The sequence below is a fragment of the Vicia villosa genome, linkage group LG3, assembly GCF_029867415.1.
Source record: "Vicia villosa cultivar HV-30 ecotype Madison, WI linkage group LG3, Vvil1.0, whole genome shotgun sequence".
Taxonomy (NCBI): domain Eukaryota; kingdom Viridiplantae; phylum Streptophyta; class Magnoliopsida; order Fabales; family Fabaceae; genus Vicia; species Vicia villosa.
Genome location: NC_081182.1, coordinates 69296504 through 69368592, shown reverse-complemented (window position 1 = coordinate 69368592; position 72089 = coordinate 69296504). Strand labels below are relative to the sequence as shown.

General features: G+C 34.8%; 7 protein-coding genes and 1 non-coding gene across 8 annotated transcripts; 5 read left to right on the top strand and 3 right to left on the bottom strand.

Annotated features, from left to right (window-relative positions):
* The first annotated feature begins 14422 nt into the window (after window positions 1-14422).
* LOC131661801 (uncharacterized) lies at window positions 14423-18146 on the top strand. The gene is made up of 5 exons (XM_058931436.1): window positions 14423-14944; window positions 16312-16348; window positions 16438-16674; window positions 16778-16825; window positions 17340-18146. The coding sequence occupies exons 1-5, from the start codon at window positions 14643-14645 to the stop codon at window positions 17895-17897; spliced, it is 1182 nt and encodes a 393-aa protein (XP_058787419.1). The 5' UTR covers window positions 14423-14642; the 3' UTR covers window positions 17898-18146.
* Window positions 18147-21987: 3841 nt separating this feature from the next.
* Window positions 21988-22810, bottom strand: LOC131658272 (uncharacterized). The gene is made up of 2 exons (XM_058927584.1): window positions 22176-22810; window positions 21988-22087 (listed from the first exon to the last, which is right to left on the bottom strand). The coding sequence occupies exons 1-2, from the start codon at window positions 22808-22810 to the stop codon at window positions 21988-21990; spliced, it is 735 nt and encodes a 244-aa protein (XP_058783567.1).
* A 15097-nt stretch (window positions 22811-37907) lies between these two features.
* Window positions 37908-37989, top strand: TRNAS-CGA (transfer RNA serine (anticodon CGA)). Its single transcript has one exon. It is a non-coding gene; the product is annotated as a tRNA-Ser (tRNA).
* Window positions 37990-41304: 3315 nt separating this feature from the next.
* LOC131661800 (autophagy-related protein 16-like) lies at window positions 41305-44261 on the top strand. Its single transcript, XM_058931435.1, has 5 exons — window positions 41305-41491; window positions 41577-41751; window positions 41930-42111; window positions 42226-42421; window positions 43073-44261. The coding sequence occupies exons 2-5, from the start codon at window positions 41617-41619 to the stop codon at window positions 44093-44095; spliced, it is 1536 nt and encodes a 511-aa protein (XP_058787418.1). The 5' UTR covers window positions 41305-41491; window positions 41577-41616; the 3' UTR covers window positions 44096-44261.
* Window positions 44262-45584: 1323 nt separating this feature from the next.
* LOC131661799 (vignain-like) lies at window positions 45585-47460 on the top strand. Its single transcript, XM_058931434.1, has 4 exons — window positions 45585-46094; window positions 46304-46539; window positions 46629-46769; window positions 47027-47460. Exons 1-4 carry the CDS (start codon window positions 45647-45649, stop codon window positions 47288-47290), a joined length of 1089 nt encoding a protein of 362 aa, XP_058787417.1. The 5' UTR covers window positions 45585-45646; the 3' UTR covers window positions 47291-47460.
* An 11769-nt stretch (window positions 47461-59229) lies between these two features.
* Window positions 59230-61156, top strand: LOC131661797 (vignain-like). Its single transcript, XM_058931432.1, has 4 exons — window positions 59230-60010; window positions 60191-60426; window positions 60512-60652; window positions 60772-61156. The coding sequence occupies exons 1-4, from the start codon at window positions 59563-59565 to the stop codon at window positions 61033-61035; spliced, it is 1089 nt and encodes a 362-aa protein (XP_058787415.1). The 5' UTR covers window positions 59230-59562; the 3' UTR covers window positions 61036-61156.
* A 66-nt stretch (window positions 61157-61222) lies between these two features.
* On the bottom strand, window positions 61223-61840 carry LOC131661798 (uncharacterized). Its single transcript, XM_058931433.1, has one exon. The coding sequence runs from the start codon at window positions 61788-61790 to the stop codon at window positions 61380-61382; it is 411 nt and encodes a 136-aa protein (XP_058787416.1). The 5' UTR covers window positions 61791-61840; the 3' UTR covers window positions 61223-61379.
* Window positions 61841-68974: 7134 nt separating this feature from the next.
* Window positions 68975-71240, bottom strand: LOC131656050 (leucine-rich repeat receptor-like serine/threonine/tyrosine-protein kinase SOBIR1). The gene has a single exon (XM_058925835.1). The coding sequence runs from the start codon at window positions 71099-71101 to the stop codon at window positions 69209-69211; it is 1893 nt and encodes a 630-aa protein (XP_058781818.1). The 5' UTR covers window positions 71102-71240; the 3' UTR covers window positions 68975-69208.
* Window positions 71241-72089: the final 849 nt, after the last annotated feature.

The window sequence follows — 72089 nt, the reverse complement described above, 5'->3', positions numbered from 1 at the left end:
TTCTCCGTATGTGGATAAAGTTTCGAGGGATGTCTTGCGAATTTAGAAAAAGTTCTAGAACGTTGCGTGAAAGTTAATTTAGTCCTAAATTGGGAAAAGTGTCACTTTATGGTACAAGAAGGGATTGTGCTAGGACATATAGTATCGAATAGAGGAATTGAAGTAGACAGAGCTAAAATAGAAGTTATTGAAAACCTTCAACCTCCAAAAACCGTTAGAGAGATACGAAGTTTCTTAGGACACGCTGGATTTTACCGACGCTTCATTAAAGACTTCTCGAAGATAACTAAACCATTAACCGAACTACTAATGAAAGACGCCGATTTCGTCTTTGATGACAAGTGTTTAGAATCCTTCAAAACCCTTAAGGAAGCATTAATCTCCGCACCCATCATGCAACCTCCTTATTGGACCGAACCATTCGAAATAATGTGTGATGCAAGCGATTATGCTGTAGGCACTGTCCTAGGTCAAAGAAAAGATAAGAAACTTCACGTTATCTACTATGCAAGTAGAACTATGGACGAAGCTCAAATGAATTACGCTACAACTGAGAAAGAGCTTTTAGCTGTAGTTTTTGCTTTGGATAAATTCCGCTTATACCTAGTAGGAGCCAAAATAATAATATACACTGACCACGCCGCTATTAGGTACCTATTAACCAAGAAGGATGCTAAACCGAGACTCTTAAGATGGATCTTGCTATTGCAAGAATTTGATTTAGAAATAAGAGATAAAAAAGGAACAGAAAATGTAGTAGCAAACCACCTTTCTCGTTTAGAAAACCTAGAACCTGAAATCGTACCTATCAACGATGATTTTCCTTACGATAAGCTTATAGTTCAACTAGAAAGAAATAATCTGACGAACCTGCCGCAACCACCTTTGCAATGACCATTACACCCTGGTATGCGGATTTCGTAAATTACTTAGCCGCTGGTATACTTCCCCCTGATCTAAGCTACCAACAGAAGAAGAAATTCTTCCATGACCTGAAACAATACTATTGGGACGACCCCCTTCTTTTAAAGAGAGGCCCCGATGGAATCTTTAGACGTTGTGTACCTGAGGAAGAAATAGGAAGTATAATAACGCATTGCCATTCAGCCCCTTATGGAGGACATGCTAGCACGTCTAAAACCTGTGCTAAAATCCTCCAATCTGGACCCTACTGGCCTAATCTATGGAAAGACGTTCACTTTGCCGTTATAAACTGTGATAGATGTCAACGAACTGGAAATATCTCGAGACGAGACGAAATGCCTCAAAAAGGCATTCTAGAAGTAGAAATATTTGACGTCTGGGGAATAGACTTTATGGGTCCCTTTCCATCATCATTCGGAAATAAATATATCCTCGTAGCTGTCAATTACGTTTTGAAATGGATAGAAGCTATCGCTTCTCCTACAAACAACACAGGAGTAGTAATCAAACTCTTTAAAAATGTTATCTTTCCTAGGTTTGGTGTACCAAGACTGGTAATTAGCAATGGTGGATCTCATTTCATTTCAAGAATCCTTGAAAAACTCCTTCGAAAATATGGAGTGAATCATCGAATAGCTACACCATACCATCCACAGACAAGCGGACAAGTAGAAGTCTCTAACCGAGAAATAAAGCAAATATTGGAAAATACTGTTGCTATATCTAGAAAGGATTGGTCATCCAAGTTAAATGAAGCTTTATGGGCTTATAGAACAACTTTCAAAACTCCAATAGGAACCACCCCATTCAAACTCGTTTATGGAAAATCATGTCACCTCCCGGTAGAATTGGAACATAAAGCCTATTGGGCCATTAAGAATTTAAACTTAAATTACACTACTGCTGGTGAAAAACGAATTCTAGACATAAACAAATTAGACGAGCTTAGACAAGACACTTACGAAAACGCTAAAATCTATAAAGAAAGAACGAAAAAATGGCACGACAAGCGTATATCTAGGAAAAAATTTAGCATAGGCGATAAAGTACTATTGTTTAATTCTAGACTAAAATTATTTCCTGGAAAGCTACGATCTAGATGGTCTGGTCCATTCGAAATTACTAACATATTTCCGGGCGGAGCGATAGAAATCAAAGAAAAACGGTCGAACCTTTTGTCGTAAATGGGAAACGTCTTAAACATTACCATCGTCTCGAGAACGATGAAAATATTCAAATTTTAAAACTTGACGAGCTGCCCGCTCATTCGAGAAAATGATTTTCATTTAAATCGTCGAGCTTACGACATAAAATAAAGCGCTTAGTGGGAGACAACCCACATTTTTATTTCATTTTTCTTATTCTTATTTTTATTTTATCTATTTATTTAAAATATTTTATTTTATTTTATTTTATCTTGTTATTATTTTAATTTTCTATTTTAATTTTTTATGCTTTTTACCACTTATAATAATTATTATAATTATAATCACTATTTTAAATCATTGTTATAAAAATCTCATCTTTATATAATTATAATTATTATTATAATTTTTTACATCTTTTAATTTTTATTTCTACCAACGCTAGCCTAATTCTAACTTAATTTTCATACTTTTCGACTTATAGGCTTATTTAGTTACTAACTCATCAAGATGCAAGAAGTCGACAATATGGAAGTTGTGTTCCGAGGAAGAGGACAACAAGCGAGATATGCTAAGCTAGCTCAGAGGCAAATGGGCTTGACTCGCTATCCTCATCCCCCGACTGTGGAGAAGTTAGGAATCGACGAAAGTGTCATGTACTTGCTGAACCAAATCGGTTGGACCGGTTCTCACCTGTTCCGCAAATTCTGTACCTTCCAAAAGCTCACTCTGGAGTTCTTGAGCTCATTGACTTATCTGCCTAACTGTGGACAAGGAGTGAGGAGAGCAATTATTCTTTTTCGACTCTTTGGATTGGAATATCAGTTTTGTGTCCGTGATTTTGCGGCTATGTTAGAAATCCCTAATGGATCGGATGCATACGCCACAGTTCCAGAGGAACATCTTGCTTACTGGGAGTTGGAAAATTTCTGGGGTAAGATTACTGGAAACGATAATCCTGAAGAGCATGAGTTTCAATCCGAGAGCATTCATAATCCTGCCTTCAGATACCTGCATAAGATTATCGCTCACTACATTTTCGGTAAACCTGAGAATGTCATTGAAGTTTCCAGAGAAGAGTTGTTCATCATGTTCTGCACCTCTCAGAATCGTCCGGTTAATGCTATTACATTTATGCTAGCAAACTTCGAGTGCATCATGCAAGATGAAGTTTCACCTATTCTGATCGGTTGTTTCATCACTATGATTGCAAATGCTATTGGTCTGAGAGTACCACTACTTAGATTGACACCTTTTGGTACCTATAACTCCATGGACATTCAGTTTTGCTTTAACAGAGGTATCATTGGAAACCTTGGTCCTGATCAGTTTGACCTCCTAATTGATAACAAAGTACTGGATCAGTTCACCTTACCGAATCCAAGGACGAGTGTGCACAACCCTGCTAACTGGCTTTATTATGGTCAGATTCCTGATAGAGAGTCATCTCCTGAAACTCCACAAGCCTATGAACATTTTGATGATGACATGCAAGTATCGGAATCTGAACCTGACACTCCTCCTGGATACTATGACATGAATCCTCCCGAAGGCAAGCCTGTGCTTGAGTATGAACCTATGCCCGAGGATAATCCTGTGCCTAAATATGAGCCTCTACCCGAAGATGAACTCGTTCCTGAGTATGAGCATGAGACTCCTACTGGTTCACAAGAAGATTAATCTGAAGATATGACTGATATCGAGCCTGAACAACAACATCCTGCTGCATCCGCTGAATCAGTGGCCCCGAGAAATGCTCCTCCGAGGATCGAGCATGCTTATCATCCGATCACACATGGCCAAGCCATCGATGCACTGCAACATGAAGTTCAGCATATGCGCGACGAGATACACACTCTACAAATGCACTTCTTCGATTTCATCGACACCGTTAATGCTCAATTCGACGAAGTCTTCAAGCACATTTATTCTAATGTGCAAAACAACAGACGTGGCTAGATGTTGACTTTTAGAATATTAGGTTTTTATTTCTAGCCTTAGAAATTTCTTATTCCTAGTTTAGAATTTAATTTTATCCGTTTTATATTCTGCTACTATTAACACTCAGTACCCATACTCTGTCCCCCAGCAGACTGCACACCTGAGACGCGCGTCTCCCAAGGGTGTGTAGCAGCTGCTTTGTTCGTTTGACCACGCAGAGAACATCAATACTCCCATTTTTGAATTTTGAATTTTGAATTTCAAAATTCATCATTAAATATTCTTTCTCTTCCCCATAATTTCTTCCATTTAAACACCATAAACCACATTCATCCCTCCATCACCACCTCCATAACTCTACATCATTTTCCATTCTTCCTTCCATTCAAAATTCAAACACCACCATAAATCCCTTTTAATTCTATCTTTACTCCACCACTTTCAAACCTCACTATAAAACCATACCACTACCATTCTTTATCTTCACAACCTCTAAACCATTTTCTACTCTTCTACTCTCCACACTTTTTCTCCCAAACACACTATGCCTCCGCGTTCAGTCATCCGACGTGTGCGCCCTGAGAGACCACCTCCCGACCTTTCATAAATTATCTTTCGAGAGGAAGACGACAATGCTCAACGAACCAAATATCTTGCTTTCTATGAACGTTCAGTTGTCCCCACGAAATTCGTGAACACTGAGTGTCTAGAAACTTTGGGTCTAATAGATGGTGTCACCCGTTTACTCACAAAATCTAGCCTACACCACCTCTGTACTGAACCCGTACCTACTTATGAGCCGCTCGTCTTAGAGTTCTTGAGCTCTTTCAACTACGACACTCCTTCTGATCAACCACTCTTAACAGGTAACATCCAATTTCGGATGTTTAACCGTGAATATCATTTAGATCAAGAAGAAGTTGTTGCATACTTGCATTTTTCTAATGCACCAAATGCTCATCGCACCATTTTCGAAGAACTCCATGGCCGACCTTGGGAACAACTTGCTTTTGAATTATGGTTTAATCTGACTGGCGAAAATGCTACCGGTTGGAGGAATCTTCACGCTTCTCACATTCAAAATCCCGCTATACGTTATTTTCAACGTGTCTTGGGTAACACTATTTTTGCAAGATCCAACAACCACAAGGTAAACCAAAATGAGTTATTTTTCTTATTTTGTGCGCTAAATAATATTCGCATCAATGCCGCACCATTTATGCTCCAACACATCCATGGCTGCATCAACGCTCCCGCTACAAACCCCTTCTGTTTTGGCGGCATTATTACCATATTGGCCTATGCCTTAGGCCTTGCTGACGACCTCATCTCCCTTTCCCATCACATGATGCCTGTTCAGTCCCTCGATCTCACTAACTGCCGTGACTCTCACTTGGTGTCACCCCGTCATGATGGCCGTTTCACTCTGGTCGTCAACAAAGTTCTAATTCCAAATGTCATCCTGCCATGCCCCGAGCAAATCAACATCCGTTATATTCAGCGTTGGAGGCTTATTAATGAAGTTCCTCAAGAAAACCAACCTGAACATCATAATGAGCCGGTGGATGAAATGGAACAAGAGTTCAACCAAGCAGATAATGATTTCGATGTTAACCAACCTCCTCAAAATAATCCTCCAACAATTACTCTCGATGCCATGTATGCTGCAATTCAACGTCAAGACCAACTTTTTCAAGCTATGCAGACAAATCAAGACGAAACATTAAGGCTAGTTCGAGAAATTCAACAAGAGCATCGTGACTACGCTATTAGGACCGAAGGCCACTACACTGAAATTGCTACACAATTAAATGATCTCAACCTTCGTGCAAATGGCTCTCCTACTAATATACGTCGACGTGTTCGTACAAGAGGCGCAAACAGTTCTCACAACCGCCATAACGAGGAGTAGTTCCTATGCATTGAGGACACTGCATTGATTGAGTCTGGGGGAGTCGTATTACTCGCTTTAGTATTATTTTTCCTTTATTTCCTTTCCTTGTAACGTTTCTTTTCAAATTCAATAAAGCATATTTATGAAATTTTAAGTCTTATATGCATATTCCCGTGTCTATTATAATTTTTCCATTTTCTTGAGCCATAACAAAAACTACTTCAAAGGATAAACGCATAACCCCGCACGTTTGAGAAGTACGAAGCTACTTACCTTATACATAGAAATCAGAGTAAAGATTCGAGACAATACCCTTATCGTCCCGACACTCTAAAACCCCCAAGTATACGTAACCGATTTGAATACCCTTTATACCGAAACCATTGACTTTAATTTTGAAGTAACCCTTATTAGTTTATTCTAGCAGTCGGCACCGTCTTAGATACCAACTACGCAGAGAGTCGATGAATATAAGTGTATGATCCATATAATTATTATATGCTTAACTGCCAACAGAAATATACCTACTAAGTAAGGTGATCCTCACACGATCATTTAACCTAATGGTTACAAATCTCAAATATTAAAAACTCATTGTTGATTGGTTCAGAAGTTACCTGGTACTGAACTTGGTAGGAAGGACTACAGTTCGATTCCCCACAATCCACGTATGAGCGCTAAGGAGTATACCACATAAATGTGCCAGAACTCCATAAAAGGATCATAGTCACTAATCGGCTACTCTGCTATGTACGTGTCAAGATAATGGGCTTAATGTGATTGCACGCGAATGAAACGGGTAAAACAAGGTGACAAGTCAAGGTCGAGCTATTATAGCATGATTCGGATTGGTATGCACGCTGGGAGTTGTCTAGTGTCGCTACTGTAAGTTTATTGCTAAGATTCATCTCATAAGTTTCTGACGAAAACACTCTGTGACTGAGTACGACCCGAACGACGTGGCGGATATGCATTTCATTTCACTGTCCTCCTGTCTTTATCTTATTATTTGCTTGAGGACAAGCAAAGGTTCAAGTCTGGGGGAGTTTGATAACACGATTTTATATCGTATATTTAGCTTAAAATCCATAATTATTATTAGCGTTTTCTTTTAATTATATTATTTTATTATGATATTATGCGGGTATTTGCGATGTTTCAGGTTTTACGTTCATATTGAGACTATTAGCGAAAAGAAGAAGAAATGGAGCAAAAATCATTATTATTTACTCTTAAAAGATGAAAGAGAGGTGTTGAAGTAAGAAAGAGGTGCAAAGAAGACCCAATTATGCAAAGATGCAAGTCCAGCCTACAAAGGAGCTAGACATGACCATTTGCGCGTGGCCCACATTTGAAGAAGACCAAGTAAAGAATGGAGACGTCCGTCTTCCACCCCACTTTCCACGTTCACGCCACGTCACGCAAAGGAGACGTCCGTCTCCAACTGTTCCTAAATTTCCTCCACTTGAGATGCGCGTCTCAAGTCCGTTGCCTTGGTCTCCTCAAAAAGTGGAGACGTGCGTCTCCGAGTCCCAAGTCAGAAGTCCCTATTTTCAAGCAACGTATCTGCAGATCCTCACCTATAAAAGGAGGCTGATACCTCAGTTCTCCGTGTCCGAAATTTTGCTAACGAAGTGTTGCCGAGTTCATTTCTCAAGTATTTTATTTTCCTCCGCATTTTATTCATTTGCTTTCTTTTTCTCATAACAATTTCTACACCGGAAATTGTTGTGAACCTTTTATAGATCCAACCTTACGTTAGATTTAGTTTTATTTTCCTTGCCTTTAAATTTTACGCCTAATAATTTCCGAAGAACGATCCAGCCAACCTGTGGCGGAAGTTCGAGTACTTCAAATCCAGATTTATTTCAGATTAATTTTATTCAGGTTATTTATTTATTGCCTTTATATTATTTAATTGCATGATATATTGTATGCCTTTTAATATGCCTTTCATTATAAACCGAACAAATTTATGCATGTTTAACCGTATCAATATGTCTGGCTAATAAATTAAGATATCGGTATGTAAAGTAAGTTAACTGTGGGATCCAAAATAAATTGGCTTAATCATGTTTTATTAAATATCACTTGTTTTTGGTTTTATGTCTAATTTAATTAATAAAGTCTTAAAATCAATAGAGCGAGAGTTTGAGGTTTTAAGGCCGACTAGGGTTAAAATCAATAGAGCGAGAGTTTGAGATTCTTAACTGGATAGTAGACATAGGACATTAGTTTTAAGGATGGCGAAAGCGTATTAAAACTAATTAGAAATTATTTACTTTCAAAAAGTGTTTTTAAACCCGACGCGGGATGGCGAAAGCGTACGTTAGGGAATACTAGCATGAACCGGGTCAACAGAGCGAGAGTTTGAGACTAGGGGATTTAAGTAGATAACGACTTCATAAAGCAAGCATTTTATTAACTAAGTTCTTTTCAAAAAGCTTTTCTAAATCTAATGGGATGGCGAGAGCGTACATTATGAGTTAGGATAGTGGTCTAAATCAACAGAGCGAGAGTTTGAGAGGAGGACTTTTAATCAACTAAATTAATAAAAATCTTTAATCGAATGAATACCATAGCCAATGGACCTTCGGATCACCTAAGTTAGACGAAATACATACTGATATATGTTATTATTATATTTCTTAGAATTCACGATTACCTTCCCTTTTAGAAACAATCAAAATATTAGTAGCCTTAGCTTTACATAGTAACCTTAGATAACGGTAGATCGATTCATAGTCCCTGTGGATTCGATATCTTTTAAAACTACACGACACGACTGTGCACTTGCAGTTATCAGATTTATAGACACATAAAGTCGCGATCAATATTAAAGAACTTCTGAAGAAATTTGACATGTCAGAAAGTAAGCCATCCAAAACTCCAATGCATCCTACATGTATTATGGAAATGGAAGAGGTAAGTAAAGAAGTAGAACAAAAGCTCTACGGAGGTATGATTGGTTCTCTCCTTTACTTAACCGCTTCAAGGCCTGACATTCTACACAACATATGTTTATGTGCTAGATTCCAATTAGATCCTAGATAATCTCACTTAACAGCATTTAAGCGAATTTTTAAGTATCTGAAAGGTACTACTAATTTTGGTCTATGTTATAGAAAATCCAAAGAATACAAATTAGTAGGGTACTGCGATGCTGATTTTGCTGGAGATAGAATAGAAAGAAAAAGTACTTCTGGAAGCTTCCAGTTTCTGGGAGATAACTTGATATCTTGGTCCACCAAAAGACAATCCACCATAACACTATCAACTGCTGAAGCTGAATATATAGATGTAGCTGAGTGTAGTACTCAGATGCTCTGGATGAAAAGTCAGCTTAAGACTATCATATATACGAGAGTGACATTCCTATCCTCTGTGATAATACTTTTACTATTTGTCTTTCTAAAAATCTTAGCTTACATTCTGGGGCTAAGCATATAGAAATCAAACATCATTTCATTAGGGACTATACTCAGAAGGGGATTCTTTTCTTAAAATTCATTGATACTGACCATCAATGGGCTGATATATTTACAAAACTCCTTGATGAAGATAGATTTAATTTCATTCTGAAACATCTTAATATGGAACAATGTCCAGAATGAAAATAAACTAAATTTCTAAATATTTATCCTTCAAGTGTCCTGATTTTTTTTTTGTGAACAATCTGAGCAATAGTTCTCCAAAAGTGAGAAGGAAGATTGACTCAGAAACTATCTAGAAGATCTGAACGTAAGGCAAAAACGTTTCATTTCAAGATAGTATCAGCAGTTCACCACATCAACATCTGTCAACCAAAGCAAAACATCAATATCTAAGCTTGGACGCGTGTTCAAACTCTGGTTGGTCAAAACGTTTGAGTTGATGCATTGAGGCGCGAGTCACATCGGTAACTATTTTTGATATCTTCACGCCACTCCCCTGTTAGAAATCATTAAATATTGTAATCATTGTGTTTAATATATTAATCATGATTAATTTTGATATTTTCCTCTTTGCCTATTTATACCTCTCTTCATTTCACACAACACACTTCACCCTCACTCACTCATTCTCTCTGCAATTTTTCTCTCTTCTCAAACCCTAAAACATTTGTGTGAACAATAGCTTCCTCCTCTCAACAACAAGCTTCACAATATCTCGTTCATACAAACTCCAACACTGTAACAAATTCCATCCCAAATGAAGATAACTACACTGAACCAAAAAGAACTCTCCTCACACCAGTCAAGAACCTTGAAGTTCTTTGTAAACTCATGATTGATTTCAAGACTATTCAAGAAAATGGGTGTGATCTTGTTCGTGATGTTGAAACTCAAGGCTGGACTAAGTTCTTCGACAAATTGGTTGGCCCAGTTTTCCCAACTTTGGTCAAGGAATTTCGGATTCATGCAAAGGTTTCAAAACTCCAAGTTACCTCTTTTATTATGGGGAAGAAGATTTTTATTACTGAGAAACTGATTGCAACTCTTCTTGGGCATGATGGAACTGGAGTCAAGTGTCGTGACATGGCTGGAAGAAATCAGATTTGAACAAAGTCTCTCAAGAGGTCTTTGTTTCTAGACTGCATTTAAACAAGATTAAAGATCTGAAAGACTACCTCAGAATCTGGGCAAGAATCATTCTGGGGCGCATCCATCAACATTGATCAACAATACCTTTTTTACTACATTGCTACTGAAGTCAGAGTTAACCTTCCGTATCTTCTGTTCAACTATTTGAAAACAATGGTAAAGGAAACAAGAGAAGAAGAAAAGACCAAGAGAGATTGGGCTCCTTTGGGAAGGCTAATCTCATATATTCTAACAGAAAACAAGCTGAGATAACATCTGAGTGAAGCCCAACAATTATGTGAGTTGGAGACTTGCGTTGGAAAAACCTTAAACGCCAAAAACCTTAAGAAGATGAAGATCATAGATCACATCAAGAAGGACCCAACTAAAATCGTCATGGAACAAGGACGGAACCACTCCAAAAATTGATATTCACAATCTTCCTCAATTACCATAATCACTCATCAGAAAGACAAAGAAAAGGAAAGTTGTTGGTGAATGAGCGTTTACCAAGACTTCTAAAGCTGCTAAGAAACAAGGTACCTCATATTTCATTAATGTTGTTGAATCCATTCTTTTATCAACATCTGTACCACCTTCTTCTCCAAAGCCTTCTGAACATCACTTTCCCCAACCCTTTGACAATTTTAACATGGAAACAGACACCACCACAACCACTAATCAAATTTTGATTAATCCCATATCTACCTCTACTGGTAGTTTATGGGTGAGATGGGTACAAACCTACTACATAAAAAAACGAGGAGCTAATGGAGTTGAGAACTAAAGTTAACCACTCATGGATCATGAAAATTATTCTTAATCAAAGAGAGAATCTGGATAACATTCTTTTTATTTGGAATCAAATGTTGCACATGAGGAGATTTAGCATGAGGGATGTTTATAATAAAATGCGCAACACTGATGGTGAACATGTACCTTGGATTTGTCTGTTCAAAGGTAATATGGCTCGGCCTCAATCCATGATGACTCTTTGGTTAGCATGTCATGAAAGACTTCCTACTAAAGACCGTTTGCGTAAATTTGTCCATGTGGACAACAACCTGTGCAGCCTCTGTGCCAAAGAGGAGAACATCAATCACTTGTGCTTTGAGTGTATGGAATTGAAGACCATATGGAGTAAAATTCTTGATTTGATTCAAGTGGTCCATAATCCCCAAATCTGGCGTGAAGAATTGAAGTGGCTCATTGATAAATGCTGAGGCAAAGGATGTAGAGCCTTTATCTTGAAGTTGGCTATCGCGGAAACCGTTTATGGAATATGGATGTATCGAAATGATATCTGTTTTGGAAACAAGGTAGACAAAACTAAAGTAGTTGAAAAAATTATTGATATGATTGTCCATAGAGGGTGGTATATACAGTAAGAAACTTAGAATACACTTAGCTAGATTGATGATGTAAATTGTCTTAAGGTCTTTTTTTTAGGGTTGGATCCTTGCGATTGCCTTGTTACAATTGACTTTTGAATTAATAAAAAGTTTTTTTATTAGAAAAAACATTTATGTAAAACATACAACGTCAGTGGTGAAAAACTGAGGAGAATCCACATAGGAACCATCAAAATTAAGATCGCACAATTGCAGCATACTAAACTACTGAATTTTTCGATCTATGCAAAATATCTAGTATATCAAACTTTTCTAAAAATGTGGTATACAAAGTTTTCCAAACTTTTCCAAATCTTCGGTAATAACGACGTTAAAAACTTTACAGATTTCAGACTTTTCTAAAAAATTCGACAAAACTTCAAAAGGTTCAGGATGTTTCACAAAAATCTGATAAAACTTCAAGAGATTTCCGAATTTTCCCTAAAAATCCAATGAACTACATAATATTTCCGAGTATTTGCCAAATATTCGGTAAAACTTCAAAAAATTTCCGAATATTTGGAAAAAAATCCGGTAATATCTCATATTGAATTGTTAATGCCTGATAAAAAAAAAAAAGCATAAAAAACCAACTTAGCAACATTTTTGTACCAAATTTTTTAAAATAACTATCCGATTTTTGTTTACTTTTGGTTTTTAGAGAGAAATAATTTTTTTTTTTACGTAAAGTGAAAATTTAGAAGCTAAATAATGTGAAGGATAAATTTATTATTATGATAAATTGTGGTGGTGTCAGGTTTTATTTAAGGAGTTTTTGGTGTTTGTGACTTTTTCCTGATATCAAAGACTAGAGGAAAGTTTATCAATATGTAATATGATTCAATTTTCTCTACGAGAAACTCCAATTTTTATTCTTCAAAATAAAAATAGCAATGGCTTGTCTTAATAGAACCAAAAGATAAAATAGTATTAACTTTCTGAAATCCCTGTCTAGGTACATCTCATTTGTAGAACCCCCAATTGACAGCATAGCACAATATAAAATATTGTCTCCAACCCAAATGGACCCCATCTCAATTCTGTGGCTCAAGAGAATTAAAGCCGTTGATGGGCCTTATAATTACCCTAAAACGATGTTCAATGTTGAAATATTCCCCTACAAGGACCCTTGTAAATTGAATTAAATAAAAATAGACAAGTTCTATGATGATGAATTAATGGTTAAGTAACATGACATTGGAAAGATATCTATGTACATAGGACATTCTCTACACCCAAGTCTGTGAATGTGAGGTCCCATTGTTTCTTGAGATTGGAAATCATGGTGATGGTCATGTTGAAGCAGGCCTCAACATGGGACAACCTGTTTTGCTCTTGCAAATCATTTAAGTAATTCATGCTCTTGTACTTTTGTGTGTTTTTTACTCCAACTTTGTTTCCTTTTACTCATTTTTCTTGCCTCTCTGCTATCCACTCAATTATTTTATTCAATATTACCCTGTTCATACTCAATTTTCAATTTTATTGTGGATAATTAATTAAACACAACAATGTTAACTAATAAAATAATACACACAAACAATTCAATTCAATTCAATTGATAGTTGTATACAAAACATTCTTGCCTTTCTTGCTTTCATACTTTCTTACTAATAAGCATTTTCCTATAATTATTGCTACACTAAAAAAATACCATTACATAGTTTTAAAAATACGGTTACACTGCTGTCAAAAAAAAAAAAAATACGGTTACACATTCGTGATGCTTTCGTAATGTCTATTTGTCGTGGCAAACAACATTTCTCTTAAATAAATATTTAATATCATAAGTTTAAATTTATTTTACCTAGTTTAAAAGACAAAAATTAGATATAAATAATTAAAAGGAAAATTTTTATATCATTATCAGTATTTTTTAACAAATCTATATCCACTTGTGTCATTTATATCTCATTAAGTTATTTCCTACCGTTTTACACAATCGGATGTATGAGTGTTGTAAGTTTTCAATACCGAATTTAACTTTTACATTGTTTTTTTAAAAAATATAACCGTTTTATTTAAAATACCCTTAATTAATAAGGTATTAAATTCTTATCAATGCATATTTAAATTACAAGAAATCAAATTTACGAGGTATAACACAAATCACATAAAAAAATGCATAATTAAAATAAAATATTTAATGTTACCATCTTTTCTCTCAGCTCAATTATCAGTAAAAAAAATTATTAATACTTTTAGTAATTTTAAATATAAGGAAAAATTAATTATCATTTGTCGTTATCATTTCAAAAAAAAGAAAACACTCTTACAATAATTATTAGTATTGTGAAAAATAATCACATAAAATAGAGGATGACCAGTAACTTTGTTTTTTTACCTAAAAAATAAAATAAAATATATTTTTTAATAAATATTAACTTAATTATTTTTTGTTGTAATTGAGTCAAAAAATAATATTTTAAAAGTTGAATATTTATCTATTTATTAATTGTTATTAATGACAAGAAAAATTTATAGGCAGCAAGTTGAAGAGAGAAAGAGACAAGTAATTAATAGGTGTGAAATATGAATCAATGAATACAGAACAAAAAACTTAAGGAGCGTGTAATAATAAAGAGAATGAAAAAACATTAATTTCCCCCCAAACAATTCCAAAACTAATAATTACAAAAAATAAAAAACAATATAAAATAAAAAAAATAAAACCCCAGAGAGAGGAAAGTTTCACTTTACAATCACTCTGCTAGAAGAACCGAAGAAGAAGAAGAAGGAATGTGAAGCGACACAGTGAACATAAAGAAGAACAAAACTGTGAAAAATGGGAGGAGTGACGTCATCAATGGCGGCGAAACTGGCGTTTTTTCCGCCGAATCCACCGTCGTACAAGCTAGTTAAAGAGGAAGTAACGGACTTGTTGCTGATGGAACCGTTCCCGCACCGCGAAAACGTTGAAGTTCTGCAGTTTCGGAACCGGCGTGGAACGGAGATCGTGGCTATGTATGTTCGTCATCCAATGGCGAAATCGACCGTGCTTTATTCTCATGGAAATGCTGCTGATATTGGTCAGATGTATGAGCTTTTCGTGGAGCTTAGTATTCACTTGCGTGTTAATCTCATTGGGTATTTCATTTTCCCCCTTTTTTTGAATTATTGTTTTTTATTTGAATTTCTGTTATAAATTGTTTCATTCTTTGGTGATTTTTAGTTGAATTTGTTTTATTTGTGTGTATTTTTGTGAAATTGTTGTGTCCGAGTTGAGTGGTGTTGAGTTGACTCGGTCCTGGTTATTTGATAGGATAAAGAAGATTGATTGTATTGTTTAGGTTTGATTTTGTTGTTTTGATGTTGATGTGTTTATTAGGGTAAATAATTCAGTGGTTTTGTTAGGTTTGATTTGGTCAAAGATGGGGACTGTTTTGTCTTCACTGGTTTATGATATGAAGGATGAGTCATGTATTTTATTTTCTGTGGTTCTTGTATGGTTGGTTAGAGGATAAGGATTTGAAGGTGATGGTGTAGTATTCAATCGTTTTCGTTTTTTTTAAGATGTGTTTAATCGAATGTGGTGATTGTGATGTTTGAGTTTAGCTAGCTGTCTGAAAATTTTACTCCATGGATGTGAAATGGCAATCTACCCGTTATTATTTTCTGTTTAAAACAAAATTAAAACCTATCTGAAAGTGGGATTAGAGGAATAGGTATCAAGTTGTGTTGCACTGAAACTGGTCCATTTTCTTTTGTTCTCACTTTCGGATAGGTTTTTATTTTCTTTTAAACGAAACTTTGAAAATGCGAGTTGAGTATATTATAAGTGGTACGAAATGGGGAAGACAATTAAAGAGCATAATGTTGGTAACTCAGATGCCAAGTTTATTTAAAAAGTTGATATGTGACATCTTTTAAGCTGAATGAAATGTTTCTCTTCCCGCAGGAAGTGTATATGGTTCTCGGTCTGCAGTGTGACCAAAACTTATGTTTAGCCTTAATATTTTCTCATATTTGTGCGGCTAGAGGTGATATTTAAATTGGACAGTATACATGAATTGACAGCTCACACTTGTATTCAATTCCCTGCTTTGTGATTGGTCACATTCAATTTAAGACCTACAGTAACACCTTAGATGTCCAATTAGTCAATAACAGAAGAAATTGTAAACTCCGTTTCATTAAGAACACTTCAGATGGCTTGGTATACTAAGGATGCTCATCATTTAGAGTTCACATACCTTATATTTTATTTGCATTGTGCTCTTTGATTTCAATCTTATATTTTCTTTCAAATGTCATTTTTATATTGAGGCAGAAATAAGAAGTTCATTATTAAGAATTCTGATAGAGACTGTACTTGTTAGACCCTCGCCTTTTATAACCATACTAAAGAACCCTCTTAAAATAGTTGACTTGCTTATCATGTCTTTTGTGTTGTGTTCGTAATAAAAAAATTGTAATGTATATGTTAATTATGTTTTTTTTTTCTATGTATGCAGATACGATTACTCTGGCTATGGACAGTCATCAGGGAAGGTAACAGCCTTATATGCTTCTTTCTGGTTTATTTAATTCTTTTATTCACAGCAAGCGGAAGCATAATGAAAAACGGATATTTTTCACAGCCAAGCGAGACTAATACTTATGCTGACATCGAAGCTGTATATAAGTATCTTGAAGAAAACTATGGTACTAAGCAGGAAGACGTAATCCTTTATGGTCAATCTGTTGGGAGTGGTCCTACTTTAGATATTGCTGCTCGTTTACCCCAATTGAGGGCTGTTATTCTCCACAGTCCTATACTATCGGGATTGAGAGTGATGTACCCTGTGAAAAAGACATACTGGTTTGACATTTATAAGGTTAGACTTTTCATTATCCTATATGTTTAATGTCCTTTGATTTGAGAATCATGTATATGAGCGATTATCTAACTTAACTTTATTCTATGTTGTTGGTGTGTAGAATATTGATAAAATTCCGCTGGTGAAGTGTCCAGTGCTAGTAATTCATGTAAGTATTATATGCTTTTTGTGTTGGATTTTTCACTAGCTAATATTGTGTAACCATAATTTCTTTTGTTTCTGTCGCCATAATTAACAATTTCTATAATGGCCGTGGTCCTTAACTCAGTGCTATTTAATGTGTTACCGTTGTGTTCATTGTGATAAATATGGTGATAAATCTCTGTTCTATAAGCGACCTGCACATTGTTAGTATACTTGCCATTCTCCTTCTGAAATTTGTACCTTGTAATGAAAATCATGATCGTTGATAATTGAAGAGTAAAATTTTTCATATCGTAAGCTAGTATACACAAGTAGGAACTAGGAATCTATTGATTGTGGCCGGTTTTAAGGCATCAAAGTTGAAGAGCCTTTATTGCTGATTAAATTTTCTTAAATGCATTTTTGTGAATATTGTAATTTGTAACTTAGCAAGTATTACTTTTTCTCATGTTATTTTCTGGTACTGAGCTTTTCATTCTACTTTTACTAATTTGGCATCATTTTTATACTTAATTCAGGGAACTGCTGATGAAGTTGTTGATTGTTCTCATGGTAAGCGATTATGGGAGCTATGCCAACAAAAATATGAACCCTTATGGCTTAAAGATGGAAATCACTGTAATTTGGAGCTCTATCCAGAATACCTTAGACATCTCAGACGATTCATATCAACGGTAGAGAAGTCACCATCCCATAGACTGAGTTTTAGGAGAAGTGTGGATAATAAGGTTGAACAATCCAGAGGAAGTACTGATATCTCCGAAAAGCCAAGGAAGAGCATGGAAAAGCCAAGAAAGAGCACAGATTGCAGAGACAAACCACCGAAAAGCACTGATCGAACAGAAAAACAGAAATACCATGAATTCAAATTCAAAAGTTCTGATAAATTAGATAAGTTAAAGGTCCAATTTGACCAGACCGAGAGGTCAACAGAGAGGTCGAGAAGAAGCGTAGAGTACAACAACGACAAATCTAGAACCGTTGAGTACCAAGAGAAATCCAGGAGAAGTGTGGATGTTCAGTTTGAAAGGCCGCGGAAGAGTATTGATTGGCTGGATAAAATTCGAGCTACTTGAACCTTTTGAAGCTTCTGCAATATTGGAACTGGGTTTGCTTGGTGGGAGGGGGGAAAGTACAAAGATACAGACAGACACGGTTACTTACACTGGTTGTTTAATTTAACTTATGGTTTGCAGAATATGCATATGTTGCTATTGCACTTGTATACTTCCATTGTATTATGACATTTGGATATGTTGGGTTGGCGATTCTATATTCTTAGTTTTTCCTTTGTTATTATTATTATTATTATCTTCAATTTTCAATTGATGTGACTCTAACCTTGTTTTCATTTCATAGTTCCACTGCGTTGTAACATTTTATTTGGTTATGTTGGGGGAGCTCTATATTCTTAGTTTTTTATTGTTATTTTTAATTTCAACTGATGTGACTCTAAGTCTAACCTTGTTTGCGTATTCGGGGGATTGAATCAATCATCTATCAGAAACTCCTCATTGTGGTGGAGGGATGTAATGACTGTGGGTTCGGTTGCGGCTGTTGATTCAAATTGGTTTTTGGAATCTATTTCTTGCAGGTTCGGAAACGGGATGAAGGCGTTGTTCTGGAAGACAAGATGGATTGGGGGTGAGTCTTTTTGCAGTCTGTTTTCAAATTTATTCGAGGCAGCGACGAATCAGGATGCTACGGTATACGAGATGGGGTGTGAGGTGAATTCATAGTGGGTGTGGAACATAGGGGTCCAGGAGGATTTTCTTGAGATTCAGGCTGGGGAGCAATTGGTTGAGCTAAACAACATTCTGCGATTCATTGCCCCAAATTCTGAAAGGAAAGACGAATTCATTTGGCTTCCTCAAGGGAAAATGTCGTATACGGCTGGTGGTGGTTATGGGGTGATCAGACGGGTGGTAAGCCAACCAACTTTAAATGCAGCGGCTTTGGAAGCGGCCAACCAGATATGGAGAAAGCAGGTTCCTTCAAAGGTTCAAGTGTTTGGTTGGAAATGCATTCAGGACAGAATTGCTACAAGGGATCAATTGGATAAAAGGGGAATTCTGTCTAATAATATGTCAAACGTGTGTGCTCTGTGTAATGGTGATAGCGAATCGGTTATACATCTGTTTGTGTTATGTCCTTTTGCAAAAACAGTATGACAGTAGGTGTGTTCATGGATTGGCATAGAAATAGTTCAAGCAGCCTCGCTTATTGATCATGTGAATGTTTTCTCTGCTTCGGTCGAAAAGTTCCGGTGAAGAAGAAGCTATTGTTGTGGTTGGCAGCTATATGGGTGATTTGGTGCAGGTGTAATGCAGTAATCTTTAAAAGCGAGGAGGCAATAGCCGTAGAGGTTTTTGAGCAGATAAGGCTTTCTTCGTGGCATTGGCAGATTATAGGTGCAAAGATGAAGGGCCCATCTAATTTTTATTTCTGGTGCCAAAATCCTTTAGAATCATTGTTAGGATGAAAATGTTGTAATCGGGCGAGTACCCCTTGTACTCTGTTAAAGTTTTAATAAAACTCCATTGCTTATCAAAAAAAAAAAACTAGTGTGTGCATCTGCCGTGCATGTTAGTTTTATTTTATAAATATTATTGAGCTGTAATTATTTTGGAATTATTTTTATCATCCATAAGTTTATAATTGTCTCATTTTGTTTATTAAAAACTCTTGACCATGCTTCTTGTTAAATACAATTTTTTTTTCCTTATAAGTCGTTTTGGATTTTTCACACATATTAAATAAATTAAGAAATTTTTTATAAAATTGTCTTTTATTAATGATATGTGGAAGATAAATTTATATGATTGAAACGAGAGAGAATAATAAATATTTAAAGATATAATAGGAAACATATCATTAATTATTCATTGAAATTGTAAAACTACTTATATTGTGGTACAATTGTTTTTTCAAAGCAACTTATAATAAAAAAATACAAAGACGATTGATTATAGGAGTGCATGTGCAAATTTGTAATACTCTATTTAATCACTTTAAAAAATAAAATTTTAATCATTAAATTATTTAATTGTATTTTTTTAGTACAAGTGAGAAAAAAAAGCAAAAGATTATTAGAAAATAAAGATCCACTAGCAGAGGAGTGATGATTTTAACAAAGACTCCGCAAAAGGTTGGTATGCCACATCATTACTAGTTTCATGTTTTGCTGGATAGTTAGCACAAGCATTCTCCTTCTTAAAAGTATGAAATATTTGAACTCATCATTTCTTATAGATAAGTTCTTTAATGTGTGAAGAATCATAGCATAGTGATGTCAAACATTAGTAGACTCTGAGATAAGTTTGATAGCAGAGTTGGAGTCAACGGATAAGGTCTTTGATGCCAAGTTCCCAGGACAGTGAACCCAAGCAACGTCAACATTTCGAATAAATCTACCAAAACCCACGACGCCAAAATTACTAAAGCTATTGCCATCAACATTTAAAATTATATTACTATCTTTGTGTGCATTCCACATGATCGTTCTTGTTGGATGAGCCATATTATGCTTGAGAAAAAATTTATCTAATAGATTAACATACTTCACTATGATGAGTTTCAAAGTATAGGAAAATACCATTTCATTAGCAAGACATAATTTGTTCCTAGCACGCCACAACCACCAGCAAGCAGCCAAAATGACATTTCTAATCCAATATATAAATTATCCCCTAGGAAGAATAATGTGTCCAAGAAGCCAATATATTTTCAAAAACGAGTAGCTAATTCACAGTCTCTTAAATAGTGTAGAGTCGTCTCAGCGTCCCGATTGCATCTAGGACAGAGGTTCGTTTGGAGCATACCACGATGACGCAACATTGATCTCGTAGGAAGAGACTTATGTAAAGTCATTCAAAGGAACCTGCTCCATTTGCAGATCATGGATATCCACATAGAGAACCTGCTCCACTAATTTCCCTATCCCAGACCAATTGGAAAACTAGAAAGAGGAGTTCTCACCCCTAACCTAAATTCAAATCCATCTTTAAGAACAAAAATATCTTGTATAATTGCATTCCAAGTAACTGATCCTGATTTCTTTTTCATATTAAAGAATGTTTCTTCACTGATGTGCTTTTGCTTCAAAACATGGACCCATAGGAAATCACAATCCTGGTTGAGACCCCAAACCAATTTATCCAACATAGAAGTATTATCCTATCTTGCTTTTCGGATCCCAAGACCATCCAATTTTTTAGCCTTAGTGATTTTATTCCAGCCAACGAGATGCACACCAGAGTTTGAATTAACTTTCCACAAAAAGTTCCTAGCCATCTTATTAATAAAATCACAAGTTGGTTGAGGTAGTCAAACCACATGCATATAATAATTTGAGTTGGAGTCCTGGAAAGACCTAATCAGAGTCAAACGACCAACCTATGCTATCCTCTAACTGATTTTCTCTTCTAGAAACTCAAAGTCCTTGCATTGAAGACGACCATGTAACATACGGAAACCCCCATACTTCTCTAGACTAAGAGTTTGTTTGACACATGTGTTAGAGACAATTAAATTCATCTTATTCCTCTTAATGGTAACAGAGAAGAAAACCTTTGATTTATTTACTTTAAATCCATAAAACATGACAAACGATTTAAGATATTAGAAATGGTCTTTGTCTGGGAGTCAAAAACTTTGGCAAAAAGAAGAACATTATCAGAAAAATAAATAAATGGGATAGAGGGGGTCCATTACGAGAAACCTGACAAGTTTCCAGTGGCTCTCATCGACTGCCCTGATGATTGTCTGCGACAAAATTTCCATGCAGATAATAAAGAGATAGGGTGAAATCGGCTCAACTTGTTGTAATCCTCTAGTCATAACAAATTTTCTTTTTTATGAACAAGAGGGTCGAAGCCCGAATCTATTCATAACAAAATTTGATAAATGTATCCCATTCCAAAGAATAAACATGGAGGAGTTAGTTACACAGTGTATGATCAATTTTATAGTAATGGGAGGAAACTCATTTTGCTTCAAACAAAATTCTAAGAAATCCCAGTTAACATGATCATAAGCCTTTTTAAGATCTATTTTGAACATCATGTCAACTTTTTTCTTTTTATATTTACACATAGAATGAATTGCTTCTCGGAGGATAATGACATTATCTTTTTGTTTTTTTGATGGGAAAGATGCTTCAATTAATCAAACAGAGGGATACAAGTTATGCCAGGTTTTGTTACCAAAAGTCCTAGCAAAACCAACAAGCTCATGGGCTTCAGCAATATATGCCCTTCTAACAAACCTAACAGAAACAGAGTTAAGCACAGAAAGATAAAATTTACAGTCCTCAACAAGAAAAGAAATATCAGCAAAGACCATATGGCCTCCACCTCACGCCCATTGCTTCAACCACAATAACAAGAACAGAGATGTGTTGTTTCTTGCAAGCGCTAAAGCACACCGCACCCGAAGAATCTTTAACCACGCATCCCCAGCCCATCGAACCATCCGGAAAGCACCCTGCATCAACTGGCACAACAAAATCCACTCCCAACGGAACACTCAAACCCAGCTCTAGCCCACCAGCCCCATGAGTGCCACTTATGTCAAGGACTTCTGCAGCCATAGCCAAAGCATTCTTCGCCACTTCCAATGGGGTAAAAGGTTTATGCTGGAATAGAAGAGAGTTTCTCGCCTGCCAAATTTTCCAAACCGTGGCACACGCCAAAACCAAGCCTCTATCATCAGAGCATCTAAACCAGTTCAGAAGCCATTCCCTAACCCCGGTGTTATTAGGAATGCAGAACCCCAAGGAAGGAGCAAACCAGACCAACTTCACGATGTTGCAGTTTAGAAAGAGACGGTTCTCCGATTCGCAGGTAGAGAAGCCTAGCGGACAGCAAGGGTCAATGGACATACCTTTCTTAATCAAGTTTGTTCTGACTGGGAGGATTCCTTTCACCAAACACCAAAGAAAATTCTTCACAGCATTGGGGAGACGGAGCTTCCAAATCCCTTTCCACATCAATCTATCCCTGTTGACAAAGGGTTCAGCAAGGTCTCTTCTCTTAACCACCCCAATGTGGTGGTAAGCCGATTTGACCAAGAAATCATCGTCTTTTTCCAGCGTTCAAATTACTCTATCCTCCGGTAGGCTCCTAGCCACAGGAACATTGTGAATCTGCTGGGCATCAAATTCTGTAAAGCACCTGCAAATCACACTATCATTCCAGTCCAGCATCTCATCATTAATTAACTCAGCTACCAAGGCAGATTCTTCAAGGGTGTTGTGTATCCTATCCCCGCAAAAGGTTGACGGAGCTAGCAGCCATTTATCCTTCCATATTCCGACTTTTCTTCCATTCCCCACCCGCCATCTACTACCAGCTTCAACCACCTCTCTAGCACTTAAGATGGTGCGCCAAGCATAACTTAGACTGTAACCAGGTTTGGCCTCCAAGAAACCGCACTTTGGGTAATAGCGGGCTTTAAACAACCTACCCACAAAGGTGTTTTCACCTTTCAGCAGCCGCCAGCCTTGTTTGCTCAAAAAGGCTTTGTTAAAATTTGAGAACTCCCTAAACCCCATTCCACCGTTGCACTTAGGCGTAGCCAGCCATTCCCACCTAAGCCAATGAAGCTTCCTCTGGCCCTCCTTTGCTCCCCACCAGAAATTCGCCACCATTTTTTCGATTGGGATAATAGCTATTTTGCCCCCTGCCATATGGGCGAGGTTTGAAAAACGCCCCTGTAAAAAAAAAATTTGAATTCGCCCCCTAACATATGAAGATTCCCCTATTTTGCCCCTTCAAGAAATTTAATCATCAAAATTAATGACGTGGCAACCATTTTTTTATTTTTTAAAATTATTTTTAATGACGTGGCAGGCTTAGTTGGAATTTTTTTTTTTATAATTTTTAATGACGTGGCAGACTTACTTGGAATTTTTTATTTTTTAAATTATTTTTAATGACGTGGTAGTCTTAGTTGTAACTTTTATTTATTTTTTATTTATTTTAATTCCATGTGGCATGTTTTATTACTATTTTATTATTTAGTTGTTAAAATATCAAGTATTGAACCTAAAATTTTGTCTCCCATGGATATTGAACCCATGTCCTAGTAATTGCAAGGGGGCACCACCAACCACTAGGCCATTTTACTTTTATTGTCATATTCTTGCATTAAGTTTTATTTATCTACTTTACTTTTGTCAAATATTAATTACTTTTGTTGTTCTATTTTTCTTTTGTAAAATATTAACGTTAATATATTTATCTACTAAAATATTTTTAATAAATTAGTTAATTTAATAGTTAATTAAATTTTAAAATATATCAGTTAAAATATAATAATTATATTATAGTTATTAGTTAACATTATTATTAATTAATACTATTACAATTAATATTTATTTTATTGTTAAAATTAATTAAATTATAAAATATAAATTAATTTAGTTTTAATTTAAATTATTTTAATTTGGTTTATTTTTAATTACATAAACAAATTTAATTTAGTCATATTTTATAGGCTATGTTTTATAAACTAATTTAAAAAATACTGAACCAAATTAATTTAGTTATATTTTATAAGCTATGTTTTAAAATATACTGTTAGTCATGTTTCATAGGCTATGTTTTAAAAAAATAATGTAGCTTTTAAACTTATTTATTAACGTTATTTTTAATTAATAATTTATATATTTAAAGTTATTTAAATATGAATGTTTTTAAATATCAAGGATATTTAATATTTTTTAAATATTTATGTACAATATTTCAAATATTAACGGTAAATATGCAATTCATGTAATATATTAATGTTAATATGTTAGTTAATAAAACATTATTAGTTAATAATAATAATAATAAAACATATATTAAAAATTATAAAATATAAATTAATTTAGTTTTAATTTAAATTATTTTAATTTGGTTTATTTTGAATTACATAAACAAATTTAATTTAGTCATATTTTATAGGCTATGTTTCAAATATTAACGGTGGCCTAAAATTTTATTATTTAGTTAATAAAACATTATTTTATAGGCTATGTTTCAAATTTTAGTAGATAAATATATTAACGTTAATATTTTACAAAAGAAAAATAGAACAACAAAAGTAACTAATATTTGACAAAAGTAAAGTAGATAAATACAACTTAATGCAAGAATATGACAATAAAAGTAAAATGGCCTAGTGTTTGGTGGTGCCCCCTTGCAATTACTAGGACATGGGTTCAACATGGGTTCAATACCCATGGGAGACAAAAATTTTAGGTTCAATATTTGACATTTTAACAACTAAATAATAAAATAGTAATAAAACATGCCACATGGAATTAAAATAAATAAAAAATAAATAAAAGTTACAATTAAGACTGTCACGTCATTAAAAATAATTTAAAAAATAAAAAATTCCAAGTAAGTCTGCCACGTCATTAAAAATTATAAAAAATAAAAAAAAATTCCAACTAAGCCTGCCACGTCATTAAAATTAATTTTAAAAAATAAAAAAATGGTTGCCATGTCATTAATTTTGATGATTAAATTTCTTGAAGGGGCAAAATAGGGGAATCTTCATATGTTAGGGGGCGAATTCAATTTTTTTTTTTTACAGGGGCGTTTTTCAAACCTCGCCCATATGGCAGGGGGCAAAATAGCTATTATCCCTTTTCGATTTGATCATATCAACCTTCTAGCAGTTTATAACAACTCATAATGTAACTAGGTATGGACTGGACCACCGATTTGATTAGCACCTCCCTCCCTGCACTAGACAACGCCTTTTCCTTCCACCCTTTTAGCTTTTTCCAAACTCTATCCATAACAAAAGAGAAGATTTCCTTCTTTGATCTCCTAAAGACAACAGGGAGGCCTAGGTATCTCGAGTGAGTCACCACCTGCTTAATTTTCATCAAACCGCATAAGGAGTTCATGCAATTCACATCCATATTTCGACTGAACGAGACCTCAGATTTGTCGAAATTAAACATTTGACCAGAACTCTCATGGTACTTCTTCAGGGTATTCAATATAACCTCCTCCTCCTTCTGATTTGCCCTAGAGAACAGAATGCTGTCATCTGCGAAAAAAAGGTGGGAAATAATAGGAGCTCCTCTAGCAACCTTGATCCCGTGTATATTATTGAGGCTAGCCTCTTTGGATAGAAGGCTCGACAGAACATTAGCAAAAAGGATGAAAAGATACAGGGATAATGGGTCTCCTTGGCGAAGGCCTCTGCCAGGAGAGAAAACTCTAGAAGGCTGACCGTTAACAAGGATTTGGTATGAAAAAGAAGTCACACAGTTCATGATTAGGGCAACAAAGCTCTCAGGAAATCCCATAGAGGAGAGCATGATTCTCACGAACTCCCATTCAATTGTGTCGTAAGCTTTCGATATATCAAGTTTAATTGCCATGCTCCATTTTTTTCCTTTTGTTTTCTTCTTAAGCCAGTGGAAACATTCCATTGCAATCAAGCCATTATCAGTAATCAATCTGCCTTGGATAAAAGCACTTTGCTCTTGATCCACGATGTCAGGAAGAAGCGGTTTCAGCCGATTGGCTATGCATTTCATTAAAATCTTCATAATAACGTTACAGAGGCTAATGGGCCGGAAATCACTGGGCACCTTCGGATTCTTGCGCTTAGGAATAAGGCAAATAAAAGTTCTATTAAGACTCGGAGGGTCTTTGCCATTGTTTAGGATATCAAGGACTAACTTCTCCACCTCCGCCCCCACAATATGCTAGTATTTCTGGTAAAAAAGAGCTGGGATCCCATCAGGTCCTGGGGCCTTCAGGGGTTGCATCTGCTTTAGAGCCTCCTTAATATCCCCAATGTCAAAAATCCTACTGCACCAGTCACTTTTTCCCCATGAATTCTGTCCTTCACAACATCACAAATAGTTTCAGAACCAACAGACCCTGCATAGGTAAAAATGCCACCAAAATAATTCAAGAGCACTCTCTCTATGTCTTCCTCCTTTCTCCACCAGGTACCATTACCATCCTGAATATTTGAGATGGTATTCGTAGTCTTCCGTTGGGATGCCTTTCTATGGAAATTTTTTGTGTTTCTATCCCCACACTTCAGCCACATAGCTCTGCTCTACTGTCTCTAAAGCATTTCCTCAGTTGCTAGAAGGTCATCCAACTTGCTATTGAGCGTGCGAATATGATCCTGATCAGTATCCGAAGTATCCTTCATTTCTATCTCTTTGATCTCCTCCTCAATCTTCAGAATCTCTTTTTTTAAATTATTCCTTTTGTAATTCTCAAACAGCATCCCCAGGGATGCCACACCTTTCAACTTAGCCTCCGGATCTCTATGCAACGACCACTCTCTTCAAATTGCTTCTTCGTATCTCTCATCTTTCGTCCACAGCTCCTCAAACCAGAAGACATACTTTATCTTCTTTTTCTGAAACTGGGCTTGCGATTCTAGTTCAATTGCGAGGACCATATGATCAGACGTTCTCCTAGGAAGGTGCCTTACCCATGAATCCTACTGCACCAGTCAATTTTTCCCCATCAATTCTGTCCTTCACAACATCACAAATAGTTTCAGAACCAACAGACCCTGCAGAGGTAAAAATGCCACCAAAATAATTCAAGAGCACTCTCTCTATGTCTTCCTCCTTTCTCCACCAGGTACCATTACCATCCCGAATCTTTGAGATGGTATTTGTAGTCTTCCGTTGGGATGCCTTTCTATGGAAAAATTTCGTGTTTCTATCCCCACACTTCAGCCACATAGCTCTGCTCTACTGTCTCCAAAGCATTTCCTCAGTTGCTAGAAGGTCATCCAACTTGCTATTGAGCATGCGAATATGATCCCGATCTGTATCCGAAGTATCCTTCATTTCTATCTCTTTGATCTCCTCCTCAATCTTCATAATCTCTTTTTTTAAATTATTCCTTTTGTAATTCTCAAACAGCATCCCTAGGGATGCCACACCTTTCAACTTAGCCCCTGGATCTCTATGGAACGACCACTCTCTTCGAATTTCTTCTTCGTATCTCTCATCCTTCGTCCACACCTCCTCAAAACTGAAGACATACTTTCTCTTTTTTTTTTCTTTCTGAAACTGGGCTTGCGATTCTAGTTCAATAGTGAGGACCATATGATCAGACGTTCTCCTAGGAAGGTGCCTTACCTTCAGAGGATTAAATCTATTAAGAAAAGGAAGATTTGCCCATCCTCTATCAATCCTGCACTGGATGAAATCATTGCCTTCTCTCCCATTAGCCCAGGTGAAAGGACAGCCTTCAAAGCCAATATCAATCAACCCACAATCATCCACTGTATTCCTCCCCCAATCCAATTGACTCGCGGTCCTAGGAATGCCTCCAGATTTATTAGTGATGCAAACCATGTTGTTAAAATCACCGAAGCATAACCACATATCATCCACTGGTTTAATCCTCCTCATAAGCCCCCACGTCTCCCTCTTTCTGTTCTCTTCAGGGAAGCCATAGAAACCTTAAAGATGGATCTTCTCCCCACTAATATCATCCATAAAGGAAGCAGCAATATGATTCTGAGAAAATGAATGTATCGTAAGATCCAAATCCTCTCTCCACAAAAGGGCAATCCCCCCTGCTCTATTTCTACCATCACCACTGCAGCTAACCCCCAGACAGTTCATGAAGCCACACTTATTCTTGATTCTCACCATCTCAACATCTGATAATCGAGTTTCTGAAAGGAGCAACACCTTGGGATTTTCCAGATTTGTGAGCCTTGACAAGGCTCGAACTGTACGAGGATTCCCTAACCCCTTACAGTTCCAACTGATAATTTTCATTAGTTTAGGCGGTGTTGGCTCTCCAACACCACCTCTGGTTTAGTTTGACGAATGATCCTCTCTTCCCTACCTTGGCCCTTTAGCTTCTTCTCTCCACTTCCGCCCCTCTCAACAGTGCCATCCACAATCATAATGTCAACCAGCTGCCTCTTTCCAATTTCTTTCTCTAACTTTTCCTTCTCAGTCATCACCTTCTTTGCAGACGGTCGTCTCTTCCATTTCTTCCGCTCCACTTTGCTTTGTTTAGCAGTAGAACCACCTTTTTTTGCTGATATTGATATTTCCACTGCGCCTAATGATTCTGCCATTGCTTCAATCTCCCTGTGGTTTCCCACCAGCTCCTTGTTTATTGCTTGTTGTTGCTTTTCCCTCTGACCGAAAGAAGCTTACCCTCTGGATTGCTCCACTTCCCCCTCTCCACCATCTTTCTCCTTCCCCTTGACCTCACATCTGCTTTGGCTCGATGAGATGTTGAACAGGCTTTTGGTGCAGGAGCTTGAGTTTGAGTCTTTCCTTTGTTGATCCTCTGGAACTTTTGGAAGTGGAGATGACTGGAGCCAGGCTCCGTAAGATAGTTCTTGTTCGTCCAACTCTTCGAATCCTTCTTCACTGAGATCCCCCACCGCTTAACAATCCTTCATCTGGTGCCCAAGTCTGCCGCAGATGAAGCAGAATGTTGGTAGCCTTTCATATTTAAAATGGACCCTCAGGTTCTTCTCCTTGAAACGCACCATTGTGCCACGTTTTAGTGGCTGCTTTAGGTCAATCTTCACTTTAATGCGCATGAACCTTCCATTTTTGTGAGCTTCTTTCTGGTCCACATCTTCATATTCCCCCAGTATCCCTCCAAGTTTCTTAGCCATCGCCTTTGACCGCAACATGAGAGGGAGATCATAGATCCGAACCCAAAAAACCCCAAAGTGCATGTGCAAATTTGAGGGTTGTTTCTCCCCCGACACCCGGTTAAGAACCAAGAGGTTCCTGTCAAAACTCCAAGGTCCATTCCTTAGGACGCTTTCCAGATCTCGTTTTGTGGCAAATCTGAACAGAAAGAGATTTTTGCTAAGTTCATGGGTCTCCACCAGATTCTTCAGCCTCCACGCCCCTACCATTGTGCTTGTAAAAGCTCTTGTATGAAGTTGTTGTCAATCCATAGCTTCCCTGCAAGCGTCCGTTGGAAAATCTCCTCCCCACAAACCTCATCCCCATCCGCCGTGATTCCCTCCTCTTCCTCCTTTGATAGCGGGATATTCTTCCACTTATCCATCAGGCCAAACTACTGAATAACACAATGAGCAAGTGATATAATCAAAAGAAGAAGAAACCAAAATTCTACTAGAGAAGAGAAATAATCATTAAGATTGAAAAACCAACCAAAGAACTGGAGAGAGAAAACTTTTCAAACCCTAGAAAGGATAAGATAAGGATAGACACGTTAAGCATCTAGAGAGAAGTGGGGCACTCTCTCACTAGAAACACATGAAGATTTCATTCTATGAGGATAATGACATTATCACTTGTCCCTTTATTAAACAAAAAATTCATCTAGAAGGGTCCAATTATATTAGGAATTAATGCTATAAGAGTCTCAGAAATAGAAGAGTGAAGGTTACTTGTTACAAAAATATCTGATATAAATTGGACAACATCATATTCAATTATACTCTAAAATTTATCAAGACCCATACGTCTTAAAAAGGTGAATTTAATTCATCGTATAAATAACTTATTTTCTTTGGAGTTTTCTAGTAAGGATCAGAACAATAGTCGAGTCTTTCAAAATTATTTAATTATACGCTATTGATCATTGAATTTTCATCATTCGATTATAGTTTTACATAACTGTATAATATGCATGCTATTTTCAAAATTTTAAATTGAATATGTTTAAGTGATGGATGCCTTACAAAGCTTGACATGTTAAAATAAACATTTTTTACTAAGAAAATATTATAATGGAAGTTTCTTGCATATATAGATATATAATTTAATATATACCTGTGTTAAAACACAACTGTATAAAGGTATGATGAACGGAAATTTAGTACTAAATAATGTACTTCTTATTACTTGTAAATGATTATCCCATGTTTGAAGTTTTATATATCATATTAAAAGAATAATGTTGTTTTTAATTAACAAGGCTAGTTTATTATTGAAACTAAAAGTTTCATTCAAACTAATTAAAATAACAATGTTTTAGCAAGAAAAAGTAATGTTGTTTTAGGTAAACTATTAAAAATTTAGTACTTGTTTTGGGCTGGCCAAAAATTCAATAAAATAAGACTCATTCATCTCACTTATTTCATTGAGTGTAAAGTATAAATATAATTACAAGAAGATTTCAGGTAAATAGTCTTTCCACTCTTACTTCGATTTTTTTGAATCATAAACTAACTTGAGAGTTAGAGTGTTAATCATGCAGGAACCCCCCCTCTTTCGGTCTACCGTACCAGAGATAAGTAGCACTAGTTCAGGATCAACGTCTCTGATTCAAGATGTGTCACGATCGCAACTTTTGGTCGAAGAAGTCGTGTCACCTAATTGTATATGAAGGTTCATTTCACTATAACTTCTTTAATCTTCTCCATTTATGATTTCACAACGGAATAGTGGCGCAGTCTATGGGAGTCGACTTCTGATTCCTAAGATTTCCATGAGGAAAAGTCCAATACTCAGATCTAGAATCTGAAAACATCTCTAAAAGCGTATTTGGTGAAGAAATCAAGGTTCTCTGAAGTTGATACTTCAAATATGTGGCGATTTGATCCATCAAACTCCGCTCCAACTTCAATTGATCGTTCATATTGATCTCGAACCACCGCAAGAAGACGCCAACAAATATGCCCAGATCTAGATTCAAATCTACAATATTTAGATCATTCAGGTCTAGTTTGAGCTTGAGTTGACCAGGAATCTTGACCTGTAACTCTCCCCAAGGCTTCTCAATAGATCCCCTCAGATCCAGTGTCGGATATGCGGAGCTAAGATTGATCGAGTCCCATTTCGCCTCCGACCCAACAACATTTTGGGTCCATAACTACCAAATAAGTCCTTGGATAGATCTCCAAAAATTTGAGTTTGGATTCATCACAGATTCGAGCAAAGACAAAAGAAATAGCATGCGAGAGACGTCTCAACACAAATGCTACCATGGTCGGCCCACGTCGAATGTCTCATCACCGTAAAAGCATCACGCCAGATGTCTCATCATCATAACAATTAGAGTTCGGTCCCGAACAATCACAAGGTATTCGGGACTACGAAATGATAAGGGAGTTGTGAGGAGACTGGCATCTCAGGGCATGGGGCAACTCGAGAGATCACACGGTTGGTCGGGTATCAAATTAAGTGGTGTAAGTAAATGAAACATGGCTCTCTATTGACTAGGGGTGGCAAAGAGGGTTGCTCGCCTCGTTTAGATTTGCCCCATTTAAGCCCTACTAAAAGTGGGGTGGGGGTAGGACGGGCAAACTTACGTGTCTGAGCTCAAAAGTTAAGTTCGCCCCATTTACTAACGAGTTGGTGGTTTGGCGGGCCGGCCCACCATTTTTTTCTTCTTTTTTTAGTTTAAATTACTAATTTATTTATAACTTTTAAAATAATTTACTACTCGATGCTATTATATTCTTGATGCGCTTCTTTCTGTCTTGATTCCTTTTTAGGGCATCAAAGTGTGAATGCACGTAACAGCAAACGTAGATGCAACCAATGTAGTTGATGCCTGCACTAAAGATTTTCGGAGTGCTATCGGAGACGCTTTCCACGTGTGACTACGGAAATCAATACCTACAATGTTGAGCGTCCCTCAAGATTTTAAGGGGCCTGTCAGAGACACTTTGCACATCCAACTACAATAATCAATTCCCCATAGTGCCGAGCGTGTATAAATATTCCATGGGTGCTATCAAAAACACTTTACACGTCCGACTACAACCATCAATTCCTCATAGCTCTGAGCGTGCCGAAATATTTCAGGGGTGCTATCACAAATGCTTTGCACGTCCGACTATAAAATGTTGGACATGTGACTTCAAGCATAAGAGGGGGTGAATTGTGTGTTTCAGAAAAACGCGGTTTTGAAAAACTTTACGGGTTAAAATAAGAGTTTAAAAATATTTTAAAATACCTAAGCAACAGAATGATAAGTTGCATAATGTAAGGAGCTGAGGGAAAGAGAGAACACTGAGAATTATAGAGATTCAGTCAACACAAAAGGACCTACTCCTTTTCCCAATAATTGATCTTGAGAGTATCCAATAAAAATTGAGAGATTTTAGTAAGAAATACTCATGAACCCTCTTATACAAGAAAGATTGTTGACTTCCAACGGTAGATCGAAGAGATAGCCAAGTCCATCAAACCCTAATACTTAGGTTTGAATCTTTATCCTCTTAATCGCTTATGCTTGATTTGTAAGTAGACATTAATTGTCATCATCAAAATTCAATGTCCTTGTTAAAAGCATATCACTTGCAAAACAAGGTTCCACATTCTCCCCCTTTTTGATGATGACAACACATCTCTCAAGGGAGGTGGCAAAAGAAAACAACACATATGTGTTTTGAGTAATTAAACTCCCCCGAGTTAGATAGAGAGTATACTCTACCCCCTGAGAGTATACTTCTCCCTTTTATCAAAATCAAAAAGGCGGATAAAGATGTATTACGAAAAAATAAATATGTAAACATGAGAAATTTAGACATATAGAGAAGGAAAAAAAATCATTCATATTATTGCTAAAAATTCAAATTACTGAAGGGAAATTTACGGAATTGAAATTACAAGAATGGAAATTGCTGAATTGAAACTTGCGGAAAGAAGGAAATAACACTAAATTTAAACATAGGTGAGACTATCCTATGCCATAAGTATCATTATTCCTTTCCATGAATTTCTTCATGTCCTCAGCTATAGTTTGGAAAATTTTCTGCACCTTGTCTATCTTGGTATCTTCTTCGTCCATCAGTTCATCTTCTCCCTTTTCCTTAAATGAAGAATCTTCCTCTATTTCTCCATGATTAATGTGGATTCTCGATAGGTGATTCTATGTTTGTTGAGTCTTTTGTTCCCTTCACTATGTTAGCATTTAAGGTGGCCAGAAGTTTTATGATTATTGGTCCATAGCATAGCCCTGTATATGGGATTTCTTTGCATTATATCATGTGGTTGAATATGCTATTTACCTAATAGGTTGGTATTTCTTAGGTTAGGAGTCACGGGGGTACTACATCTTCCTTAATTGCATAGCCTTGGTTTATGGTCCTTGAGAAAAGAATTCTAGTTAAAAGGTATAGGAGGATTCCAACCTTTGGTTTCAAGTGAATGGATCTGAAGGGAAATTTCTTCTTTTCCATATGATTGATTACGAGGAAGTTGATGGTAGTAGAGTGCTTGTAGTTTTTAAAACCTATTGGCTTAGTGTAGGTTATTCCTTCAGTGGACAATTCAAAATTCTCCCAAAATGATCCTTATGAAGTGCGATTTCCACTCATCTCACATATATTCTCAAGTAAGATCCTAAGAGTTTTAGGTTTAGGTAGAACTTTTTTACTAAGCTTGGGAAGGTCCTATCAAGAATTTGGGTTAAGATCTCTTTGAGGGAGGCTTGGAAAATTTGGTGATAAGGCTTATGACTTTTCAAGAAACTTGGTCCTAAGTACCAAGGTTGGATTACTTTCTTAGATAGAATTGTCATATTTTCTTTATGCTTGTGGTTTATCAAATTATAATTGAAAGGATTTATTCTTGGTTTTCTTTGGGTTTTTGACTTGAGGAAACCATGATGATACTTATGGGAAGAAAAATAACTCACACAAGAGAAGATGCAAGAAGGAATGAGATGTAGGAAATAATGAAGAGAGGTGTACCTATTTATAGTGTGTCATCTAAAGATTTGATCGTGTATTTTTGGAAAGCATTCGATGTAGATTATGAAGGTTGAAAATCAAATCAAAATATTTCTAAATCAGGTCTGCTAATTGATTAGCTAAGAAATTTAATCAATTATATTGTTAGATTTATCAGAGTTTTGTGCGATCTTCATTAAATCTGGGATTGGATTTGCTTGAGTTACACATTTGGCTTATATTTTATTTGAAAAACTTTGTCCCAATATTTTCTAATTGCTTGTCATAACGTGCTAACTGATTGGGCTTGCGTAATTCAGCCTCCTTGGGCCTTGTGCTGGATTTGCCACTTTTTTGTACCCCAATTTATCATTATTTGCACCCCTTTGCTATAAAAACACTAGAATACTCATCTTTTGGGTTAGAAAATAATTTATTTAGATGAGAAAAATTAAATTCATTATTTTAAAGAGTTAATTAGATTTTGCGATTATTTCAACTTTAAAATAATGTATACATCTTTTATCAAGAATTCATGATAAATATTTCCTTAAAGGGAAAACACCAAATATACTATTGTGTGTCCTCCTCTTCACATTGTTGGTAAAAGCCACAAAATGAAGAAATTCATTACATACATATTCATTCAACTGATCGCTAAGGATCATAAACCTTGTGATATTCTCAAATATTGTGCTTTGATCACAACGATTGACACTTTCCATCATCGTTCATCCTCAAATCAGAGACTTCATAAATTTTGTATACCTTAGAAGTATATTATTTCTTTGCACAACTTCATTAATAATCGTCAAATCTTCAAGCTGCAAAGCATTCCTACAAAATACTAAGGTTTCATCTTTGGAGCCCATATCTTCTTGGGACTAGGTGCATTAGCCATAATGGATCTAAGGTTGTTACCTTTAGATTTTTACAACTTATCAAAACAAAAAGATTATAAGTGACCTATTCTTTTACAGTGTGTGCACTTATAGAATAGACATTTCTTTCCCTTATGATCTATACCTTTCTTAGATTTTCAATCCTTTTTAAATCCTAATCCATTGCTATTTATGGAAGATATTTGACTTGATATAGTCAGATCAAGCTTCTCTTTCCCTCGAGTTAACTTTCCTAAGGTTTCACGTGAATCAATTAGTTCTTCTATAAGGGAGTCATATCGCTTACATTCTTTTCTCGAATTTCTAAGCTTATTTATTTCTATCTTGAATGAATTATTGATTTCATTAAGATGTATTACAGATTCCTTAAGACCTATGGTACGTTCTCTCAATTTATCATTTTCTTCCACTAGTTGACCATTCATTCTAAATAGTTATGCATAAGATGGTTTGATACCTGGAATGATATTTCCTTTGTAAGGTGCCTTTAAGTATATTCCATCTTCTTCATTGGAAGAAGATTCTTTCATAATTCTCCCGGAGGTTAACGACTCTCCTCTTTTTCTTCGTTCGAGTATTAAAGAAATTTCTTCTTCTTCTTTTGTCATTCATTAAACAAGAGGGTCCTTCATTTGATGTTGAATCTTCTAAGGATCTTTCAACTATTGATTATGTTCTTTTGAAGGATTGCACATTAGTTTTATGATAGGAGTATGATGAAGGTGATGATTCTTCGGCTTGTACTCCTTCATCTTTGAATAATTGAATTAGTTCATTCAACTTCTTTATAATTTCCTTCTTTCGCGGTTTTTCTTGAAATTCACGAAGGCTCCAATATTTTGATTTAAGAGTTATATTAAATTTCCAATTTTTAATTCTTAAATATATATTAATGATATAGTTTCCAACATAATTTCTAATGTTTCTAAACTTTGAAAAACATCAAAGGGTGGTAACTTTATCTTCTTCGCCTCGTGTGTTCATCTTCTCTTGTTTGATACTTGGAGAAACTCAATATATCATTTCAAGAGTATCGATTTAAGAAGATTTCCTCCCAAGACATCTGTTGCTGAATTTTAGAAGAGGAATCATAAGACAATTGTTAGAGTTAGGCAGTGGTTGGACTTAAGTTTGTATCTACATGTTGAACTTAAGTTGATGCGGATAAAATGTGGAATAAATTAAAAGAGTTGTATGAGTGCAAGAATGTGCAAAATAAAACATGACAGATCATATGAGTGGGCTTCAAAATATTATGAGTTAATTGCAAACAAGTGGTATTAAGATGGATCATGAGTTGCAAGCCTTATTATTGTTAAATTCCTTTTCTAATAACAGGGTAGTTCTTGTTGTGTCACTTACAAATTTTGCTCCAAATGAAAAATTGGTAATGTCGGTTAATGATAATATTTAATGAAAAAAGTTGTAGAAATAGTTTAATTATTACACTTATTTAGTATGATGCTCTAACTTTCGAGTTATATGGAATAAGGTAAATTGTAAATTTTCATAACCATGAAAAATATAGAATCACGCCAAGTCAAAAAGAAAGTTAGAAATTAGAAAGGAAGTTATATGCTACAATTATGGAAAGATGAGACATATAAAAAATAAATTAAAGGTTCCTCAAGGGAAAATATCCAAGAGAAAGATATGAACATAATAAGAAGAAAAATGCTAAAGACAAAGTTGTTATGTGATTGTGATATCTATTTGTTTTATGATGATAATTCCATGAATCTGGCATGTCAAGATTCAAATTGGAATATTGATTATGGTGACTTATACCATGTTATTCCTAGGCATGTTCTTTACATCTATACTCATGGTGATTTTGACACAATAAAAATGGGAAACAAAGAAGTTAGTGAAATTGTTGGTATAGGTGATATCTTGGGTTGAAATTGGTATGGATACAAGCTTTAGCCGAAGAATGTTAGACATGTTCTTAATAGGGCCGTCTTTGAGGGCGTGCAAGGCGGGCTACCACACAGGACCTCAAAATTTTCACAGTTAAATTGTGTTTAAATAAGGCCTCATAAATCTTTGTTATTTTTAAAATTTGATTAAATAGGGCCTCTAATTATTTTTTTCAATGGTTAAATCATGAGTAACCTACACAGGGCCTCAAAAAATTTGTGACACACTTGGTTCCTAATATTTGTCTCAGCTTGGATTTTGTTAAAACATTAGTATATTGAAGTTTATCACACTTATTTTGGTGCAAGTGATATATGTAAGATCACCAAAAGATCAATAGTAGCAGTAAAGGGGCAAAGTCTCACAACTCTTTATATGGTGCTTTTAAAGTTATACAAGGAAAAAGTGAATGCACTTAAATATGCATCTAATAATTCATAACACACAATCTTTGATAACTTGAGTGTGAAAGGACTCCTCATTCTTTCAAATGAATATATACACTTATTTTAGTTAGGAGACCAATATGAATCTAATGTAGAGATAAGAGACTAAAAATAATAATTTTGATTGATTAGTTTGTTCAAAATATTTATCAAATAAATTCTACAACTATTGTGGCTCAAATACCAAAGCGTCAATATGTCCGAGTGGTTAAGGAGACAGACTCGAAATCTGTTGGGCTATGCCTGCGCAAGTTCGAATCCTGCTGTTGACGGTTTTGTAAAAAAAAATTAAAGACTAAAATAGTTAATTTTTCTTTACTGAATTCGAATCATGTTGTTGACAATTTTGTAATAAAATAATTTATTATTTAAGTGAATTCTTAATTATTCAAATCATTTTTATGTCATTTTAAAAAAATAAAACTAGGTGAGTTAAGGTTACGGACCGCTGACCATTTTGTAATAAAAGGTTATTCTTTGAATAAATAAATAATTGAGCAAATTCAAATTTCTCATGTATTTTTTATAAAAAAAGTGAATTGGGCTAGAGGTCATTGCTCAATGAATTAATCATTTTTCAAATCAGATTTATTTATTTTAATTTAGGGGAATATATATCCTATTTTATGAAGTCTACCTCACACTTTTGAAAATTCGTTTTTATTGATGTTTGAAAATGTATCTTCGGATAAAACTAAAATCACACCAGTTTTCATATTTCGGTCAGCCATCTTATTTCTGTTAAAATATTTTTTAAAGTGAATTCGGAGATGCATCTCTGTAAAATCTTTTGTACTTATTTATTGTGTTTTTATTCACTAAGTTGATTTATTCAACAACCCAGTGACAATTTCGGAATGCATATCCTAACATGTCAAGCGGAAAATTGAATAAAACAAAAATTTCTTCCTCACGATCAAACTCAATTCACTTTCAAAACCCTTACAAAAATTTCTTCCATTCTCAATCAATTTTTTAACACCAAAACATTATTATTGTATTTTATCACATCTAAGGGAGCAAAAGAAGTTGAAATTTAAGGTAAAATTCATTCATTTCATCTCTCCTTCCTTACATTAATATGGTTTTAGAGCTAAAAAAAGAACGCTGAATCCGGATAAGTATTTCCGAAATAAGTTTCACGTGTTCCGGAGATGTGACTCTGGAGTTGCCTGATACTTTGAGTTTTAATCTGTTTTTCTATTATGATTAATATTAGATATGATCTACTCGAATGTGTCTCCCAAGGCTAGTGTGAAAATGAATGTTAAACCTGATGGAGCGAAAGATGATGTTAAACTGGATAAAGTGAAGGATGATGTTAAACAGTGTGCTAGACTTTTGTTGTTAAGTAGATGTAAGTGAAAATTTACAAATAAACAAGAGTTTTTTGTTCGTGAATATATGCTACAATGGGTTCGCATGGAGGCCGGGAAATTAGGGCTTGGCGTTGTAATAGAAAGGTTTAACAATGATTCTAATAGAAGACAAGCATTTGTAACAATGTGATGCAAAAGAAGTGACACATACCAACTACCGACATGATATACATTATTCTTATTGATCAGATCATAATGGCATGTAGAACTTAGCATTGTTTGACTATTTACAAAGGTAATGCGTAAATTTCACTTTGTGGTTGGTTGTGGCATCCCACATTCAACTCATTGTCTTCTATTTCACGATATGTTTTAGTTGATCTCATCCTTATATACACAATTGTTTTCAAATAATATTTCCGCAATCTTTCCTCTCTTTGATTACTATAGCTACAATAATAAAACACGATCTTAATGCCCAATTGTTTAATTTTACACCATTTTGATAGAGTTTAAAGTCTTAACTACTACTCCCTCTGTTCCATAATGAGTGATTTATTTAGAATAAAATGGTGTTAAAAAATGAATGACTCATTTTAATTTCCAATTCACTTTTTTCAATTCTACCGTTTACTAAATAAAAATTTCATCATTTCTAATAGATAATAAAGGCAGTATAGTAAAAACCCTATTCTCTCTTACTTTTATACACTTTTCTTAATATGTGTGAAATGATGGGCTGAATCACTCATTGTGGGACGGAAAGAATATGATAGAGTTGATTAAATGTGAGAAATATTTAATTGAATTTTATTCTATTGTATTCATACTCGATTGCATGTAATGCGTGAATCTCACTTAGTGGTTGATTGAGGCACCCCACATTTAACTCATTAACTCATTGTCTCCTATTTCGCATCATGTTCGGTTCATCTCATCCTTATATACACAACTTTTTTTAAATCATATTTTAACAATCTTAGATCTCTTTGATTAGTAGAGCTAATTATCATCAAACATGATTGCAATATCTAGTTGTTTAATTCTACTCCATTTTGATAGAGTGTAAAATCTTAACCATTATGATAAATTTTAATAAATTTGAAATAAATTCAAATGACTCTTATTCAATTGTGTTCATATTTGACTACCTTGCCATTAGATGAAAAAACCTCATTACTAACAAACAATTATAACACAAACATGATGTTTATTTTGGGTCGGTAACACAAGCATTATGTTTATTTCAAGGTGACAACTTATCTCATAAAAAAAAAGTTGGCTAAATACCTTTAATCAATCAATTAGTAATATTTAATTTTAGAGAATATCACATACACTCCTTGATTCTTCCGTCATCCGACAAAATTTCAATTATAACCCCTATTTTTATAGATGCACATCTGAAAATATTTTTCTTTTAAAAATTGATTTTTTCTGTAAGTATAACTACATAAGCGTTAAAAACATAAACAGAATGTTCCATAGATGTATCTACTGAACATTCTAAATTCCATTTTTTTTAACAAAAAATGAAACATCAAAGTACAATTTATACGATGTTTACGATATATTCTTTTGGTGTACTATTTTCCATGGCCTTAGGGTTTAGGGTTTTAAAAAATGAAACATCAAATTATAGTGCAATTTATGCTATGGATAAAATGTATTATTTTGGTGTACTATTTTCCATTGCTTAAGGATTTAGGGTTTAAAAAAATGTAAAATCAAATTATAGTGCAATTTATACTATGTATAAGATGTATTCTTTTGATGTACTATTTTCCATTGCCTTAGAGTTTAGGGTTTATGGCTTAAGGTTTAAAAAAACGGAACATCAAAATATAATAGAATATTTCGTAGGTACATCCACAGACTCTCGTATGTACATCTACGGACCATTCTGTTTTTAACTTGTTCCGTAAATACATCTACGAAAGATCTACGAAACTAAAATAATTTGAATTTCCCTAACGTTCACTATGTTTTTTTACGCTTCCGTAGATGTACCTACGAAAAAACCAAAGTTTTAAAAAAAATACTTATGAATGCAAATCTATGTAAGCAGAGAAACATTTTTGACAACTCGTATAGTGGGTGAGAGACCCAAGGATGGGGCAAGAGGTTCACTAATTTTATCTTATTTAATTATTTTTTAAATAATATAATAAATAATAGTATAATATTTTTATTACAATAATAGTATATTGTACCAAAAAATAAAAACTCACCTTATTTAAATTTTAAAAAGAAATGATTACAAAATTAGTAAATCCCAAAATTAGATTTCAACGATCGGAGCTTGGAAATGCCACTCCCGTGAAATTGAAGTTAATAAAAACTCCTGCTTCCTCATCTTATTGTTATCAATTTCTGTTGTTGTAGTCATGCTTCTTGAAGTCAAGGCTCGAACAATCTTTACCAACAAATACCAAAATTCCAAACTATCATGAAGGTAAATTCATCTCTCAAACCTTCAATTTGTTGTCGGTTTCAAATTTCTTGCACCGTTTGATTTTATTTTCTTCGCAATCAATCAGGTGATATTCGCGGTTCGGTGATTGAATTGGTTTTTATTGCATGGCGAAGTCAAATGAAGAAATTGCAAATGAAGCTATCAAACGCGCTTTGAGGTCTCTACGGAAGCGGCATTTGAGCGAAGAAGGAGCTCATGCTTCTGCTTTTGCTGCTCTTTCTAGACCTATTGTTTCTCAGGTCCCTTTTATATGCTTTTTTAGGGTTTTTTGTGAACTTGATCATGAATTCATAATTGGTTACCCTTGTTGCAATCCCTAATTAGTTTGTAGAAATATCATTGGATCCCTAATTAGGAACTTGCTTTTAAATATTAGATGTTTCAACTAAGTTAAATGTTGTATTTGTGTTCCTATAGGGCTCTGAATGGAAAGATAAAGCAGAGAGTCTTGAAGTGGAACTTCAGCAATGCTACAAAGCTCAATCCCGAGTATCTGAGCAGCTTGTTGTGGAAATAGCTGAATCCAGAACTTTGAAAGCTTTGGTTCAAGAGAAAGAAACTGAAACTGCTGATTTGCAAAAAGAGTGTACCGAAACAAGGTTGCTTGTTTTCCCTTTTATGTTTTTAATTCCAAAAGTCATGTATTCTTATTTCTTTCTAGTTCAATTTTTTTTGCTTATGAGTTATGAAAGTGACTCAAATAAATTTTGCAGGGATGAGTGCGTGCAATTGAAAAAGGACTTGGAAGACAAAATTAAAGCTCTTGAAGTGGTTCTGAGTGAGAATGCAGAACTTAAAATACAATTGCAGCAAATGACAGTTAGAGCCAAGAATGCTGAAACTGAAAATAAGACATTGGTAGATCGCATGATGTTAGAAAAAATGAAGAACGCTGAACAACTAAATGAGGTTATAATACATTATCATTCTCCATACGAACATTTGAAATAAAATTGTTGTTTGTACGTATTCTCCATATGAACACAGGGCCTGTTTGGATTGTTTGTGAGAACTTGTGAAAACAACTTATGACATTGTTCATAAGCTGTTTTTAGCTTATTTTCATAAGTTCTCCAAGATACCATATAAAAACAGCTTGTACGGAATAATTTAACTTTATCATATCTCTTGCTATAGAAATAGTTTGTACTTGGTGCTTATCATAAAAACCGCTTGTGTTATAAGCTGCAAAAAGCTATTTATTCAAACAGGGCCATAATCATTTGAAATAATAAAATTCGGCCAGATAATCAGATTACAATTTAGTTCATTTGCCTTTAATCTGATACTTGTGTCATGGTCTTATTTGTAGGCGTCGGTTACATGAGAATGTTACATTATGCCACTATTGCATCTATTTTGAACTTGTTGTGTGATTGCGTGAAATTTAGATTGTATGCCGCCGAGTCGAATAATTGTATGATTGTTACAACATTAGTCTAAGTTTCTTACATTTGTAGCTCCCTCACTAAACTGTGATGATATTTTAATTCTATTAGCTTCATGGATTCTCAATGTTTCACTGTGTTGATATAACTAATATATTTTCTATAAATTTAGGCAAACCAACTGTACGATGATATGATCAAGCAACTAAAGGCTAGTGGCTTAGAACAACTTGCAAGGCAGCAAATAGATGGCATAGTTCGCCGAAGTGAACAAGGTGCCGATGCCTTTTTACAATCAAACATCCCTTCCACATGCAAACACAGGCTCCAAGCACATGAAGGTGGTTGTGCTTCCATATTGTTCGAGAACAATTCTAATAAATTGATTACCGGGGGACAGGATCGAACAGTTAAAGTGTGGGATACAGATTCAGGATCCTTAATTTCCAATCTTTATGGATGCCTTGGCTCTGTATTAGATCTCGCCATCACCAATGATAATCGATCTGTTATTGCTGCTAGCAGCTCAAACAACTTGTATGCATGGGATCTCAGCTTGGGTCGAGTCCATCATACCCTTACTGGCCACAAAGATAAAGTCTGTGCTGTTGATGTCAGCAAGGTTTCAAGCCGTCATGTTGTCAGCGCAGCTTACGACCGCACTATAAAAGTTTGGGACTTGATTAAAGGTTATTGCATTAACACAGTCATCTTCCACAGCAACTGCAATGCTCTTTGCTTCAGCAGTGATGGACAGACTATATTTTCCGGCCATATTGACGGAAATCTTCGATTATGGGATATTAAAACCGGGAAACTACTTAGCGAGGTTGCAGCACACTCATTCGCTATCACGTCGATATCTCTTTCTCGAAACGGAAATGCAGTATTAACCAGTGGAAGGGACAATTTGCACAATTTATTTGACGTACGATCTCTAGAAGTTAGCACCACACTAAAAGCTGTAGGAAATCGAGTGGCCTCTAACTGGAGTCGCTCGTGCATTAGTCCCGATGATCAAAATATTGCTGCCGGATCATCTGATGGGTCGGTCTATATTTGGTCAGCATCTAAAACTGATGTAGTCAGCACTCTGAAGGAACATACTTCTTCTATCCTGAGCTGTGCTTGGAGTGGGCTTGGAAGACCCTTAGCTTCAGCAGACAAGAACGGAGTTGTTTGTATCTGGACCTAAGGAAGTTCTATTTCTTGCATATATTAGCCGGTTTCGAAAAAGTATATTCATTTTTGGAACAATGTATATATTCATTTGTAACAGAAAAACAATTATGTTAAATCAATTTCATACTGTAATTACTGTAAAAACAGCTGAGGAATATAATACATTGGATTATGTTTTACGTTTACTCTTCTAGTGTTATTGTATAACTCCTCTGTTTTCTTGTAGTAACTTTTGTTCTGCACGCATCACACATGCTATGTGCAATTACGCTACGGAAGTGGTGGTTTCATGAAAACATAACAGATAATAAAGCTTCAGCTAAAAGGAAACAGAAAACAGTTTTTAGAAATAAATAATTGATGGTGGAAACCAATTCACTACGCCATGGAAATCCTTTAAAACAAGCAACAGCATCACGCTGGAGTCTAGAGTCAAATGATTGCTACTACAGAATAATAATAAATGTTCTATCACATTGCTTATGTCAATCAAATGGAATCTTCCCAAAATTGATACTCTCTCCATTTTTATTTATTTATTATAAGTTGTTTGAGAAAAAAATTGTATCAAATTATGAGTATTTTTGCAATATCAAAAAGTTATAAATAATATTGTTTTATTAAATCCTCAATTTTTTTTCTTTCAATTCTTTAAATTTATATTTCTAATACTATTAATGAAAAATAATTTTATAAAATTATAAATAATTTCTTTTTTCATAAAATAATGATTACCTATAAAAATATCAAAACCACTTGTAATAAAAAAACGGAGGTAGTTAGCAGATTATATAGATTACCTACTTTTGTTCAATTAACACAATTATTAACTTTAACTTCTAAAGAAACTAATTTATCCGTTTTAGAGTCCATTTAATTAAGTTACAAACAGTTGAGCATATGTTACGCACAACCCAAATTAAATTCTAAAAGCCATTCCAAAAGAAGTTTAAAATATTAAAAAAATAAATAAATTTTATTGCACTTTTTGCGAATGGTGTCACATACTTTCACTTTTTGGAATCTATTTTCTCACATCATTTACAAATCTTTCCAAAAGCAATTGCGAGTTATAACCCATAATACATATAAAAACTACACTTTCATTCAATTATTTGTAACACACGAAGTGTTTAAAAACCAAACGCAACATTGCACATTCCTCTCCCTTCCACCATGTTACTCATTAATGCAATAACGTAATCAGCCTGCAACAGAAAGATGATTCTTCAAGCTTTCAATAACAGAAACCATGCAATGCCACAGAAACAAAATAACAAACACCTTGTCATCACTTTGATAATTCTTAAAAAATAACAATAAAAATATCTCAAATCAATTTTTCTTGTTTTCACTCATTGAACCCTTTGCTTCCATACATGAACAACACAATTTTATCTTATTATAGCACCTCCATCATTGCACATTGTTGAATCCCTTAAGAAACCTTTTACTTCCTCACATTCTTTATTCTCCAATCCCCTATATAAATCATCCCTTGCTCTTTTTCTGTTTCATCAAACTTTCATTCAATTAACTATTTCCAAATTGCAAACAAAGAAGCATGGCAATTATGAAGCTATTGTTGATTGTTCTATCCATTGCTCTGGTTCTCGAAATATCCGAGAGCTTTGATTTCCACGAAAAAGATTTGTCCTCAGACGAAAGTTTGTGGAACTTGTATGAGCGATGGAGGAGTCACCACACGGTTTCTCGAAACCTTGGGGACAAACACAAGAGATTTAACGTGTTCAAAACAAATGTGATGCATGTCCACAACACTAACAAGTTGGATAAGCCTTACAAGTTGAAACTTAACAAGTTTGCTGACTTAACCAACCATGAATTTAGGACTATTTATGCTGGATCAAAGGTTAATCACCATAGAGTGTTCCGTGGCACAGCACGTGGAAATGGAACCTTCATGTATGAGAATTTTAACAAAGCTCCTACTTCCGTTGATTGGAGGAAGAAAGGTGCTGTCACTGATGTCAAGGATCAAGGCCAATGTGGTAAGTAAATGAATAGTCACTGTTTAAGCATGACAAATATTTTATGAAATCTTATTTAGCCCCAGTGTTAAATTTTGAGCTCTATGTAGTAGTGTGTCTTACATAGAGGATTCACAACTATAATGAATCTATTTTGAAATGGTTATTATTGATTATTTTGTATGATATCTTTTTATGACGTTGTTGTTTGTGACTAATGATTTGTATAGGTAGTTGCTGGGCTTTTTCAACGGTTGTAGCTGTTGAAGGAATTAATCAAATCAGGACAAATAAGCTAGTGGCCTTATCTGAACAAGAGCTTATAGATTGTGACACTCAAGAAAATCAAGGATGCAATGGTGGGCTAATGGAATATGCTTTTGAATACATCAAGCAAAAAGGTGGTTTAACAACAGAAAGCTATTACCCTTACACAGCAAATGATGGATCATGTGATGCATCAAAGGTGAATATTATACTTAGTTAACTTTGATTAAAAAAAATCCAATATAATTGACTGATGACTTTAATATGCAAAAACCATTCATGTTGCAGGAGAGTGTCCCAGCTGTGTCTATTGATGGTCATGAAACTGTTCCGGAAAACGACGAAGATGCATTGCTCAAAGCTGTTGCCAACCAACCTGTTTCTGTAGCCATAGATGCTGGAGGATCTGATTTCCAGTTCTACTCTGAGGTAAATAAGGGAATAGTGATATAAATATGGACACAATGATATCATACATTAGTATTATGGACCCTCTTAAGTTTTCAGAGACTGTACAGGTTAACCATGATTTGTCTGTGACAAATATTGTATGAGACAGTTTTAAGCCACAACTTAATCAACATTATGCGGTAGCCTGCCTTGCACGCTCTCAAAGAAAAAAGACTATCTTAATATTCAATTTTGAAACTAATGTGTATTTTAATTTTGTATATATACAATAACAGGGAGTATTTACTGGTGACTGTGGAAAAGAGCTAGATCATGGTGTGGCAATAGTGGGATATGGGGTAACTGTTGATGGAACTAATTACTGGATTGTGAGAAACTCATGGGGAGCTGAATGGGGAGAACAAGGTTACATCAGAATGGAAAGAAACGTATCTGACAAGGAGGGACTTTGTGGCATAGCTATGGAAGCTTCTTATCCAATCAAAAAGTCCTCTGAAAATCCAAGTGGACCTTCATCATCTATTAAGGATGAACTTTAAATGCTAATTTCAAATAAAATTAAGATGGATGTTGTTTATAAGTGTGTTGCAAATAGTATTATTACCTTATTTAGTTGTAATATTTGAATCTTGGATTTGATGCTAATGTATTATTTGGATATTTATGCTTATATATTGCACAAAGAAATAAATCTTTCAATTTGATTTAACATGTATTACATCATCTTGCAAACATCATCTATAGAGAAATAAGATTTACTACACCAAACAACAAACTTAGAAGTTTTCAATTCTTAGATGAACATCATCTTGAATATAAGTTGACCAAGTTTTTCCATACACAACACAAATACTAAAATATTTCGATATGATATTGTTCTACTTCAAGGAAGCTGGTTCATATTGTTCTACTTTTGAATGACGACTTGTTACCTAACCAAAACTCATATAGGTATTAAAGAATTCATCTGTTATAAACTACTAAAATAATATTACTTATTTATGCTTATATAATTATATTCCTTTATAAAAAGTTTACACGTTCCTCAATTTATTCCTTAAATATTACGGAATAAATTTTCTTGCAAGTTGTCTTTTCAATTTAAAAAATAATAGTGGTTAATGAATATCTGGAAAAAAACTGAAAACACATAAAAGAGTAAACATTAACTTGCTATTTTGGATTTCACCTTAAAAAATTGATATGAACATATGATTCAATGATGGATCAAAAAGCCAAATATGGAAGTTTTGTAAAAAAAATTGCATTTTAAAAAGCATGGCTGAACAATGATATTGTTTTAGATTATTAGTTTTATAAGTATTAAGCTGAGAAATACTTGCATAGAGACGCATTTATATTAATATTTTTAGAAATAAGAGACGCATTTATATTCTTAATTTTAGAATTGAGCAATAAGATGAGAGAAAATTTATATTTATTTAAAATTTAATTTCTTTTTTAATTGAAATCATAAGATGATTGTGATAAGGAAGGAGAGAAAGTTTTATTTTTATTTTTTAATTAATAAAAAAAATTGTGATTGATTGTTTGTGAAACTTTATTTTGTGTTTATTTAAGGCTTAAATACAGTTTTGGTCCCTAAATTTCTCAATTGTTTAGTTTTGGTCTCCATGTTTCAATTGTTTGATTTTGGTCCCTAAGTTTTCGAATTGTTTAATTTTGGCCTCCTAAATTTCAATTGCTTGATTTTAGCCCCTCAAATTTGTCTCCTTTTGCATCTGATAGCCCCCTCGTGACTTGTAGACTAAATTTCTCTTCTTTTTTTGTTGTTGTTTTTTTTTTCTTTTTTTTTTCAATTGTTTTCTTTACCAATGTATTTTTCTTCTCTTTTTAATAGTTAAGCTTTGAATATAATATTTTGAAAATCTTAAATAATATACGGGTAAGCATGCAATATTCCTTATAAAAAATTGAAATTCTATATGACTAATAGGATTGCTAGACTTTGAGACTTTATGCTTAACTATGAGGGAGTTATTGGCCAAAGAGTTTGTTATTTTAGTTAGGTAGTGGTCTATTTTATTTTGTCAAAATAATTTTGTCATTATGTATAAGTTGAATGAAATATTTAAGATTTTTTAAATATTACATTCAAAGTTTAACTATTAAAAAGAGAAGAAAAATAAAATTGTAGAAAAGATAATTTAAAAAAAGAAAAGAGAAGAGAAAAAGCCACAAAAAAGAGAGAAATTTAGTCCACATGTCATTAGGGGACTATCAAATGCAAATGGAAACAAAATTGAGGGGTCAAAATCAAGCAATTGAGACTTGAAAGGCTAAAATCAAGCAATTACAAAACTTGAGGGACTAAAATCAAGCAATTAAAATATAGGAGACCAAAATCAAATAATTAAGAAATTTGGGGGGCCAAAATTACATTTAAATCTTTATTTAATTATAGTTATTATAATATGCACAATAAAACTACACATCTACACCACTTATGTTTATTCATAAAAAGAATTAAATAACTTTTTCACATTTTCTCTTCAAGTGTCAAGTATCTATCAACTAATTTAACATGCTTACAAAATGCTAACAACCAATCGTTAGTTGGTCTAGTGGTGATTGACGTTAGACTTGGTAGGGAGAACCACGGTTCGATCCCCCGCAACTGCGATCGAACCGCAACTGCGATCGGGAGGGGACTGGAATCACTTGATGCTAGAACTGACCCCCGAACAGGCTTCTCAGACTTTCCCTTCAGCCTTCACCTTTATTTTTTCCTTCTTCCTTTTTGTTTCTCATTTCAAAACTCATTCTTCTCTCTTCATCCATTTCCTTTACTTATTTTTTCCCTATATTTTTCATTCTCTTCTAATCTCTCTTCTTCTCCCTTTAAAAAAAACACCACGACAACCAAAAGTCAAAACTCATAATGAAGACCGAAGACAAAGAAGAACTCAAAGTGAAGGCTTCCAAACGCCTTCAATTCATGACATTATTTTGTAATATAGTATGGATATTGTTAGGTAACACACCAATCACAAGAACAATGATGAATAATGTAATACAATTTTACTTTATTAATGATCTAACACTATACAACCATACAAAATAAAGTAGCTAACCAATTAATTAGGAAAACAAACTTTGCAACCCGATAACTGGGTACACTAAAACTGTAACTGATTACAAGAAGTTTTTGTCTCAAAAATACAAAAAACTTGAAGAGGTGTAACCGATTACACTAAAACTGTATCCGGTTACGAGAAGCTTCTGTTTGATTCAGAACTCCATTGAAGGGGCTATAACCGGTTACACTTCTGATGTAACTAGTTGCATTGTAACACCTCATTTCTAACCTCCAAGAAATTATAGCATAATCAGAGTAAAATATCATGCATAACATCAAAGGGTGTCACACGTATTTTCAAAAACTAACAAAACATATATACACTTGGTCATACTAATAACATGTTGTGAAAAACGATGCCAAGAACAAAATATAATAGGAATTAGGGAAGATAAGAAGAACACAAGAATTTGTTATAACTGCTATTCTTTTACTTTCTCTTAAAACAAGATTACAAGTTTACAAGAATAACAAATAACCTCTCTCACCCTAAATTAGGATTTGCAGCTTAGCAATGATGAGAGACTAGTATGCTATTTATAATAAAACCTAACATACTAACTAATGGGCTTTTTCCACAAGACCCATTACACAAGCCAACTTAATGAACAAGCTAACTTAACAAATTAGGGTTTAAACACTAAAACCTAATTTAACATGCTAACAACCCTAGCATCTTCGACACAAGCATGTGAACAACCTTCGACTTCATGCTTAATCCTGTCGAACCAAGAAGCTACCCTTCAACCATACTAGAGTTCGATCCAATATGTCACAAATCTCCACCTTGGATCTAACTCTACAGCATCAAGGGAACAAACTAGCTTTCTTCATGCAGCTTTATCAACTGCATACAGTGGAAAAACTTGCAACTTGGCAATGTCTTTGTGATCATATCAGCAGCATTGTGATCTGTCGAAACCTTCAGCACTTGGACTTCTCCGCGCTCGATTACTCCTTTGACGAAATGTAACCTCACATCAATGTGCTTAGTTCGCTCATGATAGGCTGAATTCTTCGACAGGTGTATTGCAATTTGACTATCACATTTAACAGTGATACCTCGACCTTGAAGTTTCAGCTCCTTTGCAAAACCTTCAAGCCACAATGCTTCTTTCACAGCTTCAGTTAGGGAAATATACTCCGCTTCAGTGGTTGATAGAGCAATAACCTTCTGAAATGTTGCTTTCCAACTAATTGCAGTGCCAAACATAGTGAAAACATATCCAGAAATAGATTTTCTAGAATCCATACAACTTGCATAATCAGAGTCGACATATCCTTCAATTGCTGCTTTACTATCTTCACCCAAGGCTCGACCATAAATTAGGACTCTGTTCAGAGACCCATTTATGTACCTTAAAATCCACTTCAATGCTTGCCAGTGAGCCTTTCCAGGATTCGCCATGTACCTGCTTACAAGACTTACTGCATATGCTATGTCGGGTCTAGTACAAACCATAGTATATATCAAAGAACCGAATATATTAGCATATGGGATGCTATTCATATAGGCTCTTTCGACATCAATACTGGGACACCGATCAATACTCAGCTTGAATTGAGGGTTTGTTGGAGTCACAAATGGCTTCGAATTCGACATACCAAAATTTTCGAGAATCTTTCGTAGATATGCCTCTTGAGATAAGCATAACTTTGACTTCTTTCTATCTCTTCGAATGTCAATTCCAAGAATCCCTGAAGCAGCTCCTAGATCCTTCATATCAAACTCCTTATTGAGTTCAGCCTTCACCCTCATCACATCTTCAACATTGTTGCTTGCTATGAGAATATCATCCACATAAAGCAACAAAATAACGAATGAATTACCAGGTCGAAATCTGAAGTAAACACAATGGTCGAACTGACTTCTAATGAAACGTATGCATGCCATGAACTTGTCGAATCTCCTATTCCACTGTCGAGGAGATTGTTTTAGTCCATATAAAGATCTCTTTAGCTTGCACACATAACCTTCCTTCCCCTTTTCGACATACCCTTCATGTTGCCTCATCAGGATCTTTTCATCTAGATCACCATACAAGAACGCAGTCTTCACATCCACCTGTTACAGTTCAAGGTCAAACTGTGCCACCATGGCAAGCAACATTCAAATGGAACTATGCTTCACAACAGGAGAAAACACATCATTGAAGTCGACACCTTCTTTCTGAGTGAAACCCCTTGCAACTAACCTTGCCTTGTATCTTTTCGACGTCACTCCTTCAATTCCTTCCTTAACTTTGAAAATCCATTTATAGCTGATTAACCTTGCCTCGGTAGGTTTCTTGATCAGTTCCCAAGTATGATTATCATGAAGAGATTTCATCTCATCATCCATGGCCTTCAGCCATTCAGTCTTATTTCGACTCCTCATAACTTCCTTGTAGTCTCTAGGTTCTTCGTCTAGAACCTCACTCGCAGAGATTAAGGCATAAGCTATAAGATCTGCATACCCAAGTCTCTGAGGTGGCTTGATGGCTTTTCTCGACCTATCTCTTGACAATAGGTAGTCATCGACAGTTTCCTCAATTTCCTCAGCATCTTCTGCTTCTTCTTCGACTTCATCAGGGATATGCAATTCAGCATCAACATGCTCCACTTCAACAGGAATCTCTACCTGTTCCAGCTCTTCGTCAGATGTTTCTGCATTTCGACCAACATCATCAGTTTTCTTAAAATCCATTTAAGCTTCATTGAAAACTACATCTCGACTGAGGATAACAAGAACAAAATATAATAGGAATTAGGGAAGATAAGAAGAACACAAGAATTGGTTATAACTGTTATTCTTGTACTTTCTCTTAAAACAAGATTACAAGTTTACAAGAATAACAAATAACCTCTCTCACCCTAAATTAGGATTTACAGCTTAGCAATGATGAGAGACTAGTATGCTATTTATAATAAAACCTAACATACTAACTAATGGGCTTTTTACACAAGGCCCATTACACAAGCCAACTTAATGAACAAGATAACTTAACAAATTAGGATTTAAAAACTAAAACCTAATTTAACATGCTAACAACCCTAGCATCTTCGACACAAGCATGTGAACAGCCTTCGACTTCATGCTTAATCTTGTCGAACCAAGAAGCTACCCTTCGACCATACTAGAGTTCGATCAAATATCTCACATAACACATATTTAAACTTCATGTCTCTTATGCATATCACAGCGGAACAATTCTTTCACAAAATATTATCAATGATTATATCTCATACTATAATCATATGCCAAAAACATATTCATCTATTATATAATAAGTCATATGATCCAAACATGACGACATCGAACAACTTTTCTTCAAAATAAAATAGAGTTTATAATACTCTAACATAATCACCAAAATAAAACAACAAATAATAAAGTAAACAAGCGTTCACCCCCCGGTGTTACATATCAAAGCATTGACGACAAACCAAAATAATAAAAAAAGCCAATTCTTCTAAACTCCTCATCTTAGCTACTTCAGATCCTCTGCACGTTACCAATATAAAGGTAACATTCAAACAGAAGGGGTGAGAATTTACATCATTATAAATATATAAAATATAACAATGTATAACAACATCAACCAAAGAAATCATCACACCTTGTATAATCATGTAAATAGCATATCTTAATCTATTTCACATATTCAAATATACAACATGGCTTAACGCTTTAATCTCCAAAAGAATCGAATACAATTATCACAATATAATGATTCACATGCTTATAGCACATAACACATATATCACATATATCCCACATACCACCAATGTAACAATTAATAAATTATCACATAATACGCATAAAAGCAAACATCACATAACACAAATGTGATTCCAATGCAATCAATGCGACTCATGCATGTGGTACCAATGTGAACATCAAGCTCACTCGCTCTCGATTCCATATTCAAGAACTAGAGCCACACTTCCGACCTGGACAAGACCAAAGCCCACCAATATGAACATATAATCCACCGCTTCCGATCCACATAGGAACAAAGCCACGCTTCTAATTCCACACAGTGATCAAAGCAACCAACCGGAATAATAAGATTCCCCCATGAATGCATGTGCAACTAGAACAACAGCATATGCAATTAAGATTATCTCTCAAACTTAATCATACAAGCATACCACAATAATTCGAACACATCGAATCATCCACCAAAGGTTGCACAACATACATACATCACCAACAATGCATTCACATAGAATTCATCAATTCCATACATTACAATTAACACAAGGTAAACAATAGCAATACATGTTATTCATATATAACATTAATTCATGACATACACATACATAAATACATGTCATTTCTCTCAATCACACTTTGATTAAATCATCTAATGCCAACAAATATATTTTTTTATCAAAAAGGTTATTGCACTAGCTTTCCAACTCTTCAAACGGCGCTCAAAACGGACTTACAGTTCAAAAGGTATGAATTTTCGAAGTTTTGAAAAATCTGTCCAAACAGCGGTAACCGGTTACCCTCAGAACCAAAACCGGTTACACCTTGTTAAAATGTCCAAAAACACTATTTTTCAAGTCGTAACCGGTTATCCATATACTGGAAACCGATTCCCATTGTACCAGAACAAAAAAAACAGATTTTTATGTTTCTAAACTCAATTTCAACCTCATTACAAAGTCCCAAACCTCTTCTATCAATAATCAAATATTTCATCTCATCAACACAACATATATGCATCACTTACTAGCATCAAAATATGTTTCAAATATTAATTTGACAACAAAACACTATCCTTTCCTCTACTAATTATGCACCCAAACAATACACATTAATCCAATTCAATTTCATGGATTTCTACACAAACCCTAACATACAAAGTTTATAGAAATTGAAATCAAAAACACCTAAGTATGTTACTACCCATTGCATACAATATATATCCCATAAGAACATGAATACCCATCCTTACCTCTTAGGTTGATTAATCTAGGGTTGCCTCTTCCTTCTTCTTCTCTTTTCTCCCTTTCCTCTTCTCTTTATCGAGTTTTATCTTCTTTCACAAAATGGGATTCTAAACTCTACCCATTCTCATAATATTTCTTATTAGTTAATGGATTACTAACTCACACCTGTTGATTACTTCTACTTCTAATTATTAGGCCCGATAGCTTATTCTATCATTATACACTAAATAACTCAAATAACACAATTAACGCATAATACCACAATTAAGTTAATTATCACACTACATAATAATTAAATAAATAAAGAACCAATCAAATAGTTATTTAAAAAAAATCGGAAAGTTACAACTCTCCCCCACTTAAAAAATTTTCGTCCTCGAAAATCACCTCAAACAAACAACTCAGGATACAAATCCTTCATCTGACTCTCAAGCTCCCAAGCCACATTACCATCAGCCGGTCCTCCCTAAACCATTTTTACCAAAGCGATCTCCTTACCACGAAGTTTCTTCACTTCTCGATCCTCAATCCATATAGGTGATGTATCAACAGTCAAGTTATCTCTTGCTTGCACATCATCTAATTAGACAACATGAGACGAGTCTGCAATGTATATCCTCAACTGAGACACATGGAACACATCATGAGGATTAGCAAGTGATGGCAGTAAAGAAATCTGATATGCCACTTCATCTACTCTCTCGGAAATCTAATATGGACTAGTAAAACGTGGCATCAACTTATGCAATTTCAAAGCCCTACCAACACCCGTTACCGAGGTAACTCTAAGAAACACATGATCATCCTTTTCAAACTCAAGTGCTTTCCTTCTCTTATCGTGATAACTCTTTTGACGACTCTGAGAAGCCTTCATCTTCTCTTGAATTATCTTAATCTTATCCATATTCTGTAGAACTATCTAAGATTCAACCATAATGTTTTCTCCAGATTCATACCAACACAAAGGAGTCCTACACCTCTTACCATACAAAGCCTCAAAAGGTGCCATTACAATACTCGAATGCAAACTGTTATTATAAGTAAACTCAACCAAAGAAAAAAATATATCCCAAGCATCTCATTGTTCTAAAACACAAGCTCTCAAAAGATCCTCAAGTGAGTGAATTATCCTCCCAGTCTGACCATCTGTTTGCGGATGATAAGCAGAACTCAAATGCAACTTCGTACCCAAAGAACTTTGCAAACCTTCCCAAAATCTTGAAGTAAACCTCATATCTCTATCAGAAACAATACTCAACGAAATACCATGCAAACTCTCAATCTTCTCAATATACAACTTAGCAAACCTCTCCATCGTATAATCCATCCTAATTAGAATAAAGTGAGCAAATTTCATCAATCTATTCGTAATAACCCAAATCACATTACAATTACTCTGTGTCTTAGGCAAACCTGACACAAAATCCATGGAAATACTATCTCATTTCCACTTAGGAATGAATAACGGTTGCAACAAACAAGATAGTTTCTGATGTTCAATCTTCGACTTCTGACAAATTAAACAAGAATACCCATTTTACGCAATATCATTCTTCATACCAGACCACCAAAATAGTTTCCTCAAATCTTGATACATCTTGGTAGCTCCAGGATAAATACTCAAACCATTACGATGTCCTTCATCAAGACACCTATGCTCAAATAAAATTAAAGTCCTTGAAATTCAAATACCCAAGTAAATAGTTTCATATCCATTCTTCTCTACTCACAACCGTTGAAAGACACCTTTGCTCCATTACTTTAAATTCAACTTTGAAAGTTCTATTATGAGTCATAGGGGTCTTTAGGATCAAACTCTCATTTGCATCCATAACTTTCAACATTTTATTTTCTATATGAATATTGTAATTCTTTTTAAGCAATTGACCAATGCTTACAAAATTATACTTGACTCCCGAAATATACAACACATCTTTAATCAAGGAATACTCACTATTTTTCCTCTTGATTGATACATCGCCAATACCATATACTGCAAGTGTGCTATCATCTCCGAATTTCACCTTGTTCTTCAATGTTTGATTGATCTTAACAAACCAATCTTTCATTCCCGTCATGTGCACTGAACACCCAAAGTCAAGGTACCATTGATCGCTGCATTATGCATCTCTCGTGTAGTCATAGTCACATTTTCAAGCGATTGTACCCAATTTAGGTTTTATTTTTGTGTGTTGTTTTTTTCTTCAAAAATCACCATTAACAATGTGCTCTCATCATCTTCTTTCCTTGCAACTTTGCTTTAGCTTCTCGTGGATCATTCTTTTTGGCATGACATTCGCGGGAAAAATGTCCAAGCTTTTGATAATTGTAATATTGGACATTGTTCTTGTCATTCTTCCATCTTCGTCCTCTTCCTATATTAATGCCAACTTTGTAATTATTTGAACCATTACCTCTGTTTCAGCTGCTTTCACCCTTTTGGGAGTCTCTTCCACCATTGTTGTGGTAGTTTCATCTACTTCTATTCACTAACCACTTTCCATTCATTTTCTTGTCCTTTCCAACAAAACAAGCTTGGAAAGCAACTTCGGCATTTGCTTTGTCAACATAACTCTCCTCCATTCTTTTCTCATGAGCCTCAAGGGAACTTTGCAACTCTTATTTGCTCATGGTTGAAATATTCTTGGACTCTTCAATAGAAACCACTAGATTATCAAATTTTGACATCAACGATCTCAAGATTTTACCAACCACATGTTGTTTTATGATTGTCTCTCCGCACGCTTTGACTTGAATCACCAATCTTGTGATTCTTGTAGTAAATTCACTATTGGTTTCCTTCTCCTCCATTTGAATTAACTCTATCGGCGTCTTGTGAGTTTGTAACATCATCACCTTTTCCTTATCAGCTCATGCATAAGTTTTCTCCAAGATTTCCTAAGCTTACTTTGAGGATGTATAGTCACCAATCTTCTTAAAATTATCAGCATCAACACATTGATGTATGAGATACAAAAATTTGAAATCTTTCGTCTTCTACTCCTTGTGTGTAGTACTTTGTGCAACAATTGGACCTTCTACAAGTAAATTAATATCATTCTTGATCACTTTAAGAACATCTTGATAACCAAACAACACCTTAATCTGTTTACACCACTTATCATAATTCTTCACATCGAAAAATTGAGAGATTTGCAAAAATACATTCGTTCGAGGTAGAAAGTATTTTCGCATACTAAGTGTTTGAGGGATCAAACCAACTCATAGAAAAATAGTGACCTATATATATATATATATATATATATATATATATATATATATATATATATATATATATATATATATATATATATATATATGGTCATACTAAATGGTATGGAGGTCCATGTAGAAAATTAAGTTTTGTTCAATCATAGATGTAGAATCTATTTCTCTCACTTTTTGTTGTTATTTTATTTGTCTTAGAAAACAACACCTTAGAGTTAGAAGACCCGTTGTAAATTGTAAAAAAGACGTTTTAATAAATAATTTTGTATTTATCTTATTTATATTCTTTTTTTAATTAGTTTATATTTAAATACTTAATAAAATTTTTTTTACACCTGGCCAATTACAAAATTTAAAATCAATTACTAGCCATTATTTTAAATAAACACTAATTAATGATCATTTGTATAATTTCTTTATACAATTAAAACAATATTTACATAATACTATGTTTTAAAGAAAAAGATATTATATCTTTTTTACAAATTAAGAATTCATGTTTGAACTCATTATCTCTCTCCAACTCAATCAATTGAAAAAAAAAAAAAACTAGAGAAGAGAAGATAAAGATTACAACACTAAAATAAAATAAAATAAAATAGAGAAGTAAAAAGAAAGAAAGGTTACTTGAAAAAGGAGAAAAATATTAAAAGAATATAAAAAATGTTAACTATGGTCATTTGTTTCCATTTGATATTGTGACTAAATCAATTGCTTTTCTACTCATTCAAAAGTTATTTATAAAGTGATTATTTAAATAAGAGCATTGATAATGTAAAGGTAATGCTTGAACTTTCATATTATTTTTTTAGTAAAATGAGGAAAACTAATTTAAGAATTTTGGTGTGTATGAGAGGTCCAGAAGTTAACTTCTGTATTTTTTTAAATGCATTTAGAATTTTTTAAAGGTGACTCTTTACCATTAAAATTTATTATAACTGAGAAGAGCAATCTCTATGTTAAAAACCATTCCCAAAGAGGTTTCAACATTAAAAAATGAAAATAGATTGGTGCACTTTTTATGTATGATGTAACATCTTTTACAAACCCTTCCAAAAGTAATTGCGTCAGCTATAACTCATAGTACATATAAAAACAACAGTTATTCAATAATTTGTAGTAATACACAAAGAAGTTCAAAATCAAACGCAATTGATCACATTCCTCTCCCTTTCACCATGTTACTCATTAATGCAATAACGTAATCAGCATGCAACAGAAAGATGATTCTTCAAGCATACAATAACATAAACCATGCAATGCCACAAAAACAAAATAACAAACACCTTGTCATCATCAATTGATAATCCTTAAAAAAAAGAATAAAATTAAATTTCCTTGTTTTCCCTCATTGAACCCTTTGCTTCCATACATGAACAACACAATCTTATCCTATTATATCACATCCATCATTGCTCATTGTTCATTCCCTTAAGAAACCTTTTACTTCCTCACATTCTTTATTCTCCAAACCCCTATATAAATCATCCTCTCCTCTTTTTCTCATTCATCAAACTTCCATTCAATTAACTAAGAAACATGGCAATTAAGAAGCTATTGTTCATTGTTCTCTCCATTTCTCTGGTTCTCGAAATATCCGAGAGCTTTGATTTCCATGACAAAGATTTGTCCTCGGACGAAAGCTTGTGGGACTTATACGAGCGATGGAGGAGTTACCACACGGTGTCTCGAAACCTCGGTGATAAACACAAGCGATTTAACGTGTTCAAAACAAATGTGATGCATGTCCACAACACTAACAAGTTGGATAAGCCTTACAAGTTGAAACTTAACAAGTTTGCTGACTTGACCAACCATGAATTTAGGACTATTTATGCTGGATCAAAGGTTAATCACCATAGAATGTTCCGTGGAACATCACGTGGAAATGGAACATTCATGTATGAGAATTTTAACAAAGCTCCTACATCCGTTGATTGGAGGAAGAAAGGCGCCGTCACTGATGTCAAGGATCAAGGCCAATGTGGTAAGTAATTGTATAGTTGTTATTTAGTTTCGCTAACAAGACCTTCTTAAGTTCTCGAAGGTCCTCTGCATACATATAAGATTCGCGACTACAAGGAATTTGTTTTCAAATGGTTATTATTGATTATTTTGTATTATATCTTTTAATGACATTGTTATTTGTCACTAATGATTTGTATAGGTAGTTGCTGGGCTTTTTCAACGGTTGTAGCTGTTGAAGGAATTAACCAAATCAGGACAAATAAGCTAGTGGCCTTATCTGAACAAGAGCTTATAGATTGTGACACTGAACAAAATCAAGGATGCAATGGTGGACTAATGGAATATGCTTTTGAATACATCAAGCAGAAAGGTGGCTTAACAACAGAAAGCTATTACCCTTACACAGCAAATGATGGATCATGTGATACATCAAAGGTGAATATTATACTAAACTTTTATTAAAAAAATCCAATATAATTTTTCAGATGACTTTAAGATGCAAACACCATTCATGTTGCAGGAGAATGTCCCAGCTGTGTCAATTGATGGCCATGAAACTGTTCCGGAAAACGACGAAGATGCATTGCTCAAAGCTGTTGCCAACCAGCCTGTTTCTGTGGCCATAGATGCCGGAGGATCTGATTTCCAGTTCTATTCTGAGGTAAATAAGGGAGTAGTGATATTATGAGGCATTTTTTAGCCTCAGCTTAATTTCAAAATTTTAGTATTCAATTTTGAAACTAATGTGTATTTTAAATTTGTATGAATATACAATAACAGGGAGTATTTACTGGTGAATGTGGAAAAGAGCTAGATCATGGTGTGGCAATAGTGGGATATGGGGTAACTGTTGATGGAACTAATTACTGGATTGTGAGAAACTCATGGGGAGCTGAATGGGGAGAACAAGGTTATATCAGAATGGAAAGAAATGTATCTGACAAGGAGGGACTTTGTGGCATAGCTATGGAGGCTTCTTATCCAATCAAAAATTCCTCCGAAAATCCAAAAGGACCTTCATCGTCTATTAAAGATGAACTTTAAATACTACTTTCAAATAAAATAAAGTTGGATGTTGTTTATTAATATGATGCAAATAGTATTACTACCTTATGTTATTGTAATATTTGAATCTTGAATTTGATGCTAAAGCAATATTTGGATATTTATGCTTATATTGCACAAAGAAATAAATCTTTCAATTTGATATAACATATATGACATCATCTGCAAGCATAATATATAGAGATAAGATCTATTTCTCCAAACAACAGACTCAGAAGTTACCAATTCTTATAAATTATGACTCAATTTCAATTGTTCAATAACAAATCCGATATGAAGGTTGAATTTAAACAACGCTAACTAACAACATATATGCTAACAATCTATAGCTTAGGAAAATGCTTAGGTGATATAGGGTGCAGTTTCTTCCTAACAACAGCACAAGATCGATCATCAATTAGTCTATAAAATTCAAGAGGGTTGAAGGTATCTTTAACATAACGTTCAATCTTCTGCTCATTGTCACCAAAGATGTTACATAGGGCACCCAAATAAACCCAAGGCAATTTTCCTGTTGATCGCATTGAATGTCCTACTTCCCGAAAAACGTCCCTGCAAACCATGCGACTCAGATCAAATGCTGAATGGTATCCTGGGACCGCATTCGGTGGTGGAGGTGGTGATGGATTTAGTTTCAGCCGTAGACAGTGCTCTACGGTGCTGGCTGTGGCAGGGATGCATGTCATCATGGCCAAAACAACTATCATAACAATGATTTTCTGTGAAAAAGACATTGTAGGTAAAAGAATCCAGATCTAGTTCTATATTGTATTTTTGGTGGAAAGTTGTGTTTGTTACATGTTGCATATTTATAGAATTTCTCATGTTTTTTTTTTTAGGTTATATTATTGTTTCTAATTTATTGGTTAACTTTTTTGAGTCTCCTACTCCTACTCCGTAAATAAAGTATATCTCAAAATTCAGGAACGTTGAGCTAAGTTTAAGAGCATCTATAATTGAGACTGCTTTACTTAATAGGACTCCAACTTACTACTTATTACCCTGTTTTCTGTTGTAGTAACAAACAGTTAGTTATCTTTTGGATCTTTACTATATATAGATACACTATGCTAATGTTGAATATATTCTATTTTTTTTACAATAATAAATTAGGAATATTTTCATTTGTTATTGTGTAACACGTAGGAATGGCAACGAGTAGGGCAAGGACGGACCCATACATTTTAAGTTGTGGGGGCATTTAGTGATGGGCACAAAAGATTTATATAGTAAAAACGATTCTTACAAGAATCAAAGAATTAATCTCTGCAGTTGCTGATGTCTGATTATACCAGAAATATATTTTAAGTAATCTATTAAAAATAGCACTTTTGTATTACTTAATTAAATACACATGTAAATATTTACACAGTGAATAATCTCTTTAATATTAATAAAACATAAAAATATACCAACACATTTTATAACATAAAATTATTAAAGTTTAAATTATGTATAAAGTATTAAACATAATAATCAACTTCATTGCATTGTTTCAAAGATAGTATATATGTATATTGAATTTTATTATTACTGTCGTGATTGATATTCCATTCTTGTCCAAATATTGGTATGAAAGTGCTTTAAGTTTAAAACTATTATAGACACTATGACAAGTTATGCCTAGGAATCAAAATTTGAGTGGGGGCATCAACCCACACACTAGTAAAGGTAGGTCCATCTCTGGGGTAGGGTCGGGTGCGGGTTTCACACTACCTAAATCCGCACCTGCACTCAAACTCAAAAGCTATTCGGGTGGAAAAATAACACCCATGCCTGCACCTATTGGGTTTGAGTTTTTTCACTCAAACCCGAACCCGTAGTAAAAAACAAAAAAATAATACAACAGCAAGTCAGCAACATTGAAATTTGAAACACAAAATTTCATTAAGGTCTCTCAAAGAAATTACAATTAAAATTAAGGTTTTAACATAGTCTCCAAGGAAATTCAATCACAAACATCTTAACATAGTATTCAACATCTTAATATTACAAGCAACTCCCATCATATCATGAACACCACTCCAATAATTTTGAAATTTTTCCATCATTCTTGTGGCCATCATCTCAATAATTGAATTGGCGATAACTTTGTTACCGCATTTGGTGATTGCAAATCGGAGTTTTTCGGTGATGCATCCATGATTGACGCTTCTTAGAAGTTGTGTAACGAACTCTTGTAACAGAAAGAATCGTTCAGTGAAGTGAGAGGAGATGAGCTTCAAGATGAAGCTTCAACTAAATTGATCAATGAAAGATGTTAGCAACGAAAGTTTGGTTGGAACTGCAGCGATTGATACCATAATAGAGTTTGAGAAGCTCTGCAATCTCATAACTAGAAAAAGATGAATATTCCAGATTTTTGTTACAATCAGTTACAATGCATAAGAGCTAAATTGACTTTGCTTATCAACATATATCATATCCTATACTACAGTATGAACAATAAGCAAAAGATCTTTACAAGCAAAAGCTCAATAACAAATATGGTCCGACCCAATACAATATACATACACTAATACTCTACGAAATGCTTCCACAAATTGAATCGATGAATTGATAGAACATGTCCGACTCAACCATTGTAAGCCTCTCTTCGATTTTCGATGGCATGAACAATAGCATGTTTGACCGATGGATAGAACAGAACACAAACATATGCATAATTTGATTTACTACCGATCCCTTGATAAATTATAGGGTTAAATATATAAATCCCCCTGTAATGTTAGCGAAATTTGATTTTAGCCCCTGGTAAAGTTTTCTTTTATGACCCCCCTAACTTGCGTAGATTCCATGTGAAAACACCCTCAGCTGCCACTTGTTCAGTCATATTTTATTTAAATAAATGAAAATGTATATGTGGAATTAGAAATTGTAATATGTGGCATGGAATGTAAAAATGACATGACATGTTGGAATAGGTTAAATTCATTCTTTTTTAACCCCTTGTAAAAATTTGGGTTAGTTTTTCAAAATCCATTGTTAGCAAGGAACGACGGTGTAAGGAAGGCAGCTGTAGCAAGTGGACGACGGCTTTGTGTAAGGGACGACGGTGCAACGATGTCTGAGGTAAGTGAAAATCAAGTTCTTCTTCGTAAATGACTTTATCTTCTTCATCTCCTCCCTCTTCTTCGCTTTTCTTCTGTTAGGGTTTTTTATTTGAATGTTTAAACGAAGGTATGCAACACTTTAACGTGACTTTTCACCATAGGGTGAGTTTATTAGTTTAAACAGGGATAAGATAATCTATATAGGGGGTTTATTCAACTGTGTCTGGGTTACACATAGAAAACTGGACAATGGACACTGTTGAGAAGTTAGTGAATACGTTGGGGTACAAGAAAGGAAGCTATAGGGTATATATGGACAAAGATTTTGGAAATACAAGAGGGTTTTTATATTAGAAACGCTGACTGGTGCTATGATTTTGCTTCATATTTTTGTGCAATGGGTATTGATGGAGACTTATTTCTGGAACATGGTGTTGAAAACATAGAAATACATGTTAGGGAACCTGTTTGTGTGAATGGAGTGACCGATGTTGATGAATTAGGAGATGAAGGGGTTGAAGGTTTGGATGATAGTGAAGACGACAAAGACACTGCACTTTTAGATGGATTTTAGGGGATTGATGTAACCTTGCCAATAAGGGAAGAGGGGGTAGTTTCTGGACTTTTGACAATGTCCGACAAGAAATGTGAAGAAGATGCTTATGTTAGTGATGAGCTGAACTCATCTGATTTAGACGAGTCTTGTGATGAGGATAAGCCCAAGTATAAAAAATATAGGAAAGAGCACCTTTCCAAGGACTTTAAGTTTAAGTGGGGTATGGAATTTAATACACTTGTTGACTTTAAAGAGGTAATACGTGAGTGGTCGGTTCTAAATGGAAGGGAAGTTACATTTGTGAAAAATGAAAGTTATAGGGTCAGGGTAGAGTGCAAGGCTAAATGTGGTTTTTTGGTTTTATGTTTCAAAGTGGACCACAAGCATACGTTTGCTAATAAAACACTTGTAAACAGCCACTCATGTGCTAGGGTTTTAAACAATAGATTTGAAAACTCAAGGTAGGTGGCTAAGCATGTAGTTAAGAGAATGCAAACAAGTGAAATTGTTAGAATTAGGGACATAATGCAAGATACTATACGACCTATTCTGTTGTTATTACTGTTGCAAGAGCATGGAAGGCTAAGTTGTTGGAAAAAAGGATAATTGAGGGAGATGCTGATATGCAATATTCTGCTCTATGGAGGTATGCAGCTGAATTAAAAAGAGTTAATGGTGGCAATACTGTGAAGATAAATGTGGAAAGGCTAAGTCCAACTATCCAACCTAGATTTGAATCTTTCTACTTCTGTTTTGATGGCTGCAAGAAAGGGTTCATCAATGGATGTAGGCCTTTTATAGGGGTTGATGGATGTCACTTGAAAACCAAGTATGGTGGTCAACTTCTAATTGCAGTTGGAAGGGATCCAAATGATCAATACTTCCTCTTGGCTTTTGGTGTGGTTGAAACTGAGACTAAAGAAAGTTGGAGATGGTTCATTCAACTCTTGATGGAGGATATTGGTCAAGACAAAAGATATGTTTTTATCTCTGATCAATAAAAGGTGATGGTTTTAAGATTTGTTACATAATTATTGTGTTGTTTATATTTATTATGGTTGTTGTGTATGTTTATATAAGATATGTCACATAAGATTTGTTTATAATTATTGTGTTGTTTATATATTGAGTTGTACTTTAATTTACAGGGTCTGGTTGTTGTGTTTGAGGAGATGTTTGAGAAGATTGAACATAGACTTTGTCTCAGACACTTGTATGTCAATTTCAAGAAGAAGTTTGGTGGTGGCACCCTAATAAGGGATTTGATGATGGGAGCTGCTAAGGCTACATACCATCAAGCTTGGGTATAGAAGATGAATGAGCTAAAGAGGGTTGATTTGAATGCATGGACTTGGTTGATGGCTGTGCCTACAAAGTGTTGGTGTAAGCATGCATTTAGTTTCTATCATAAGTGTGATGTATTGATGAACAATATCTCTGAGTCTTTTAATGCTACAATTTTAGTTGCTAGGGACAAACCAATTCTTACTATTTGTGAGTAGATTAGGAAGTATCTAATGAATAGGTAGACCTAAAAAGGTGAGGATTCGAGAAAGTGGTGAGGAAGGTGCTAGGAAAAGAAGGCCTGGGGTTACATACAAATGTACTAAATGTGATCAATTTGGACACAATGCTTTGAGATGCAAGAGCCTCACTCAGGACCCTGCTGCACTCAAAAGAAATGTAAGATTTGTTATGTTTTCAGTAAGGTTGATTTCTACTTCTATTCATTGTCTAATTTTCTTTGTTTATGACTGTTGTGTAGAGAAAGGTAAAAGCTCGGAAGAAGGCTACAGCTGTAGAGGAGCCAACCGATGCACAGTCTCAGCCAGCTAATGTGCAGACTGAGAATATTCTTCAAGTTATGGAGCCAGCAAATGTTCAAAATGTGGAGCCAACTAATGTGGAGCCAGCACATGTTCAAAATGTGGAGCCAACTAATATGCAAACTGATAACATTCATGAAGAAGTTGTGCAGAGTCAAACTCAATCATGTGTTGTAGACACAAGTCAACCTCAGCCCAAAAAAAGGAAAGCAGGCAAACCTCACCATGGATTAAAGATAAGGAGGAGTGAAAGAGTTAAATTGAACTAGTTCAAGAAGCCAATTACAGGTCCAAGTTCAGTTGACCAACCAATTACCATAACAGAGCCTGCAGAAACATCAAGTGCTCCTGACTCTAACATGGGAGTGTCCACTAGGTATTTGAAGAAATGGAAGAACAAAAAGATCAGAAATTGATTAAGTAGGGCTCATGTGTTTTATTGTGTAATTGTCAGAAACTTCTTATTTTGTGTAACTTATTTTGTGGCAACCTGTTATTTTGTGATGACCTATAACATGTAATGACATCTCTATGTAATGGTATCTTATGTCTTTCACTTGATTATGTTGGAACAGACCTATAACATGTAGTGGAATGGTATCTTGTGAAACAGACCTATAATATTTAGTGCAATGTTATATATGTTTCCTTCATTTGATGTTGTTTGAACTTATATAGCTGCATAATCCAATAATTTCAGTTGAATATGAAGAAATTTAAATAACAGACTTTCTATTGAACCAAAACAAGAAACACTTTCCATTCAAACTGATCAACCAAGATACACTTTCTCTTAACCTAAATTACACACACTGATTCAAGTACACACAAGACACGCTTCCTTAACCTAAATTACATATACTTGTAAATTAGTGAAAAAAACATCCAAGATATAGCAAGTGCAACCATCATGATATAGCTCTTCTTCTTCTCCATTGCAAGTTTTTTCTTTAATCTCATTGTCTTCTCATAACGTGTGTGTACTCCCCAATAATCATTAACAGTCTCCTTCAAAATTTCCTTCATAACATCTTTCGTTATTTCAGAGCATCTGCATTGAATCAACTCGGTCCTCTTGAATTCACCAAACTCGTCATCCCACAAGAACATACCACAACCATTCTACATAAATTGTTGTCACATAAATTCGAATAAAAGAAATGAAGAAATAACTACAAATAATAAGTTGATACAAACACTTACCAAAGAGTTTCTGCATTTCTAGAATTTTCGTTTAGGGTTATCAATGGTGTTTGATACAAACATCTTCATAGCCTCGTTACAACCACAAGTGGGCAGAAATCGTCCAACTGAGTTTTCAACATATGATGATTTGCTACCCATGATGATGATTTACGTTTGTGTGTTAAAACTGGACGACGAAAAGGGTGGGTGGTGGGTGGCGAAGGGGGGCAATGAGGTACAGCAGACGAAGGAAAGGAAAAGGGAAAGAGGAACCCTAAGAATGGCGGCTTTAACATGAAGAGGTAGGTGGCGATGGTGTACGTTGGAAATGCTACGGTGTACAAATTTAGAACAAAAATTCCACATTAAAAAATAAGGGAGAATCTTAGAGGAATCTGGATGCACAAGTGGCAAATAAGGGTCTGGTGAAGAAATCTACATAAGTTAAGCGGAGGATCAAATTTTTTTTTACAGGGACTAAAACCTAATCTCGTTAATATTTCAGGGGGTTTTGTATATTTAACCCTAAATTATAAGTCAAAGTCAATAACAATCCAGAGCATATGTTCCTCAAAGAGGTTAAGACATCTCCCTGTTTCCTTTATCAGCCACGTGGTTATTTTCAAAATACATCATATGGCGTAACTTCCTACTAACACATCCCTCTTTTGACTAAGGCTATAGTAGTATCCTAACAAATTCACAACTAATTTGAAATTTGGAGTTCTTCAGTTAAGGGTCACATAACAATTTTTTATGTAACCTGAGTTACCAAGTGAAGGTAAATAATCTCAACCATTCATTAATTTCAAACTCTTCTTAATTCTAGTATTATCAGTCAATAAATGCAAATAAGCTTGACCGTTGTTGCAACTCTCTTGGTTGTACATTTTAAGTGTAAATGCAGTGCCAATTATTTCTGAGGCAGTCAATGCAAAATACAAGGAAGCTCACTTGTAAACTTCTCTTTGTTTTTGTCAAAGGAGGAAAATGAGAAACACATTTAGTCCTTGCTTCAATACTAGTGTGAAGTATGAACATGTTGACTTTGCATACATATTGCAATATTTTATAGAATAAAGAGTGAAGAAAAAACTGTATAAAGAAAATATAAAATAAAAGAAGTAGAAAATTTTGGAATTGTATTCTGTCATTTTGACTGTTGACACAGATTGTATCTTTGTATTCAGTTTTGCATATTCACACTTTTGTCCAAATTCAATGCTTAGCAATGATAGTGCTGCTTTTTCTTTTCTTAATTAATGATGGAAAATGGTTATCAATAAAAATACTCATAAGGAAAGTATGGTAAAAACATGAAAGTATTTTATTTACTTGATCAATACAGAACCATAGTGCAACAAGATAGTTACAGATTCAATTAGACATACATAATCACAATGCTGAATTTCATTCTATCTATACTTTATCTTTTCTTGAAATTCAGCATGTTGTAATGCAACAATACTATTATAATGACACACTTAATCACACATTATTATACATTTTATTTCATATATTCATCAAATTAACTAGTGCTTGATTTGGAACAACATGATCCTGACATTCTTACTATCAGGCCTCTCTTTAGGATTATCCATGGTGCAAAAGCAAGCAATCTTCAAAACCAGAAGCATCTGCTCCTCATAACCATTACCAATGAGCTTTGCATCAATTGCGTCCTTCGGATTTTCGGAAGTCATCACATTTCTCATCCACTTAACCAAACTCATCTCATCAGTACTCTGAAAAAAATCATCAGATGGAAGCTTCCCTATCACCAAAACACCAAGCATAACACCAAAGCTAAATATGTCACACTTGTCACTGAATTTGAATATCTGATGATACTCGGGCGCGATATATCCCACCGTGCCAGCTACGTTCGAAGTACTGATATGCGTCTGCGCGTCAGGCATTGCTTTCGCGAGTCCAAAATCCGCAATCCTAGCTTCCATATCATCGTCAAGAAGAATGTTTGCAGGCTTGAGATCACGATGAATAATGCGAGGACTATGGCTCGTGTGAAGGTATTCAAGCCCTTCCGCGATACCAAGTGCAATCCTATGCCTTGTCAACCAATCCAACTCCGCTTCACCTCTTTCAACTTTGCTCAACATATCCTGCAAACTTCCATTCTTCATAAACTCATACACAAGGTAATGACAATCAGGTCTAGAAACATGAGCCAAAAGAGGCAAAAGATTGCGATGACGAATCTGACCGACAGTATCAATCTCCGACTTAATCTGTCGCATCTTCTTATGCAGAAGCTTACTATCTTCTTCAGCCAACTCCGCTGCATCCTTCGACGGCTGAATAATCTTCTTTATAGCAATCATCTTACCATTACTTCCTGGTAACTCGGCCTTGTAAACCTCGCCACATCCACCTCTTCCGATAAGTTCCAACGAAGCTAAACCGTCTTCTTTCTCCAAGAAAGCTAAATCCTCAGCTTTCTTAATCAAAGAACTATAAATTGCAGGACCAGAACCTTTTCCTCTTCCTTTAATCACAATCAAAGCCAACTTAAACAACAATGAAAACACGAAACCGGATAGTATCCCAGCGAATGCTCCTGCAATGAATCCAAGTATCCATCCAGTAAGCTTCCTCCTGTTCTTATGATTGTGGTGATGATCCACTGCTGCAGGACCAGGTGCTGGAGCAGGAGAATTAGAACTAGAACGAGAACGACTCCTTGTTCCATTTGAATTCGAATTCGAATTCTCAGCAAGGATATACCGCTTATTCCCGGTATTGGTATTATCATATTCTAGAAGCTTCTGATTCAACGGCAGGGCTTCGAGAAAACCGTTACCAGAGAAGTTAAAGTGTCTGAGATTACGAAAAGACCGAACCGAAGCCGGAACTCTTCCTGTAAAGTGATTGTTTGCAACGGAAAGAGTTTCTAAATTCGGAAAATAGCGAAGAAAATTCAAGTTTCCGGAGAGTTTATTTCCAGAAATATCAAGAAAACGAAGACGGACGAGAGAAGAGAATTCGTTAGGAACTTCGCCGGAGAAAAAATTATTAGCAACATTAAGAATCTCGAGTTTTCTGCAGTCAACTATGGAGGAAGGGATACGGTCAACGAGTTTGTTGTTTGAAAGAGAGAGTTCTTTGAGTTCTGTTAGTTTTCCAATGGATGGTGAAAGAGTGCCTATGAGTTTCTTTGATTTGAAAACGAGTTTTGTGACTCGGAGGGAGTAGCTTTCGTTGGCGGCGAGTCGTCGTTCGCAGAACACACCCTCCGTGTTACACGGGTGGTTGGTGGTGTTGGTTTTGAGGCCGAAGTTGTTTTGGAGAGATGCGAGGGCTTTTGCGTCGGAAGGGTGGAGGAGGAGTTTGGCATGAATGGAAAAAAGAAGAGAGAGGAATGAGAAGAGTAAGAGGATTTGGGGGATAGTGTTGTTTTTAGCCATTGAGGCTAATTGGAAGTGGAACGGGAAATGGAAGAATCTGTGTTTGAAAAATCGTTGTGCTGGATGGTTGTTTAAGATGATTTTGTTTTATTTTTTATAGGCATAAAACGTGTGGACTACTCACAGACTTTGTACTCAGTCTTCTTTCAGCTTTGAATTTTCTTGCACCATTTTAGAAGTTTTGGCATTTTAATATTATTTTGTGATTGGTCTTTTGTTTTTTTCTTTTAGTATTATTGTTGTGTTTACTCTTGTGTCACTCACTCTCTTGTATGATATTGAAAACAATCTATATGGTCCAATGGAGAATTGCTTATTATCTTCATAATCAACTTTGATGAAGAATAAAAATGCAATAATGAAGTTTTATCTCATTTAATTAGCTTGATTACATGGATCAAATTTCACTATAGTGTAATATCAAAGTTTATGTCTTCTAACTAATTGTTAGTTGGTCTAGTGGTGATTGATTGTAGACTTGGTAGAAAGAATCACAGTTCAATCCTCCACACCTCTCCACACCTGCGATTGGGAAAAAGGCTGAAACCACTTGATGTCAAAACTGACCATTTCTCTTACAACGTGTTTGTCTATCTCTAATCATTTGATTCTTTCGTCTAGTAATATCACACATTCAATGCAACATATTTTTTCTGTTACATTTACTTTATTCCCGTGTCGATTCTAAATCGCTTAGCATTTTGTCTCATGAAATATCGCAAGTCTTACCGATGTTCGATAAAAAATTTATTTTAGCTTTAGTGGTACTTTTGTGTCATATAAAATCTTTGAGGCTCTCCTCCATTTTAGTCATCCGACTTGAATTCGATAATTAATATTCTCCTATATTTCACCATCATTTTGTATAACAGATCCAAGATACTAAAACACGTGACTTGTGGTATGATATGGGCTATAACTTTCACCGCTAGGTTAGAAAAATGTTTCTCCTTTTGCTAAACTTACTTTCCATATACTTTGTTCTACT

Bases quoted from the DNA above. Each gene is read 5' to 3' on its own strand.
- LOC131661801 (XM_058931436.1), top strand. From the start codon at position 14,643: ATGGGAGGAGTGACGTCATCAATGGCGGCGAAACTGGCGTTTTTTCCG. The intron at 16,675-16,777 runs GTTAGACTTTTC...GTTGGTGTGTAG, and splicing joins ACTGGTTTGACATTTATAAG to AATATTGATAAAATTCCGCT. The intron at 16,826-17,339 runs GTAAGTATTATA...TACTTAATTCAG, and splicing joins GTCCAGTGCTAGTAATTCAT to GGAACTGCTGATGAAGTTGT.
- LOC131658272 (XM_058927584.1), bottom strand. From the start codon at position 22,810: ATGTGGAAAGGGATTTGGAAGCTCCGTCTCCCCAATGCTGTGAAGAAT. The intron at 22,088-22,175 runs GTGGAGGCCATA...TGTTTCTGTTAG, and splicing joins GTTGAAGCAATGGGCGTGAG to GTTTGTTAGAAGGGCATATA.
- LOC131661800 (XM_058931435.1), top strand. From the start codon at position 41,617: ATGGCGAAGTCAAATGAAGAAATTGCAAATGAAGCTATCAAACGCGCT. The intron at 42,112-42,225 runs GTTGCTTGTTTT...TAAATTTTGCAG, and splicing joins AAAGAGTGTACCGAAACAAG to GGATGAGTGCGTGCAATTGA. The intron at 42,422-43,072 runs GTTATAATACAT...CTATAAATTTAG, and splicing joins ACGCTGAACAACTAAATGAG to GCAAACCAACTGTACGATGA.
- LOC131661799 (XM_058931434.1), top strand. From the start codon at position 45,647: ATGGCAATTATGAAGCTATTGTTGATTGTTCTATCCATTGCTCTGGTT. The intron at 46,540-46,628 runs GTGAATATTATA...TTCATGTTGCAG, and splicing joins GATCATGTGATGCATCAAAG to GAGAGTGTCCCAGCTGTGTC. The intron at 46,770-47,026 runs GTAAATAAGGGA...ATACAATAACAG, and splicing joins ATTTCCAGTTCTACTCTGAG to GGAGTATTTACTGGTGACTG.
- LOC131661797 (XM_058931432.1), top strand. From the start codon at position 59,563: ATGGCAATTAAGAAGCTATTGTTCATTGTTCTCTCCATTTCTCTGGTT. The intron at 60,011-60,190 runs GTAAGTAATTGT...TGATTTGTATAG, and splicing joins CAAGGATCAAGGCCAATGTG to GTAGTTGCTGGGCTTTTTCA. The intron at 60,427-60,511 runs GTGAATATTATA...TTCATGTTGCAG, and splicing joins GATCATGTGATACATCAAAG to GAGAATGTCCCAGCTGTGTC.
- LOC131661798 (XM_058931433.1), bottom strand. From the start codon at position 61,790: ATGTCTTTTTCACAGAAAATCATTGTTATGATAGTTGTTTTGGCCATG.
- LOC131656050 (XM_058925835.1), bottom strand. From the start codon at position 71,101: ATGGCTAAAAACAACACTATCCCCCAAATCCTCTTACTCTTCTCATTC.